Source organism: Buteo buteo, chromosome 24 (genome assembly GCF_964188355.1).
Source record: "Buteo buteo chromosome 24, bButBut1.hap1.1, whole genome shotgun sequence".
NCBI lineage: Eukaryota > Metazoa > Chordata > Aves > Accipitriformes > Accipitridae > Buteo > Buteo buteo.
Window position 1 is genome coordinate 4,521,286 of NC_134194.1, and position 71,185 is coordinate 4,592,470.

The 71,185-nt window shown below is 42.2% G+C and overlaps 2 protein-coding genes across 6 annotated transcripts; one reads left to right on the forward strand and one right to left on the reverse strand.

The window, feature by feature from the left end:
* Window positions 1–29,710: 29,710 nt before the first annotated feature.
* SMAD5 (SMAD family member 5) lies at window positions 29,711–59,924 on the forward strand. Of its 5 annotated transcripts, XM_075057018.1 has the most exons (8): window positions 29,711–30,036; window positions 37,481–38,195; window positions 47,992–48,605; window positions 49,861–50,112; window positions 51,317–51,436; window positions 52,077–52,298; window positions 54,580–54,836; window positions 55,799–59,924. In XM_075057018.1, exons 3-8 carry the CDS (start codon window positions 48,203–48,205, stop codon window positions 55,940–55,942), a joined length of 1,398 nt encoding a protein of 465 aa, XP_074913119.1. In that variant the 5' UTR covers window positions 29,711–30,036; window positions 37,481–38,195; window positions 47,992–48,202; the 3' UTR covers window positions 55,943–59,924. The 5 variants fall into 5 exon arrangements, with proteins under 5 accessions (XP_074913119.1, XP_074913120.1, XP_074913122.1 ...); XM_075057019.1 differs by lacking the exon at window positions 37,481–38,195; XM_075057021.1 differs by lacking the exon at window positions 37,481–38,195 and having other exon boundaries at window positions 48,067–48,605.
* An 8,417-nt stretch (window positions 59,925–68,341) lies between these two features.
* SMIM32 (small integral membrane protein 32) lies at window positions 68,342–69,149 on the reverse strand. The gene has a single exon (XM_075056418.1). The coding sequence runs from the start codon at window positions 69,104–69,106 to the stop codon at window positions 68,786–68,788; it is 321 nt and encodes a 106-aa protein (XP_074912519.1). The 5' UTR covers window positions 69,107–69,149; the 3' UTR covers window positions 68,342–68,785.
* Between the last annotated feature and the right edge of the window lie 2,036 nt (window positions 69,150–71,185).

Below are 71,185 nucleotides of genomic sequence, written 5' to 3' on the forward strand. Positions count from 1 at the left end.
GTAGGCAAATGAGATGACGGTATTTTCAGGGCACTGAATGACAATAATAAACACAAACTGTCTGCCTGGAAGAATCCCTCAAAGTGGGGACTGGCTGTGTCTTGCCAGAAAGCCCAGTTTCTGGCAGAAAGCGTTGTTTATAGAGGGCCAGTTTGGGGACGTGTCCTCAGGCCCATCCTGTATATATCTGCCTTTATTTTAATTGGGTAATTGTTGGCTCTGGAAATGTTTCCTTCTAGTAATTACAGCTTTTGTTTGTTCCTCTGTCTCAAACACGTGGTGTGAGGGAGGCCTTGTTACTTCTTAAGGGCTTCTCTCTCATTACTGCTTTTCTTCTCTGTGCCTGTGTCTTTGGCAATCCCCTCTTAAAACACATCGGGTGCTCTGAAATCCCCTTAAATTGACTTGAGTGGTAGTTTGGTGAAGCAGACAAGAGTGGGTTTGGATCTGGAAGACTTATTTCCCATGTCTGCTTGTTTTTCTGGATGTTCTTGAAGAGCTGTCTTGGCCTCAATTTGCTTAAACCCTTTTAACAGATAAGGCTGCTGCTTATTTCTTTTAAACATTTTGAAGATCTCCAGCTATGGAATTTACTGGTTAATGACTTTGATGTCTGGATCTACAAAGGTGGTGGTGTAGCTCCTTCTCTGTTGCTGCTCCTTCAGATGTCAGGTAATGGCCGAGTGCTGCGTTATGGCTTTGAAAGCCATTTTCCAGTATGATTTCCAGACATCTTTTTCCAGACTCCAAGCTCTTTCGTTGTTGGTTAGAGTTATTGATGAGGGAGGATGGCAACAGCTAGCTGACAGCTACTGCATAGAGCATTGCTGGAGATCCCAGGGGAGCAGCATTCCTCCTGGGTGTGCTCCTTGGGAAATGAGTCTAGGCAAGTATTTGTTTTAATGCCATGTAATGAAATGCCTTGACAAACTACCGTGGTCTTCTGAAGCCCTCCTTTTTCATGGCGATGTGCTATTTCAAAACGGAGGGAGCAGATTTTTATTATGGAAGGTGATGCTCATAAGCAAATGCTGACATGAGGGAACAAACGAATTCACGTTCAAGCAGAAAGTCAGGAGGTGACGCTTTGTGCCCTGCAGCCTGCGGTCACCACCCTGTGCGCAATGCCAGGTGTCTGGCCATTGAAGTATTGAGGTGACAGAAGGACGGAGCTCCTCATAAAGAGCACTGACAAGACAAAAGACCCACTGGAGAAAGAAGCTAAATTTGGCTGTATATATAGATGACTCACACAGAAATATCATCCATTTATAGGTTGTCTCTTGGATAGTGACTGGTCCAATTCCCCCTGGAGCCAGTGGAAATACTTACAGGGATTTCAGTGGGCGTTCAACTTGGCCGTAGGGAATATTTTTCCCTTTGTAGCTCCTTGGTTTTTGTTGAATTGTTTCTTCCAAGACTGCGGAGTGTTAATCGGCAGCAGGGCGATGAGGCAGGCACGTAATTCTTAAAGCATCGTTGCTTCTGCTAATGATGAAACGCCACTTTGTGCTGAAATCATGTCTGGGCACTGGGAAAACAGGGCTTGAAGCAGATGTTGGTGCAGTGCAGCCTGGAGATTGCTGCAGGGAGATGTTGCTTAACCACCCCTCAAAACAGCATCTGCACATGTGTGCTGCTGAGCAAAAGCTGTGGGGCTGGAGAGGGACCCGGATGGCGCTGGGAAGGAAAGGTAAAAGGCTGGAACCGGCAATAAGTGCTGGGTCAGGAAGGGATGGGGTGTTTTGAGGACACCAGGCAATGCTGGGGAGGAGCTGCCCTTTGTCCAAAAGAAGAAAACTAAGACTAAACAGCACAAGATTTGAGTTTCCCACTGGAAGGGCAGGGAATTGGCAGGGGGCTGTTCAGGGAGCAGCAGCCCCACCAGTGACCCCCCCCCTGCTGTGTGAGCAGCAAAACCAAAGGAAATCTTGAGGGCTTTCCTCCTCTGCTGGGCTGCTGATGTTTGCAGAATGACTCCCCATGTCACCGCACGATGAAACCCAGGGGCAAGGCAGCTCCTTTGGAGCAGGAGAGCCGGGAGCGGCACCCACAGTCCTCCCCAAACCAGCCGCCCCACGGCCAGCACGGCACAGCCCTGCACAATGGCCCAGGGGACGGCTCCTTTCCAAGTTCAGCAGTTCAAGGAAATGATCCTATCAAGAAAGGAAACCCCCTTAACATCAATGCGAGAATTAATCTGCACATAATTCAGAGCACTTGTGATTCTTAGCTTGCAGCCATTGTTTCTGACTCGTGGAAAGGCTGCTTGCTTTGGGCCTTACCGCAGATGCAAGGAAGCACAAGCTGTTTGCAAAGGCTGTGGGACGATTTTGAAGTTGGAAATTTACCATATAATTAATAAGCATTTCAGTTGTCAGCACAAAGTTTATTAATAACCAGGTGGAGTCATGCATGTGGGTGACTACCACTTTTTTGAGGTAGCATTTAGGACTACTATTTTTATCATCATTGAAAACTGCCCCACAGCAAAATTATTCATATATTAAAAAAAAAAAAGATAGCTGATTCATGGTGCATTCAGAGCATGTTTGAAGTGTGGTACAACCAGGTGTGGGCAAAAAAAACCCCAACAACTGATGGAATCTAGTGTAGAACAGATGGGAATAATTGTCCCAAGTACAAGAAAGCCACCTAAACCAAAGACTTGGAGAAGCAGGCACTGAAGACACAGCAATGTACAGGAGGAGAACGTGATGCAGCAGAGTAGCTCAGTGTGTTATCAAGTCTGCGTGATAATGGGATGAAGTATTGGTGGTGCTTTGGATGTTCGGTTTTGTTCTCAGGAATATCTTTCCCATCAAAGTAAATAACAATATATGGGCATGCCACACGTATGGTGAGTTGTGAACTAGATTTGGTTGGATTATCTAGCTGAGCTGTCAGGGCAGGATGGTGCCCGTGCAGTGCTGGGCAGGGAGCAGTTGGTGTTTTTGGGCAGCTCCGGTCAGCAGCAGCCCGTGCTGCAGCACATGGCGAGGGGAGCGGAGGAAAGGACTAGCAGGAGGTGGCAGGAGGCACCTCTGGAAACACAGAGATCAGGCTCCACATCACGGAGAAGAATGAAAAGTTAAAACACGAATGGAAAGAAGAGGCAAGAAGCGACGAGGTAATTTGGAGCTATGTACAGTAGAATTCTTCCCCCTCCCCAGGTGCTGCTGAAGATGTGGCGGGGTACGGCTGCAGGAGCAGGGGACGGCCGCAATCCAGCGAGTACAAGGGATGAACTTGTTTTAACAACAGAGCAAAATTTTGAAACAGCCAAACTGCACTGGGCATCCTCAAAGTTCCTTAAATCAGCAGGATCTCGGTGTCCAAAATGTAAGAGGTTTTCTCACGGCCATAACTATGGCTTTGTGGTTCAAAAAAAACCCCAAACCCCAACCCAAGAGCTGAGTCCATCTGCTTCCAGTGCCTACGCAACAAGAAGGTTCTTGCTCTTCATGTGGTTTAATTCCCAAGGTTTTAGTTTCTTTGATATGAAAGCATAAAGCCCAAAAATATTTTTAAAAAATGAATCATTATGCCTGCTTTCTTATTATCAAACTATAAATGAATATTGTGCCCAAAGCTTAAGCGCTTTCTGCCCAGCAAGCTGTTGTCTAACTAGGCCAGGCGTTTCCACCCAAAGTGCCTTAGGAGAGGCCGGAGAGCAGCGTTCCTGTCCTGCAGTGCCAGTGCTAATCTCTTAGGTTTTCCCAGAGGTGGGAAATTTCCCTGGTTCCCCTGCCTCTACCATTGCTCTTGGAGAATGACCTGAGAAAAATCCTGATTTTTTTTTTTTTTATTATTATTTTCATTTTACTCACCTCCCAGGAAAAAGACATTTTTGGAAAGGGAAAGGAGCTTCCTACCTGCAGCCAGTCTTGGTGGGAGCAGGGAGAAGGATGCTCCCTGGGATGACAATAAACCATCTGATGCTGGCATAAAAACTTAAGGCCTCTTTTGATGAGGGTAGTTGCACCAAATTATATTATTATTTTACCGAATTACACATGATAAGAGTAGTTACCCTGACTCGGTGCAGAGCCCGGTGACCAGAAGCCGGAGTGACCCGGAGGACACGGTCCCCTGAGCCGCAGCTGAGATTTTTCCTGCCAGACCGCAGGCAAAGTGCCGGCAGCACTGCCACCTTCGGGCAGAGCGGGGCCAGCGCGGCACCCAGCCATGCTCCCCCCCCCACGACTTCTTAACACTGCTTTTGCAATGCCATGAGGGAGAAGGGGGGCTTTTTAAACCCGATTTTGTAAAAAAAAAAATAAATAAAAATTGGTGATGCGGGTTGGAGCCCCAGCCTGGATGGAGGTACTGGGGAAGGAGGGCTGGAGGGAAAGCTCTGTGCTTTAACCAGCTCCAGAAAAAGGGGTTTAAGTTGTTCCTCAATTCCCACGCTGCCTGACAGCACCCTACGTGCCGCAACAGAGCAGCGATTCCAGTGCATTTCCAAGGAAGCCATCTGGAAACCGGGGCCTTAAGCTCAGCCTTCTGCTCATAAATGTTTGCGCGTGTTTACTTGCCCCCGAACCTCTTCTCCAAACAGCGTCAGCAATTAAACTCCGTCCCAGCGTTTCTGCTCGGAGGCCGCTCTTGCTAACCCAGGCTAACGTGAAAAAGCAACGTGGTATTAACGGGAGGCGATGGCTGGTGCGGGCCAGCCTTCCTCCCGGCGTTACGTGACCCGCCGGGTGTTGTTTGTGAGGCTGGTTGGGGTTCGCTGCAGGTGCGTGTTGGCCCAAACTGCCTCTCGGGCAGCTCCGTATCCTCTCCTTGTTGTTTTTGCTGCTCTCCTGGGGATTTGGGGAGGCAATCTAACCTCTAATCCAATTGTTGTGGGAGCTTAATTATGCTCGGAGTCATGCTAGAGAGAAATAAAACTCTGCCGGCAGAGCGGCTGGGGCTCAGGACTGCTTCCTTGGCAGGTTCCTCCTGCCCCCAGGCCCCGTGCCAGCTGAGGATCCTCTTAGGAGAGGGAGGAGGAAATCGTTCAGCCTTAAACAGCCGCTCTGATAAAGTCCACTTGGTCCGTGCAGCCTCAGATTTACCCACAAAGGGGTTAACCGTGCGTGGCTTCTCCGCCGTGGGCATGGATGGGTGTTCTGCCTCTCCTTCAGGTGTGGATGGGGAGTTGCCGCGATGAAGCGGTTTTTAATGGGAGATGGGAAACCCAGTTTCTCAAACGCTTTTATGCAAATGTACTGATTTGATTTCACTCTGGTTGGGAAATCCCGAAATCAGAAGGAATTAAATTAAATTCCTACACAAATGTTAGCGTCAGGGATGAAAGGTTTCTTCCCTCCTTGGATTTAAGCTGCAAATTCAAGTGTATAGTCTAAATCAGGTGGAAAAGGAACGTGATTCCCAGGGAATGGTTACCGGATCTTGGGCTGTTTGATCGTGTGGCACGAGGACCACGCACGTGAGCTTTCTCTTATTTGACGAGGTTTGATTTGGGATGGATGGAGAAAGGCAGAAGCTGTCAATGTGCTGAAGTCCCCGTGCCCCAGCGGTGGGTACACGGTGGCTCCTCAGCCGTTTTGCTGAGAATTGAGGCCAAAAGCACCTCGTCATTCCTGCACCTCCTTCCTCACATGCACCGGCGGCAGCTGCTGCCGGAACAAGGAGGATGTGTCGTTTCCTTGAAAATGAGAACGGGGCTTTGCTCTCCTGGGAGCTCAGTAGTTGTATCCCAAGATATTCATCTAAGCCTGGGCTCAGAGTGAGAGCTGCTGCTCCTCGCTGCCGCCGTAGGGGAAATTTCGACTTTAGCAAGCAGTGTAACTTCACGGTAACCACGATGCCCATGTGCTAAGGGATCGCAGCCAGGTATAGGGCTGCCCTTCTTCTTTCCCCCTGCCATGCCTGCAGGAGATGGGCTGCTGCCCGCATTAGCTTCCACCACCCCCCCCCCCCCCCAAATCCAGACCTTTTCTCCAAAAGACCTGAACCCAGGTGTTGACCCAAGGAGACCCAAATGTTGACCCAGGGAGAAACAGATGGGCAGTGCAGCCCGAGAGCTGCCTCTGCCCGGCCCATGGCTCACCCAGGAGCAGGAGCCTGGGCACCAGGGCAGGAGCCAGCCCAGAAGGATGGCTGGAGCCTGGTTTCCCCAGCTCTGAGCAAGAGGTCCCTCTGGTGGGGATCTCTGCTCAAAAGTAAGCCCAAAGCAGCGCTTGGACCTCTGACCGAGAGCTCCCTGCACCCCTGGACCTGCTCCCCATGGGTGGTTTTGAAAACCTACGGGTTTGTCCGTCTTATCCCATAGCAAGCAGGAGAAACTCCCGCTTTGGGGCTGATTTCCGACACCCTTCTTAGTTCACCGCTTCTCCTTACTTAACCCTTCCTTGCCGGGCCCTTTGGCCGCTCGCTGGCCAACGGCCTCGGCTTTATCGCACGACACCGCCCTGCTTTTGCAAACACGCCGGAGGATTTGGCCAGCGTGCGGCCGAGGAGCCCTGCCAGCGCTGCCCGGGCAGGGCCGGCAGATAAGCAGCGAGTGAAGGGATCCAGGCTTTTTTTTTTTTTTTTTTTTTCCATGTACGAGGGTGGTGGGGGCTGGCAGCATCTCCCCCCCTTGCAGCGCAGCAGGCTCGCCCCACTGACCCCCAGCAGGACCGTGGCTGGCAACCAGGGCTCTGCAAGGCTGCGGGGTCGAGGCAGCGGTGCGTGCCCCGCTCTTCTCTAATTGCAGTTTCCTTACTGCCAAAATAACCCGGGAGGAAAAGCAGGACACCTGGCTTATTTTCCAGGCAGCAAACTGCCACGGAGAAGCGTTTGCTTTATGCTTTGAAGAAGCAATTGCTGATAGCACGGCAAACTATCCCATTACAGAGGTCAGCGGGGAAGTTTTTCTCTGCACTTGCTGGGGGAGGGAGAAATCACCTCTCCCCGGCTTTGGCCGCGTTGTCCGTCGAGCCTTGGGTGTCGTGGCTTGCCTCGCTTTGTTTATGATTTCTGTGATGTCCCCACCCTGCGTCCAAGGGCTTGGCAGCCTTGGGGAGGGAAGGCAGCCGCAGGCAGCCGGGTGGGAATGCTGCGGGACAATGCAGGCACAGGGTATCCAAGTGCTCGCGCTGGGCCAAGGTCAGCTATTGTTCCAGGGATTATAAATAGCCGTGCTGGCAACAACACAAAACCGAGCCTGGAAATAAAAGCTTCGTTTCTTCTTTAGCTCTTGAGGTGAGGAAAGTGGAACAAGTTACAAGGCAGCGGCAGGGTGAGAAAGGAGCGTCTCCAGGAACGCCCCACCTGCAGATCAGATCTATAAAACATGGTTATAAAGTTATGCCTGAATTTCCTGCTTGTGCCAATAATGAGGATTTTTTTTTTTTTCCTGCAAACTACAACAGGTAAATCTGCTCTGAGGAGAGATGTAAAATACTTAAGTGTGGTTTCTCCTGTTATAAAGAAATGTGACATTTGTACCTGAGCGTATGTGGCAAAGCCAAAGCAGGCTTTAAATTATAGAAGTGGGAGATGAAAAACTACTTTTTATGTAATGTTCCTGCAAAATCAGGTTCAGAAAAATAAAGCAAGTTTCTCCTTGGCTAATTTTCAGATGCAAGTATTGGGTAGTGATTTTCTTTTGTTTTTTAATAGTATGGTCAAAATTTAGTAAAACCCAAATCCTCATTGCATTTATCCCTTGGGTGAAAGTATTGGCTTTGCCACTTCGAAGAGGGCCTGGCTGTGTCAGGGCCAGGACTCCTCCGTGGGGTGACTGTCTTCTGCACTGCAAATTCAAGGATGCTAAAAGTGACAACCGTTCTTGTTCAGCGGCTCCTGGTGCCGACTTGCAGCATATTCGGCGTGGTCTGTGGTTGCAGTCTCATTCTGACTGACCTTGGCTAAAAGGGTTAATCCTTCACTAAATCTTTTACGTGCTACTGTCTGACTCTGGACTTTCCACGTTGCTATCCAACGTGATGGGGTGGCTTTGGGACACTAGAGGAGTGGGGTATCCCTTTTTATTAGGGTTCTTCTTTCAAAGGAGGGGCAGATAGCAAGCTAATACCAAGAGACTTTCAATCCATGTTATATCTGCTCTGCAGCCAGAGGACATCTGCCTTTTAGGCACACTCGAGAAAGTAGGCACAATCCAACAGGTAGGATGCTGCCTGGACCATGGGAAACCTGGGTTCAGTTGCAGGCTTATCATGGGACTTACAGCAAGATACTTGGTCTTTCTAGTGCCCACATCCTGAAATTAGTTTCATTGAAACAAAGTTGTGAATCTAGTCCCCCAACTCCAACTCTCATTTCTCCATCTGGCAATTTCACTTGAAAATAATTATCACCCTAAACCCCATCCATGCTTTCTAAATCATGCGTGCTTTGAAGCAAAAAGACACCACAGATTAATTTTCATTTAGGTAAAGGGTGGAAGGTATGTGCAGATCCTAAACTGGCTGCGAAAACTCGTTTCAGAGAAGGTGCATAAAATTAATGTCTATTGGTGTGACAGCATGAAGTAGTTTCACACCTTCTCAGAGCCTTTATCCACCTTCGTTGTGCAGCTGTTTTTCTTCTATTAGAGCATTTGCTTATTTCTAGAAAAGGACTGAAAACCGGGACTTGCATCTCAGGCCCTTTTTGTGAACCAGAAAGTGTCACAGGTACTTTTGCTTGTGCTTGTTTAACTGGATTGCGGAAGATGAGATGACATGGTCTGTGCCATTTAGCGATGACACTGCTGTGATCGTGTGTGCAACCAAATGGAAAGCTGTGCACTTAGGCTTCAAAACTCTGATTGCAAGAAAAGTGCTCTGAAAGCTTTGATTGTATTAATTACAGCTTTACCGCACATTATAGCTTCAGTGCATGTGTTAGTTTATACCTTGTCTTCCTCTGTCTTGCAAGCCCAGAAGAGATATAATTACAGCACATCTTTCCTTTTTAAGTTTCCTGCTGGGATATTTTCTGCTTGAAATCAATGCCTGCCAGTGTGCCTGTGAAATTTCCTGAGGAAGTAGTTTAAATGGTGCTGTAAAAACCAGGACTGATTTAGTAAGCAGGAGCAATCCAACACTGTTTCCAGAAACCCATAGCACTGAAGGAAATGGAGGGCAGAGGGGCTGGGGAGCTCGTGCCCATTGGCTGCTGGTTGCACTGCTCTGCAAATACCTGCATGGGAGTGAAGATAAGTGGGGAAAAAGGGACACGGATACTGAGCGATGCAGATACAGGACATCAGGAAGGATTGTCCTCTTCAGTGTCAAACAGGAAGGTCTAATGAAGCGAGGGAAATAGCATTATTGCTTCAAACTGCTCTGCTTACAGAAGGCATCCTCGTCTCGTTAGCACAATCTAGAGTCACGTTATGGGAAACAGCAGAATAACCCTCTTTTTATCTCTTCCAACTGCCTCCATTGTCTTATGTTAGGACGCACCCATCCCAATAGCGAGGCTTGGTTTGCAATCCTAAATTTTTGCTGCCACGTATTTGGCATCAGCAGCCAGTGGGAGAGTTCCCCAATGCTGCTTTCCATAGGGAGCACGAAGCCAAGCAATAAAGATCTGTTTCTTACTCTCCTGTCATCATTCCCTTGCTGTTACATGCCCAGAAGCGGAGGATGTCCCTTTGGCAAAGCCTGGGGCTAGCGCTGTTATTTGCAGACTCACCAACAGCATTTCTGATGGGAGGACAGACCGCAGCTGGGAGCGCTGCCAGGTTTTGGGGAGGAGGGGATAGAGATTGCCCCGCTTTAAATGTCTCGCACAGGTCTCGGGTTGCTGCCCTGGGGATGTCGGACTGGAGTGGGTGGTCTGGAGGGTCCCTTCCACATGTGGTTGTGATGGGCACTTTTAGGCAATGCTTCTCCTAAGCGCTCGAGCTGCTGTCGTAAGAGCATCTTGGTGTTATTGTGGCTGGGTGGGAGCATTTGCACCCTCCACCCAAAGGAGCTGGTGCTCGAGGTGGAAGCTGAGAGCAAAAGGCCAGCTTCTCAGCCCGACCTGGGCTCTCACTTCTAGAGTTATGGATATGTTTTACATCAATTCGCCATCAGATGGAGCAGTTTTGGAAGCAAAGATCAGAATTGTTCCCCTTCCACACTGCCTGAGCCCAGGATCGGGGCAGCGTGCGATAGCATCCTGCTCTCGGCATCAGGGAATCTTCAATTATTTGTCTGTGCGCCTTTATCTGCAGGGTGAAATAACGCGTTCACAAATAACTGTCAATAGTTTGGGAGCCCTGGTGCTTTCTTGGGAAGTGCAAGAGGCGGCTTTCATTTTCTTCATGCAAAAAAAACAGGAATTGAGCCCGGACCACTGACTGCTGTGTGAGTGTGGGGTTGACCGTGACTGCACCTTGCGAGAAGCCGGGTCTGCAGAAAGAAAATCAGGGGGTGCCGTGCTGGGGCCGTGGGTACTGCAACAATCTGGGGCATGTGCAGAAATTAAGTGCTTGGTGATGTTTCAGGCAAGGTGTTAAAGTGCTTCCCCGGGTGAGCGAGCAGGGCAGTAAGGGTTTTCAGGGTCGTAGCCTGGGTCTGAAGTGCACAAAATGAGAGCAGAGTACGGGTCCGGCAGACTCGGGGATGCCTCTGGCACGTTGGGAGACTCAGCCAGGTCTCCTGCCCCGTGCTTCAAACACAGACCTGCCCTGTCTCACCTGCGGCATCACCCTGGTTTTGTTTCTGGGGATGTTTGATCAATGCAGCCAGTCTGCACTGCTTTGCTCCAAGAAGCCACAATAGCAAGAATCAGCTTTTTAGGGCAGATATTTGAGCTGTGCTCCAGGAACTCACTTAGTAGTATTTACTTTGACGCTGCAAGAGTAGTACATAAATAAGTACCTCTATATTTAGGCATTGGTGCATAAAGAGAAGTTTGTTGGAATAGGGCATCTGAACTGCAGTGAAGTGCGCAGCAAGTAGGGGATAAATGCTGGTTGAAGCAATGGAAAAGAATGAAAAATGATGGATCTTTAGAGACAGACTGAAAAAAACCCTTTGCCTCTGGAGGGCTCTGGGGAGAGTGGAAAGAGTATTTTTCTTTCTGACTGTTTTTCTTCAGTTCTAGAAAGGGACAGGCTGAATGACTGCATGCTGTCTCCATTAGCATCTTGTGTGCTTCAGAGGAATACACCTGCTGATTCCTCTGAATAATAGGAGTTAAATGAGGTACATTAAACACACATTTCCTTGTCGTGAATTTCCAGTAGCTCAATAATGCTGTTTTGGCAGGTTAATTTAGCAGTCCTTGCAGTGATGTCTTCAAAGGTTCATTAAACCCCTCAATGAACTCTTGTTATTTCTAAGCAAAACACTAAAACAAAGATTTCTGTGAATACTAACCTGACTAAAAAGACTTGATAAAACCTCTGTTACATTGTCTGGTACCTCATCATCCTTACGATGATGGTATGATCATCCTTACGACATCTTGATGTGGGACAGCATCTAATTGTCTGGAGCTTCGAGGAGCTCTTCAAAGTGAGTAGGATTCATCTCCTTCCTCCTTGCACAGGGATGCAAAGGCAGCTACAACTGGGATGCAGGCAGGGAAACATAAACCAGCCCAGACAACCCACGGAGATGACGACCTCCCTCGCATTGCCCAGCACTGCCCCCCCCCCCCCCCCCCCCCAGTAAATCCACTCCGTTGTTTTTGGCTGGTAAATGAAAGCCAAGCTGAGGCCTCGATCCAAAACTTGGTCCCAGGCTGTGTGGGAGAGTTCATACATGAACCTACAAAAGACAGACTGTTTTGTTTGGGAGGTTTTTTGGTGGTTGGTTGGTTGCTGCCCACCCACCCCTACCCCCCCCCCCCCCAGCAAATTCACTTTGGGTTTCACAAACAATATTAAGCCAATAACATCTGTGCCAACAAATTGTGATTCTAATCCTGCTTCCTGATATTTGCAACCCTGGTTGTTTGGCTGGGTGAGCAATTTGTGTCAGCTGGCTTCTTCCCTGCCTACCAAATAACTCTTCTTTCCCACTCTTGGGAAGCTCTCTGCCTGGGCCAAACTGGGAACGGCTCTCCTACCCCAGCAGCCCGTGCCAGGGGGGCTCCCAGCTTCTCCGCTGAATCAGAAATCATCCAACAGCGATACCGATCTCCGCCCCATGCAGAAACATCGCCGTGATCTGCTGCGGGATAGGGGCTGACAAAGGACTGACGCAGATGCTGGGACGAGGGTTTGGGTTTAGGATGAGGGGAAAAGATTGGAGAGTCACTACACACGACAACTGGTTAATTTTCGAGTGGCCTGTAGCTATTTTAGTTACCGTCTCTTTTAAGGAGATCAACACTGAGGGCAAATTCCTTCCCAGATAAATCATGCTCATTCCACATGCACGAGAAAGTGGGGAATTTTGTTTTTCAAGTGGCTGCTTTGCATGTTTCCCTGGCTGGCAGCTTGCACACCAGTGCCAGAGCTGTGTTAATTGTGCGAGCGATGTTTGTCGCTTCTGATGAGGAGGGCAGTTTTACCCTCACATGATGCCTATGGGATAACTCTCCCTAAGATAACACTCTGAAAAGGCACAGGAGTTTTTTTAAAAATCCTTTTAGGGAAGGTGTCAGCCCTATGCTTTTAATAATCTTTTGGGTTTTGGGGTAAGCTGTTTTTTGGTTTTTTTTTTTTTTTAGAAAGGAAGGGGAAGCATAGCCTCAGGGCACAAGCTACTTTTCCTTCACCCTGCCAGGCTCAGTTTACATCCTAAACATGGGGCAACTGCACCCCGCTCCGTTCTGCAGATCCGCTGCAGCCTCCGCGCTCCCCGCGCGGCACCGTGGCTGCCCCAGGGCAGGGCAGGCGGCCAACAGCAATACCAGCTCCGCAGCCACCTCCCTTTCGCAGGATCCAGCTGTTTCCCATGTCACTTTTGGCCCGAGCTTTGCCGTTCACCTGACCCTGTTCACGTGGCACTGCAGTTCCTCCGCAAGATCCCGCAGGAGATCCGCGGAGGCCGGGAGCGATGCGGTGGTGAGGACCGTGGATGCAGCACGCCCGCACCTCCTCGCTGGGACTCTGAGCATCGCCTTCTTATGCTTGGTAAAGGCAGATGAGGAAAAGCTTTTAGTCTTTGCTGCCTTCTTAGCACTTCAAGATTCGATTGCGAATACCCTGGTGTAGGAAGAAAATGGAAGACCTGCAATGCGGTGAACAGACCTTTCCTATTCGTGTAGGCAGTTGTAGCTGTGTGCGTGGAAAACAGTGAATGCCCACCGGCACGCACACGCACGGCGCTCCACACCTTCCTCCAGGACCGTTCAAGGAGAGAGCATTCCTCTGGAGATACTCAGCCCGCACGAACACCACCAACATTTGTCCATTTTATTTAATGAGATTTATCTGCTACTTTTTCATGGTTGAGCCATAAGTTCAGTCTTAGTAACAAATCAGCCACAAATACAGTGTAAATTTTCCATGTCTGTTTCTGTGAACTGGGAATAACTAAAAGAATTAAGATGTATTAGTCCTCAGAAACAACGCTGGTAACTTCCATGCAATCTGCACAGGTTTGTACTGCATGAGGCGGCCAACATTGCCCTCGGATGCTTTTAAACTCTCTGCATCTTGTAATTGGTTTATAAAATTATGGCAAGCACTGTGAAAGGGACTTCGGTAAATCACCTAGTCTGTTCCACTGGTGCAAAGCTAATTTGACTCTCTAGCCAAAACAATGGATTTGGCACCTCTTAAAATCTAGAGATGGTTTCCTTACGTTTGCAGAAACAGCTCTAGACTTGAGGGTTAAACTGAAGGCATCTTTGAAGGAGTCAGAAACATGTGGCTTGGGGGGGAATCCCCCCTCTCCTGCCGTATCTCAGGGATCCTCATGCTTTGTGTGAGCTTTTAATTTCCCGTGAATGAGCAGCAGCTGAAATTTTCTGCTTCTTGCTGTGGATAATAGCGTCTCTTAAGAGGAAATGCTGCAGAACCGTCCCTATGTTTTTCAGTAGCTCTTGACCTTAAGCCAGGCCTCGTTTCTGTAGCTGGCTTCTGTCTCCACAAGAAGCTGAATACAAGGGCTAACTCAACCAGACGGAGTGAACTTACAGATCCTGGCCTGAATTCTGCCTCTTGAGTCTCTCTGTCATTTGGTTCATCAACGCTAGCTGCAAATGAGCTTGCAACGAGCTCTTCTCTGCTCACATGAAAGCACTCTGATTTCCTGATGTGTGTTGTGCACGTTAAACTTCTCAAGCAGATTCTGCTTTGGGCAGCATCTGCTTTTCCCAGTTTCAGCCCTGCTGCAGCGCTGGTATTGTTTTACACGGATCTGAAGGCCATGTGTGTTTGTCCCTTCCATGGCTAATGTAGTTTCTGTTAAGAACCATCACGTGCTTTTTGTTTTGATCCCTTTCCCATGTGCTTGGGATGTGCTTGGGGTCATCTTTGCTGCAAGCTGCAGATCACGTACAGGGCAGTGAATATTTATTTGCTGGATTTACAAGAAAGGTGTTGACTGCAGTTGCAATGAGTAGTTATTACTCCGTGTCAGTGGATTTGACAATAAACTGTTTACTAACTCTTCTTGCTGTGGATTTGCTTTGTCCACAGCAATAGGATGTTCAGAAATGAATATAGGGCTTCTGTTTCATTTAGGCAATTCTGAAAATTGTATTTCCACATGTTCACAGATTGGCTTTTTATTTTTATTTTAATTTTTTTTTTCCTTGAGTTTCAATGTCTGAAGGATTCTTTGCTCATGGTTCAAATACCAGCATGGCTTTGAGACCCCACATGGGACTGCCAATAATGCTCCTTTTCCATACAAATTTTCTCAAAGGTAAGGCTTTTGTCTCTATTCTTTTTCACTGTGTGTAGATAGGGAGGTACGGACTAAATCTACTGAGAACATTGAAGTGGGCTGGTTACAGGGAGCCCGTTTCAGGGAAATGATGCTTCTCCCTTTCCACCCACCCACACCATCTCCATTTCTGTCAGTGAGGCTGTGTGAAAAAATCCCCAGTGACAGGTCACAGATGACCAGAGGTTTAACTGGTGCCGGCTGATCTCTTTCAACAGACGCCAGAAATGCTATTGGTCTATCAGAAATACTGAGATACTCGACTAAAATCTTCTTTGTCAGCATTTGATAGGAATCTCTATGGTGACTTTCTCTGAACAAACTGCTGCATGGGGTGGGTGGGAGGCAACCCCAGGGGTGACACTTTCAATACGTGTTTCTGAAAATCTCCTCAGGCCCCATCTATCGCTATCAATTCCTTTAAAACTCTTAAAAATCAAATTCTAGAAAACCAGCTCTCATTGTTGTCTGAACTCTTTTGTGCTTTTGAAAACCTTCCTGTGTATCTTGGAGCCAAATGCTCCGGCAGAGTGTGAGTCTGTTCAGGATTTAGTTCAAAGGGGCTGGAAGGAATTCCTGGTATTGCAAAACGGGCAGTGCTGGAGGCCAATCGCTGCCCTGCCGGCCCCTGTGCACGCTGCACGGGACTGGCCGGAGCCCAGGGATGGCAAATTGGTGACTCAAAGCATTGGGTTAGTCACTGCTTGACGGGGAATCCAGTATGATGTCTTGGAGGATTGCACTAGATAAGATGTTCTCCAAACATGGCAAGGAAAGAGTAGCTAAAACAACTGAGAATTCAATGCATGCCTTAATCTAAGCACGCCTTAATCTTCCTAGCAATGTATTACCATGACAACTCCATCTATATTTCGAGAACAATCACTTCCAGCCATTAAACTATCAACTATGCACTCAGTGTAACAAAATAATTCATAAACCAATGGACTAAGTGCCAGGAAAAGATGTGATCAAGCAGTCTTATGATACTCAAGAGAAATACTGTACTGCTCCAATGTGCGTTTGATTTATTTTTTGTTAAAAATAGATGGAGATGAATGTAAACTGAACACAGAGAATGTTTGAGATAACTTACAATAAATGCTGGGGGTGCTGAAATTGCAGCACTGAAGGAAAAACATTGTAAGATCTTACAGGGTTTGATAAGAAGATACTCCTTGTGCATTGGTGAGTTCTTGAAGGTTAAACTCAAGCATTTTTCTAGGCTTTAGGAAAATGTAGTTCCCCTTACTGTATATATGTCAATGACTTGTGGCCAAGTGATTGCTGACCATATGGGCTCTCCATCCCAGTGTTTTCACAGAAGGACACTGCATCGTTTTGATACCCACAGTTTCAGCACACTTGCAGTTGTTTTTGCCTTCCTAGAGCGGAATAAAGCAGCAATGTCTGTGGCCCTTTATAGAAGGCTCTACAAGTGGCAAGGTGGTTTGCAACTGGCTTCCCAAAACACATGCTTTTTTATGAATATCTGGCAGTCCATGCCCAGAAGGTTTGGGACCACAGAGTGAAGGCACGCAGGTCTCCGAGATCCCCGGTTTTGGTTTTTTTTCATAATTAACAAGGATGAATATGACATTATTTCTGAAGGATTTAATAAATATTCCATTGGTAGTCTTTACTCAAGCTTAATCTCCAAAATTTTTTCAGGGCGCGTTTTTCTCCTCCTTGTTGTTCATTCCCTGGGAGTTTGGCCGTGCAGAATGAGCCCGCTCTGTGCTCTGCACCCCCGAACAAAAGAAGTCTCGTGCAAACGGGGGGCACACCGGAGCACCCCAAAGTCCCATCAGCCGTGAGCGCCTTTGACGGCCGAGCCCCACCTCCGCGGCCGTGCATTCCTGCCTGTAATCCAGGGCGAGACTAACCACCAGATGTCTGACCTTCTCACCCTCCTGGCAACACTAAATGTCCTTTCCTGTAAAGTTCTGCAGGGTTTTATTTTCCTTTCTTTTCCCAGTCTCCAACTGCTGGTTATTATCATTATTAAGCATAAATGGCCTCTTTCACACTCCGCAAGGCGAGTGCTCCTATGAATAAAGCCTAACTACCGTGAAAGGGTTTGCATGATGATACTGCGAGTGATTCAGAGAGCATCTAGCAACTAAATTAATAAGAGAAAGGAACATTATGAACCCATCTCACTTTGCAGGCAAAGGGATATTTCCATATGTTTGGATCAAGAATGTATCCCGTATTTTACTTTTGCAAAGGAAAAAAAGACCAAGGAGAAGATCTTTCCTTAGGGTAAGGAAGCTATCAGAAGCACAGCTAGGAAGGAGATTTCAAAAATTGTGCAGTGGGAAAGTATTAAGATCATAGTTCAACTCACAGTCCAAATGAGCAGTTGTTTGTCAGCGGTGAGTACAATTGCCTAAAAAGAAATCTGGCAAAGGGCATCCATCTACAGTACCTGGTGAGGAAAAATCCAATATATATTTGACATGGAACAGATGGGTATTGCCCTTACGCTGTACTTTTAATTTATCATCCAGCACATCTATGCACTAAGGGCAATCTGAATGCAAATATTACTTCTATTTGCATGAAGGGCTGAAAAGAGCTGAATGCAGGTTACAGTTACGGGCATGTAGATATCACAAAGCCTCTAACCACATCCTGTTACAATTAATGGTCTGTGTTCAACCACTTCATGCTGCGATGCCCTCAAATATCACAAACTAAGCAGAGTCAAGCAGGATCATTATGAGGAAAGGAGAGCTCTGAAGAATCCTCTTGTGTTGGCAGCACGGGTCGCTCTGAGCTGGTGTTGCACAGATTCCCAGCACAGCTGCAGGAGAGGCTGCAGTACAGGGGCAAAGCAGAAAATACACAACCTGAGACTGAAATACAGCAGGCACAGCTCCTGCATTCTGGTATTTCCCCTGAAAGCCCAGGCTGATACGTCGCTACACCAAAATTGTGCGGAGTTCCTCCCTGCCGGGGAAGAGACGCTTTGCTCCTCTCTAGAGGGAGCTCCTTCTAGGCTTAAATACAACAACCTCCTCCCCCTTCAACAGAGGTGGGAGCTGCGGCACCTGCGGATGAAGGGCAAGGAACACGCGATATGGTATGAGGAAGAGAGCAATGATGTGCAACCATTTTTCCAAGAGGAATCGTGAATGTAAGTCCTGTTTTGGAAAATGCTTCCCATAAAAACGTGAAATCCAGCAGTCGATAATCAGGAGGGGGTTCAATCCAGCCTCGCAGATCTTTAACACCCACAAAATTTAGATCCAGAAAGGCAAAGGGTGACCATGCCCCCAGCCCGAGCGGCTGCACGTTGCTGAGTGCTGTGATTTCCTTATGGTTGCCAATTCCCCGTTTCTGAGCATGCTTTATCCCCCATTTTGAAACCATTTTGCAGAGGTATCAGGACATGTCTAATACTTGAAAAAAATGAACATCGTGGTCATTTAGCAAGATTCCTCCCCCCCTTCCCCTTCCTTTTGTTAGAGCAGAATGAGGCTGGACAGACTCTTGTTTACAGTCTCTTACAGTGGGCTCTTTTACTGCCAATGCCACAAATGATGTCATTTGTTTAGCGGGAGACTGACTATTAGAAATGCCAAATGTAATTAGGATCTTTACTTTCAATTGCGTTTCACAAACACTGATGGTGAGAAACGGCTCCTACCTTTTGAACTTTCAGACTAGGGAAGAGAGCCTTGCCCTGAAAGGGCTGTTGGCAAAGGTTTCAACCTAGGGTGAGAAGAGGTTTCACGCAGTATTTGCAATTCTCCTCTGAATTTGGAAAGTTCATAAGTTTTCAGCCAGGAGAGCGGTGACGTCACTGAAAATAACTCCCCTCCTGGGTGAAAAGAACCATCGTTCGTTCATCCCTGGAGACTGCAGAATGAAGGCTCTGCCTGCCTCAGGTCCTCCAAGTCCAGGAGAAATGGGGCTGAGCCTGGCCAGATGCTGCCAGCTGGTTTGGAGCCAGCATACTGGGATCCTACTCCACCCATGACACTTAGAGAGAAACAAAGGGTGTAAAGGGTGTGTTAGGGACAGGAAGAGGCGTGATGCTTGTGACTGTACTCCAGCTATTCTCCACTGTCAGAAGCCCCCTGAGGGAGGAGGTGGGAGGAGGCAAGGGGAGGAAGGCCAGTAGCAGATGGCATTAATTTAGCACACACCAAGGCTGCTGCACAATATGCTGAAGCTTCGTCCTTGTTTAGAACCAGCCTTAAAACCCGCAGCCCCGTGCTCGCAGGCTGCCCTTTTACCTATCGTGCGAGGAGAGGAAACCTGGGCATCCGAGCCAGTCCTGAAATTTGCCCAGCGAAGCTCCAGCTGACAACAGGCAAGATGTTGTTAGCACGCAGTGAAGCTCTGGGGGCCCATCCCAGCGCTTGCTGACGTCAATGGAAACCTTTCGGTTGACTTCAATAGACTCTGGATCAGGCCCCTGGTTTATAACTGCAGGCATACATGGTTTCTCGCCTTCCTGCTTCTGACCAGAGACGGTAAAAAAGTGTACGAGTCACCTGGTCTTCAACAGCTCTGGCTGTTCAAACGCCTTTCTTACGCTGACGAAGGGAGCACGTAACCGGAATAACGTGTACGCAGACACTATGAAACTTAAGGTATCTGTTTTATCATGATTTAGTTCCAGCATATTTGGGATGAAGAACGCCAAATTCTTCATGGCAGCTGGCACTACTGCGCCCTGTGATGTCCAGCCCTGCCCTCTCCTCTCCCCTTCTTCAGCAAGGGTCCGCTTCTCAACCTGATTTTGAATTATTAGCTGTAAAATTTACAGCCAAGCAAGCCCAAAGGGTATATTTCATTTACTCTCTGTTCACAAACCACCGTAATTGTCATGCGTGTAACTCACAGGTCCTAACTGTTCTTCTGATAAAATAAAAGCAGGTGGCCCACCAGAGAGCCCAGCCTGTGATCTGGCAGCTTTGTACGGATGTGAAGAAGCTGAACCCAGAACGCTCCTGCTGCCTCTGATCCTCCGGCGCCAGCTCTGTGTCCTCCTCAGACTGTCTCCTTGATCCTCTGGAGTCCTCCCACCACCACCTCTTCCAGGGATTTTTGTGCAGGTTATTTGAGGATATGGATACTTGAGTGAAAATATGATGATGAAGCACCTGTGTTTTGACTATACACTATCTTTTGCTGCTGGTTTTAATGTTCTGTACATTCCTGTGTGATTACTTTTTCTGTGTTGCCTCTCTTTCATTGAGCTTGTGAATGCAAATCAGTGCTGGGATGTTATTAATTTTCTTCCAGCTGATAAAATGTCTGTGAGGCAGGAGGGCGCATGAAGTCTGGTGCGTGTCCTTTGAGCACAAGCTGCATGCAGCCAGCAATTTTACCCTGCAGTTCACAGTTATTCCCATAATAAATGGATCAGTAAAAGAGCTGCTGATTTTATTTTCAAAAAGTGAAAAGAAGGTTTTCTCAAAATTCCCAGAAAATTGAAAGGAAAAGGGTTTGTTATCAAAACCATGGAACCGATGAAAAAACAAGCAACTGTTACCTTTGTGTTGCCAAATTTACTGAATCACTTTTGCAAACCCCAGCCACTACATGCTGTTCCTTAAAAGGGCAGTCTAGATTCACCATGCAGAGCTTCCCAAAATTTTCTCCTTATTTTCTGTAAATTTGCCACCACATTGTACAAACCTTGTTATTGTTCACTACGAGTTTTGAGGCTAAAGCTTCCTTTCAACTCTTCCCATTACAGTAAATCAATGACAATTCAGTTTGAGGACAGATCCAAAATGTCTTACTGCTTTTTTAAAGCTTCTTGGTACTATTTTGGTGCTAGCACTTTAGTTTGCACATCTATGCCACTGCATCCATATAGCCATCTATTTTAATCAGTCCTTATTCTGTGGGGTCAATAGGATAATACTGGGCTACCATTCTTAGGATATATTCTTGGCCCAGGGTGAAAAAAATTTTTCCCAGGTTAAGTCATGAGGGGAATATTGTTAATGAACTTTGTCTTTGGGACTTGTAAATCAGCACAGAACTACCGAGATTTAGAAAGAGGGTTCTTGTGTTTCCCGTTACTGTGCAGGCTCCATAAGTCCAATTCAATGCCACCTTTTTAGGGGAGTAATGGACCGATTTAAATATTTCCTCCCCCCCCCCTCTGCTTTTTACTTTAGGGGCAGGAGGCAGGATGTGAAGCTTGTCATTGCATCTAAGAAACTCGGTACCCACTGTACAGGCCAGACTGCAACTGATAAGGCACATCGGCTGGAAAGCAGAGCTTTGGTTTCAGCGTGGGGGCTGGCATGAGACCACCGATTTCTGGAGATGCGGCATGTGATGGGCACAGCCTGTGATTTCGGGCAAGGCACAAGCCAGCACACTGCTACGGTCTCTGTACTTCACAACCCTGCTTTTTACAGCTGCTGCCTACCGGCATCCTGGTACTGTGGACGCTGAGTGAAATGAAGGACCTTGCGCAGAGTTCTCGAACTTGGCCAGGTCTGGATTTGCTAAGCAGACCCCTGGACGGGCTCCATGGCCTCGTGCTCCTGATACTACTACCAGGAGTAGCATCAAAGCGAGCAGTCTCAGCAGGGCAGCTCTGTCCCTTCCCTGGATGTCAGCAGGAACTGATGGGGCTGCGTGCGCAGTGAACTCCTTTCCTTTGCAAGAGGTTAGCCCGAGATGCCGCGGTGGGGCCACCCTTTGTTCCAGGCAGAAAGATGGTGTAGGACCCACGTCCTGGAGGCAGGGAGGAAGGAAACACTAAGGAAGGAAGATTAACAACACTCTGAGTCATGACCTAAGTCTCAGCCTGCCTCTGGTCAGCACGTGTGGTGCTCACCATGAGTGGGGGTTAGGGCAAAGTGACAACAGATGCTCCCGATTCAAGTATTGTGAAGAAATTGCTCTTAGGTTTTCAACTTAACATTCTAGAGTTTAGTGTCTAGACTGTTTTTAAAGGCAGACATCTGAGGGAACATATAATGTCGTGGATTATTTAAGAAATGTTAGCGATGAGCACAGGTTAGTGCATAAGGCAAAATAATGAAGGCTGTACTACTGCTAATGCATCGTCCCGGTTTGACATACCATCAGAGTTGGTGGCTTTGGCCAACCCCTGAGAGATTCCGAAAGCAAATCCAAAAGAGAGCTGGGGTAAGTCAGAAGGATGCTATCAGACTGAGAAGAGTTTTTGTGACTTGACTTCCTCTTGTGAGTATACTAAATCCTTCCATCGCTGACATACTTGTTTTAAAGAGCTGAGAAAGAGTCAGGAATACTCAGTAACTTCTGGCTTGAAGTGAGGAGGTTTGAGAGGAGGAAAGTGCCCTTTCCTCTTCCCCCTTGCTCCATCCTTGACCTGTGCCACAGTCCCTTCCAGGAAAGGCCACTCGCTAAGGCTAAACAACCTTCACATATTTGATATTGTAAAAGGAGGTTTGGGTGTTTCGCGAAAATGAACTCATCAAAGATGTCCATTAACCAAAGGCTTGGTACAGTTATTTAGCTGAATGTGGTAATGAGATGAGTTCTAGTAACATCACAAAAATGGCAAATCTGACATTTTCTGGTGTTGGAAATGTAGGAGTTGTTGACAAGAATTTGAAGATTATCAGCAAAAGAGTGCCAATGGGGAAGACGGACATTGTGGGGTTTGACACTGGTTTGCCCTTTACTCTGCCCATGTAAATTCTGACACATTCAGTCTTCAAAGAATTCACAGAAGAGACAAAGTTGTCAACGTTTGAGATGAAATCAGTACCCAGGTGAAAACAATGCAAATTTCTGAAAACAAAGGCATCAAAACACTGAACGAAGGTAAAAACTCTTTGCTAACCTTTGGCTCTCCAGCCTCAGATCCCGGGAAGAAGTTTGATAACTTAATACAGAGATGTTCTTGTTTGTTGCTTCTCTCCAATCTTTCACGGTCATTTGAAAGTTAAACCAGATCCTCCTCCTCCAGACAGTCTAGTACAGTGAAAGCAGCTTGTTACAAAACATGGTTAAGAATGTTTAAATAAAAATATGTAGAATAAAGAAGGAACTATTCATGATGCATCACTCCTCTGACAGGCTGTGAAGTTATTTCACCCTTCAACACAAGTGCTAAAACATAATGGAATCCCTACTGAGTGTTTTCATGCCTACCAGAACATTAAAAAAAAGCATAACAAAATGCCCAGTGTGCCCCTAACTATTAGCTTGGATGAGTAAGGAGGCCAAGAGAAAACAGTGGCACTGTGGGAAATATTTGTGGCGAGCGAAGGAAACAATAACTGAAAGTGATAAAAATGGATGATTCTCGCGCAACCATGCATCGGCCAGGGAAGCGCATTGTGTCCCTTGCTATGGAGGACAATCTGTAAGCAGAGCATCAATATAGACTATGTTTTTTTTTCTCTCTGCTACCATAAAGAATTTTAAAAGCCAGATTTAAAAAAGACCTCCAGTTGGGAAAGGAGGCTGTTTCTGGTCCTTTTGGTTACAAAAAGGGCCATTCAGCTTACGAGCAAGACTATGTGAGAGATACTTGGAATGCACCATTTCAATCTATTCTTTTTTGCTTAGAATTTAACTGAGAACATGAAATGGGCACAGATGTAGCATTGCAATGTGCAAAAGTGGGGCACTAAATGGTGCATTAACATAGAGCTGAATTCTGCTGTCATTAATCAGGCCCTATTCAGAAAGAAAGCAGCGACGCTTTTGCCTGCATAAAAACCCCATATGACTTAGCCTTTAATATACAATAATCTCATTTAAATTTTACTGAATTCACTGAACTTTATGAACTCAGAGTCATTGCTCAGGTACACATTAATGGTGAACCAGCTGTAAATCATAATTTGCTGCAAAGAAGCTATTAACTCTTACTGCTTTTTTTTTCTCTGATTTCTAGCACAGACTGAAAGCACTTCTGAAGCCTTGCATCTTATTTGATGTTTAAATGCAAAGAACCTAGGAAGAATTGTCCTGAATTATTGTCATTTACAACAAGGAAGTGAACTTTTATGGAGGTCCAAAAGCCTTTCTGTACTCAGAAGCTGGGATGGTTTAACTTTGTTCTCCCTTTGCATTGATGTAGCTTCATAACCACCCAACGGGAAGTGATGGTTATAGTGTTGTAAAACTGGTGGAAATAACAGGATTATCTTTGACTAACCACAGGTTTTTCCATGTCAGGAATTTGAACAGCCTGAACTCATTCCGCCCCTGGACGTTTTTATTCTTTTCAGAAGAAAGGACTAAATAATATATTTAGGGCTTATACATGGCATTACTCTCTTCTCAGGGCAAAGCCTGTGAGAGTAAGTGGAAAGGACAAAAGGCAGGCAGGGGAAACAATCAGCCAGAGACAGGCCTCAGCAAACCAAACCCAGTATTTCTTCAAGTTAGAAAAAGGTATTTGTCAGTCAGGTGAAGGGTAAGACCTGGGAAAGCCATCCTACTCAGCTTTTTTGTTGTCCATAAATTTTGCAGCCACCAGCAGCAGTACCAATACGTTGTAATTTGCGAGAAAACCCTGAGTGCTCATTGCAAGCGTCTCATAATCTCACTTTATTATCATTCATCTTCATTTCCTGCAGCAATACTGGCCTGCAGGAGGGAAAGTCCACTCTCCTTCCACCTCTCCGGGCTGGACCAGCTCCCCGGGCTGCGTGACGGTGTGAGGTGCGTGTGGCAGTTCAGGTGTTGGCACCCACAGTGCCCTGGTTGTACCCACAGTCGCCTTCCAGTTTTTGCAGAGATGAGCAGCCGGTGGCAGTTTCTCAACTCTCTAAACTGGTCATGAATCACTCAAGACTTTTCAAAACTCTTGGTTTTGAAGGTACCAGGTTTCCTGCCTGAAGTTCTCTCAATATCCGCTCAGCATTGTTGTTCTTCCGCTAGAAATATTTTTTCCTGTGTATGAAAATAATTGCAGTAATGTTCAGAAGATAAAAATGGAAGTATGCTACATGCATTTGATCTATTTTTTTTATACCAAGCCTTCGTTAATACCACTAGTCAGAGAAGTCATCATATGGAAAACAGAAATTCCAATTTGGCTGGATTGCTTTTGGTCTGGTTCCATAAACACTAACAGTGTTAGAAAATTCTGAAAATCTTTTATTTCACATTAATTGAAGTAACTATGACAAGGTAACACAATTTATTTCCTTTAAAATTGAATGGTGGTAAAATTGGCATTATTTTATGTCAGTTCTCAGTTTGCATCAGAAATATTCTAGCCAGTGGTGTAAGCTGGTTTACGTTCAAATTTTTCAATTATTCTTTTACTTCTTTTTAAAATGGTCACTTCTCTCGTGAATGGATCAAATGTTAATGACTTTTGAAAGGGGTTTTTTGAGCCACGTAAGACTTAATAAAACCACAATTTTGCATTTTACTGCTTCGGTGGGGAAAAGCTGTTAATTAGGGGTACCGTGGTAAAGAAAACTGCTTTTTGGCTATGCCTACCAGCTGGTTTATTCTTCTTATAAACAATTGGTCCCACTTAATGACCAGACCATACTGTATTTACTAGCTACCGTCAAGCATTCCCAGACCTCATAGTTTTATGTCTGTGAAACCCTTGCATATTATGATCTCACCTCATGATACAGAATCTCTCTATTCAAGTTTATACATGACGTGGAAAGTCTCCGAGATGTACTCTGAGGTGTAAAATTAGTGTAATTCCCCTGGAATGAAAGAGACGTGCCAATTTATATCAAGTCAAGTTATGGCCCACAATGTCTCAAAGACATTTGCTTTTGTCTCACAAACAAGCAAACAAACGTTCTTCATTTCAATGGAAAATAATGCTTATGTCTCTCCTTGCTCATGTACAGAAGGAGATCAAAGATGGCACAATCTCTTCTTCCAAGGCAGCGTTTCACTACCAGACAATTAATATGATAGTATCAGGGAAATGAAAACCTATTCCATGCCTAGGTGTTTCCCCTCATGGACTGGAAAACGACTCCGTTTATCATTTTCTGTCTTTAGGCAAAAAGGTAACTCTTATTTGCATGTTTGTCAGTTTGTGCTTGAGAGTATGAGATTTACTTAAAAACAAGCTCAGCCAGCTAAATGAAATGCCAATGGTCTTATTATCCTGAGAGAGCAAAGCACTTAAGCCCATGATTAAAATGAAGTTAATTGAATTTAAGCGTGTGCTTAAAGTAAAGCACAGCCATAAATACTTCGCTGAATAAATAGAAGATTATTCTCATGCTTAAATGTAAGCCCTAATCAGTATTTTCCTAAAACCGAGGTTTATAGACTTCTATCAGCAGTTCCAACTATCCCACTAATAAAAACTGGCATGAAAGTCAGAGTTTTTTCTAAGAAATTTGTTCAACAGAATGAAGATCAAGGTGCTGCTTATATAATAAATTGGCAGAATAGGCTTGAAACAAGAACACAAATATTAAAATCTGGGTGTGATGAGTTATGTATAAGAAAGGCAGGAAAGAGCTTATTTCAAGTTGAATTGTGTGGCTTTCTCAGAAACACATCCTCGGTAACCTAGAATGGAAACCCCTCCTTGGTTTATGAAACCCCAAAAGGTCAGTATTTAGGGGGTGGTGGGAACTGCAGTGCAAATACAACCGCTCTGTGTTCTTACACCCAAGGTCCTCTGTATCAGGTTAGTCTTTGGAATTCAAAATTGGGGTTGAATTAAAAATTTCAGCTCTGAAGTTGCCACTGATATACCTGACTGATTTTGGACGTGTAGCAGTTTCTAGCTGAACTTAATTTTCTTTGTATTTCTAATAGGAATGAAAATGCCTTTCTCTTACGAGTAATAATCAAATATTCATCAAGTATTTTGCTGTCCTTTTGAGCTGGACTGAAGAAACTCTGGCCTAAATCTGTCCCACTGGCATACATGAATTTGTTAAAATACCTTGTGAAATATGTTGCATTTTACTGCTAGTTTAGGGAAGGAGGAGAATGGACAAATGGAAAAGTTCAGCTGCAATCCCATCTCATCACTGTCAAAACACAAGTTTTGGAAATGACTTTTCCATTAGATGTTCCGCATTTACATTACCGTTTTAAAAGGAGGTTTTTTTCTATCAAAACACAACTTTTCAAATGCCAAATGACCATCCTCCCTGCTACCATTTTCCCTTCACAGAAAACGTAAAAAAGCCATTTTTTTTCCTGTTTGGCATAAAGGGAAGTTCCCATTATTGCACAGCTCTGGTATCACTGGAAGAGACCAGATGCACATTTCAATACATAATATTCATTGTTGTATGTAATGATATAAAAATGTGGATGAAAAGATGTTATACGGGTAGTTCAGTTAGTATCTGTGTTGGGCTATAAGCTCTGCATAGTTGTGCTCTACCATACTGAAGCTTCACTAAATTGAAGCTTCTATTTAAATTACCTTTAATGTGGAGTTCTTAATAACAGTTTCTTAATGTAGATTAGAATAATTAATGCATTTTTGAGTTACACAGTGTAAACTCATTACTGACTTTTTGGAAGCTTTGCTCCTGAACATATTGAGACAGGCAGAGTGGTACACCAAAAAAAACAATGTCACACTTTTTGAGCAGAAGAGTTTTATTCCTATTAACAGATGCATTTAAATGTGTAATTTGTAAATGTGTAACGATATTTGCAGAATGGTGGAGAGGAAGAAAGGGGGTATCACACAATTTGGAAAAAATGCAGACTAGAATTTGTGGTATTTTAGACAATAAAATGTGACTGCAGTGAGATATGAGCTTCAGATGAAAAGCAGTTCTCCTAACAGCATGTGAAGAACATGAGTATGACCCTACCAGATGGGATCAAAGGTCTGTCTAGCTCAGCCAGCAACAGATGCCCAGAGGAAGAATGTAAGTACAGCGCAAACAGTAGTGGCACACAATATACTCACCCAGCAATTTGCAACTGAGGGACTTCCAGAGCCAGAGGTCAGTGTCCTTATATTTAGTGACCTTTAATGGGTTTTTCTTTTGTGAGTTTGCTCCGTCGCTGGTTTTGGGTTTTGAACTCATGTAAACTTTTAGTGCCCACAATGTTCGGTGGCAGAGATTTGAACCCCTTATTACACTTTGTGTGAAGAACTACCTTTTTCTTCTCAACAGCCTGCAGCTGAGCTTCCTTTCACCTCCTCCAAAACTGGAAGACAAAGTCTTCTCTCACCTTCCCTGTTCCACTTGGGCTTTTTGCAGGTGTCTGTAATAATCCTTCTCAGCTGTTTCTTTTCCAGATGGAAGAGACTATTTAGATATTCCCTGCATGGGACCCATTTGATGCTTCAGATCACTCTTTTCGGCCTTGCTTGTACCTCTGCCAGATGTAGCATTGCTTTTTGAGACAGAGAACTGGCCCTCTACATGGAACCTGAGATGCAGGTGCACCAGGAATTCACAGTGTCAGAGCGATCTTCTTTGCTTTGTTTGCCATTTCTTTTGTCGCAATTCCTGACATTCAGTGCAGTCCTTGGTGATCAAAAATGCATTCAACACCTGCATCGGACTGTTACAAAGTACTGTTCCTGAGTAATGATATGTCAGAGCACGTCATCTTGGATGTGACTTCACTTCCACGTGTGCAACTTTACATTTATATTTACACCAAATTTCATCTGCCTTTTGTTTCCCACTCAGTATGGTGAACTCCTTCAGTTCTTCACACAGAGTCCTCATCTTCACTCTCCTAGACAACTTTGTTATCCGCAGATTGCCTGCCTTCTCCAGCTCACTCAGCAATACGTTGAGCAGCACCAATGTGTGCACGCTCGCCTGTGAAATTCCACTGTCCTCTGCTGTGAAAAGTAACCAGATATTGCCAGTCTTTGCTGCCTTTCTTTTGAGTAGTTAAACCTTCTTAGGAGACCTCCTTTTCCCTGGCAGATTATCTTCCCTGAGAAAGGTGGGAGGCATTGCCAAGAGTCTTTTAGAAATGCAGGTAGAATACATCAAGAAGAATATTTGGCTGAATCCTTTTCAGAAATCTAGTAGTGATCTGCAAAGTTTGACTTTCCTTTCACAAGCCATGCTCATCCTTTCCCACTGTATGCCTTAGGGGGATGACTGAACCTTCCGTTCTACTGTTGGCTCAAATCTTGCCAGATAATCGGAGCTCTGGCAAGGGAAATCAAGCTTGCAGTGTGAGGGAGACCCAAGGTTTCTCACAAACGGGGGTTTGAGACGGTTGAGCTGATCATTTAGACACAACCCTAGCCATCTTCATGAAGACCAATGGCTAATGATTAGACATAATCATAATAATCTCATTATTTTAGTAAGAATGCTTTGATTCTGCAAGCAGCTAATTGCATTAATTTTATTTTCTGTTTTAAGTGGTTCTAGGGTGTGCAGCTGTCAGACTGTTCCTATTAACTGGACTTTGAAACCTCTATGAGCTCTGTTGTCAACAAAACTAATCAGCTTTTATTGTGTTTAGCTCAGTAGATTCACAGAGAACGATCTGTCTTTTGCAGTCTTACACTCTCATTTATAAACGTTAATCTCTATTTCTGCCATCTTTGTATATACACACAGAGTGGTGAAACGCAAACATAGAAGGCCTGGTATGAAGATCATTCACTTTATAATTTTATTTTTTATATGAAAAGCACCATTACCCTACTAAAACTGGCCCATTCTGAGGTGTGTGCGTGCACGTGCGCATAGACATACCATCTGAACGACTTAAATGTGTATATAGATATTTATATGTGTATATATATCCATTTATATGTATTATACATGCATATAAACATTTATATCCATTAAATGCATTCAGATTGTGAGTATTCTTCTTGTGCGGAGAGACTCAATGCAAAGAGTCAATACACTCTGATTGTAGTTGTCTCCCATTTTGCAAACTAGATAAATTATTCCCCGAAAGGGATCAGCCAGCTCGGGCAAAGCCAGGATTTACACCGGCAAAAGTGCTTTTGATCTACGGCTTGTACGAAAGACGCAGCACAAAAGATGGCTGCGTTGCATCGGACCGAAGAGCATTATTACAGGATGAAGGAAGGAAGCAAAAATAGACTTGACACACAAGTATTGCAGAAAGTTTCTAAAGTGGGAATTTGAATTCTCTGCAGCCAGCTCTGGGTGTGCTGCTGGGTGTGTTACCCGATCCGGTCCCTGCTCCCCGGCAGGCTGGGGACCCTCTGCGCAGGACTCCTCCCCAGCCGCCCTGCCGCCAGCATGAGAGAAAGAGAGAGAGAAATAGAAAATACTTGGAAGGCAGCTAGTGAAAAAAGAAAGGGTCAGAAAATGGAGCTGCAGTAATTTGCTGGAAGGTAAAGCTGTGTTCATTTATTATTGCTTTTTTTTTTTTTTTTAAACGAGAGCCTGCCTGCCACTTAATTTGTTAAGCTTTGAAGTATGTTTTAGAGCAGAGGGAAGGAGATTCGCGGAGATGGCGTCACTTTATAAAAGTTTCCAGATTTTACTGAGCTTCTTGTTTGTTTTCTTTTTTCTAAGGGGGGGGGGAGGAGGTTTGTACTATTCGTAATGCAAGTGGGCGATGTGGCCGAGATCTAAATATATGCCTGTGAAAACAGAACCCCTGAGATAGCGACACCGATAGCAGAGGCTATTGTTAACTTTTGGGATTCCAATTAAGTCCTGCAATGTTAAATATTTCTTTAATTACTGGATAGAGAGCAGGAATTCTCTCTGACTGCACTAATGGAGTCAGAATAATGCAGTAAGGGAGAGTTTTTTCCCCTACCCCCCCCCCCCCCCCCCCAATCTAAATAGCTATAGGCAAGCACAGGCTAGAATATGAACATTAAAGGACAAAAAGTTTCAGCTTTGTTTTACAAGTTATATTTCAGTCGGGTAAGCAAACTATATTGCATGTATTTTTCCGTATCTTCAGCTCATCCAAACATAACATTCCAAAGGATAAAATCTGTTACAAAATAAAACCGACTTCATGACAGCTGAACTTCTACACGGAGTCTAAAAATTATCTAAAAGCACCTCGAGAATCCTAAATGTCATTCCCAAGATGTGGTGAATTGTAATTAGGGTTGTGAACTATTTTAGTGACAGTGCCTTACATGGGGCCCATGTAAGCAGCTGGAGCATTTATCAACTTTTTATTTTTTCCATTACTGTGTGACATATGAAGGTGTATAGACAATAACAATAACCCTAACTTATTTCAGATTTGCAAAAATATAACCCAAATTGCAAATGTGTTGTTTGCCTTTTGATTCTCCTTCCTGTATTTCCTTTTAAAACATATGTCATAGGGCAGTGCTTAAAGAGTGGAAGAAAACTCACCAACAATAAAATACTGAATGAAAGATAACATTTTTTATTATTTTTATGAAAAAAACACCTGTTTTGTGATTTTCTCATCTTACTGGCTTCTCCAAAAAGCTTTAATATTTGTTTTAGAAAATGATCCAGTTCCCTGTTCTCCTAAACAAAAGCAAAGAAAGCAAAATAAAATTTCTGTGCAAATTTTGCGAAGGAAACAGCTTGTAACATGCTGTCCAAAACCTGCACTGCCCTATGCCCAAAAGCGCTTTAATTTTATAATAGGCATTATTATGCTTGTATATGCAGATCTTGATACTGTAGAGGAAATTATTAAACCCAACTATTTGGTCATGAGGGTGGAAAAAAAAAAAAAAGCTGTGTCCCTAAGTGTGCCACGAAATTTAAATACAAGTTGTAAAGGCCCAGCATCCTGTAACTTGGGGACTTTGGCAGAAATACACCCAAAAGGAGAAAGTCAGGTCCTGTCAGTTCCTACATGAGAAAGTTTGAGTACTCTGCATTGCCATCACTAATTGTTTTGTGTTGTGAAATCCTGAGGTGATAAAACTGCTGTTAGAAAGTTGGCTTGTGAGTAATTAAGTGTAGGTCTAGCTATTAAAACCTGATTTGTTTCTCACAGGCTACACTCATCTGCTGCGTCTTCTCTCAAGATACAGATAAACTCAGTGTCCTTTTCACTGGTCTAAGCCAAAAGTATCTGCATAATGAATGGAGAGAGATTTTAGCTATAGGTATTGTTCAGACATATACAGTGGGATGAATTATCTTTATCGCAATAGGTACAATTATTGTAATAGATTGCTTCTATTTCAAACTGTTCCTTTTTCCTTTCCTTTTATTTATTTCCTGAGGAAATGCTGGAGGATGTGTACATTTCTTCAGTTAAAGTTTAAAATACTGATTTTACTCATAAGCAAAAGTTGTGTCCCCCCCCTTTTTTTTAAATTTCTGTTTCAGAGTGTTTATTATATCCAAGCTTCTCCATAGAGTGGGTGTAACCAGGAGAAGAATTTGGCCCATGATGTGAGCTAAATTTTCAGTGCTTCCACTATTTACAGCTCTGTTGCGCTAAAAATAGTTTTCCTGTGGTTTTGGCCATGGAGCCACAAATACAAGTTTTCAGTGCACAGTTATTGTGGATGTTGGTCCCAACTATTGCTACAAGAAATGGAATTCCAGCTCATGACTGTGTCAACAAATGATTATGTTGAGTGTGAGGCTTCATGTTAGATCTCCTCACCGTCCCAAAGCGAGAATGCGTCCCACCCAAACGTCCGTCACTTCCAAAAGGGAGGATCAGAAGACAGCGCTTGGGCTTGGGAGTGAAGAGCTCTAGGAAAAGTGGGGTCTACGCAGGCGATAATGTCAAAGAATACACCCAGGAGGCTCTGCGTTTGGCTAATGGTGTGGGACGTAAAACAGGTGGTATAGAAGTGAGTAAATCTTCAAGACGAAAATAAAAGACAATTTTGTTGATGGCTAATTTTGAGCAGAGTCTTCATAAAAGAAAAAAGCTCACAGTGATCACGTGGTTATGGTACGTGGAAGAAAGTTAACAGTGATGTTAGATTAATTCTCTTTCTGTACTACCTTTTCTGTCCCACTTCTATGGTCCAACTTCTCTGTTGTCCACAGGTAATTTGGTCTGGGTGCTGCAGACAGCTTTTAGAAGGCAGGGGCTATCTTTCTTCTGAGCTTAGTAGTGGGTGTCAGACTCCAGAAAGTGTTCTTATAATGTGAGGTTATGTTCTGGAAATAGTTGAAAATCACTGATTTAGAAGAATGAGAGTACTACATGTTTCTGTACTGCTGATGCAATGGTGAGGGCAAGCTGGGGGATGGTCTAGAAAAATAGCAACACTGGAGGAATATTCAAAAGAATTGTGCCATTTAAAATTCTTTTCTTTATCATTTCCTCTGTGAGAGCAGTGTATTACTTTGTGTTAATCAGCTGGGACATTTTTTCCATTCCTCCGGGAAGGTTTCCACCCCCCGTTCCAAGAAGCAGATCCAATTTAGCAGTACTCTGCCCTGACCAGACTCTATCCACAGGTGCCAGTGGAAGAGGGTTCACACTCTGATGTGGACTTTGTGACAGTTCTCAGGCAAAGGCTTCTCTTATTCATTACAACTTAAATGTCTTACTCTTCCTACAGTGTCCTTTTTCCTTTCTTAGAATTTTCCCTTTTTTATATGTTTTTCAGACATTTATTTCTTGAACTGAGTGTTCAGTTTTGCACCATTAGTTGACTCTCAGATCTGTCAAACTAGACATACCACCCCAAATATATTCACATTTTTGTTGTGTAGAGTCTGAAAAGACACTGTTGAGCTGAACTTACAAAACCTTTACATAATGTCTTTGTTTCTAACATCTCCACAGATGTACCAGTATTCAGTTACATGTCTCCTCTCATTTATTCTTCCAGTCTAGGAAGAAAAGTTTGCGGCTTTAAACTTGCTGGGAAGTACACCTTTGGCTTGCCTTTCCCTCCCCTGGTCTACAATTTGATGTTAATGTCTTATATCTGTAGCTTCAGGAAACAGGACTAATTCTTCTCTCCCTTTCTCTGTACTGCTGTGTGAGTTGAGTCATGCAAGGTACCCAGAAGTGTGGCTGTAACAATAACAGGGTACATAATTTACTCTCCTAGAATTCAAAGGCTGTGAGCCAGTGAGTGTAACTTCACAGGAACCCACACCACCCAGGGCCTCAGAGAGAAACACTTTTAATATATTTCCTCCAGACACTAAACTTTTCTTTTTTTTTTTTTTTTTTTTAATTTTCTTACATATGTGATGCAATGTACACAACGTTTGTATTGCCTTCTTGTTGAGGCAGCCACTTGCCATCTACCGCGCTTGTTCTCAGCGTGCTGTAAATTGCGGCATTATTTAAGAGGACCAAATGGCCAGAACGAATGCCACCTCCCTTTCCACTTGCTGAACTCTGCTCAAACATAACACTGTTTTTCTGCCTCAAAAATATACGTAAAGGTATGTATAGTATGTTAGCCCCTCCTTAGCCTTTCCCACCCTGAAACTTTTTAAACAGGGATGGCATGTTCCTCTCTTCACTGCCAAAAAAAAAAATAAAATTCCTTTCTCAGCATTTCCCCCTTCGCCCATTTCTTCTCAGCTGACAGCTGTGAGAGTGGAACTTTCTTGAGCTATCCTATCCATTTCCCCCAATTCTGTTTTTAAGCTAGATTTGTTTTAAATATCCAAGCCATCTTTCACACTACAGGAATTTTTTTAACATAGTTATAAAGTGGCTTTGCAAATGTTGAATGTGGGTAGAGACGTGGTAACTGTTTATATATATATATATATATATATATTTTGGGGTTTTTTTAAACAACATTCCCCCCGCTCCCCCCAGCAATTGAGAAAGTTGATAGGGAATTAAGTTGAACAATGCAGTCATTTTAGAAGTCACAGGAAGGCCAAAGTTTCATAATAAAGCAACTTTTTTCAAGACTATTTCCTTATAATTCAAACAACCTATTTGATTTTCAAACTATTCATTTCTAACCAAACAAAAACCTCATTAAGAAATATAGGGATCATATTCAAAATCTGGAGAGAAAAATCAAAATAATGTAATTTAAGATACTTGTTGAACTTCATGTTTTCTTCTCAACCATGCAAGGCCTGATACAAAACAGTGGTAGTTTTTCTGTTGATTGTTGGTACTTTGATCACACTGTAAGGTTATAGCTAGCTCCAACATAAACATCTACAGTAACATAGGTTTATGAGAAGGCAGTTTTCTGTCTTCATTGCCATTAGACTGCGTAAAGGAATGTGAGACAGGTACTTGTACTTTAGTTGACTTTACAAGGCAGGACCAGAAGTATAAACATGTGCAGTTGTCTCTGCAGAATCGGAATGTGGAATTAAGAATTAAAACATTCAGGTAAGTACAAGGTTAGCTAGTCATTTTTCCTTGGATTATCACAGCTGCATGTCTATGTGTTGGAAAGTCTAGGTTTGCCAATGCTAAAAGAGGACTGATGGTTCCATGAGTTGTGAAATTCATGAATTTGTGAAATCACATAATTTCTGGAAACTGTGTTCAGGATGCCTTGAGTCTCCTTGTTGCTAGCCTTTTTACTGAAGTTGATAAGTTATTAGAGTGGACCCACTGGAGTGTGGCACTAGAGATTTAAGTGACAGACATCATGTATGAAGTAGACAGTGGTGAAAGTGGTGTTAATTTTATTGTGACCTTATGGGTATACAGACTTGAATCATTAGATAGCCAATGTCATTTACTTGGTCCTTTACTCTGTCTCATTGACTAGAAGGAGATAACTTGACTTTAGACACTTGAGTTTTGCCCATTCAACATTAGTCTGTGCCAAAATGGCAAAAAAAAGAGGAAAAGTATTTTTCAGCCAGTAGAGCATATTCATTATTACCATAATCCAAAATAATCTGTATATTGTGCTTAAGAATCACTGCTTTCGGAGGAGCAGTGTGCTGCAAGCAGACATGTCTAACTCGCCTGTAGTTTTAAACTGAGAACGTTTTGGAAAACTTAGAGTTTTCCTTGTCCTCTCCCATACACTTGCATGCACACCTCCAGCTTTCCTCATCACTGGCACTCTAAAACCTCCGCAGGAGGAAGCACATTGGAGCTCTGCGTTGTAGCTTCATCTGACAACATACAACTGTTTTGTAACTTCTCAATAAGAGAACATTTTGTTTTGTAAAGACATGATGGCTGGCACATGAACAACACCTAAAATGCCTGCTGCCAATTTGTTGTTTGTTACTTGGTTTATTAATTAAGTTACACAAAAGATTTGGAAAAAGACCAACAGGGGTTTTTTTTGTCCCATATTTTGGACTGCCTGGCCAAAGCAGAACAATTGCTGGTGCAGAGATACATAGGAGTCCCCAAAGGTTAGCTCTGTTCTGTGACTAAATTACACCAAAGCCTTGCTCCTTCACCGCTGTCATGAACTTTAGTAGAGATATCCTGTTGGGCTATTAATTGACCTCTGTATAGATCTGATCAGAGTACACTGCTGCTAAAAACTTCTGTTTACATCAAAAATAATCAAGAGCCACGTAGTTTCGAACCAGAAGAAAATTTCTCCAAAGCTCAAATGTATTGGAAATTGAAACTTTGATTTGGCTCACTGAATATTTTTCCCTGCTTCTACAAACTTTATGCTGCTTTTTCTTTTTTTTTTTGTTGGTAGATGTTTTACTCTCAGTTTACACAAATAAAACATGGGGTTTCATGTGGTTTCTTTTTAGTTTAATTATATATGTATTTGTATATATACATATATATGTGTATATATAAAATCACTTTTCATTACATTTGCTTCTTTCTAATATTTTTTTCCAAAAGGAATTTGTTTGATAGCAAGATTCAGTTGGCATGCCAGATGCAATTGGTATGCCAGATTTTTAACTGCTGCAAGATGGTGTAGTTACATGTCCTACAACAGAGATACAAATTTATGTACAAATGGTGATTTTGCCTCATATATCTGTTCCTACACTTTTTTTTTTTTTTTCCCAGAGGAAGAAACTCTTCTGTAGGAAATTCTATAGTGGATCAGACTAAGATTCAGTTTAGTTCAGCAGTGTGTCTGAAACAGGCTCCAATCGGCCTCCTCTGAGGAAGGAAGCCTTTGGGTTATGAAGTAATCTTCCTGTAGGAAAAGTTTCTTCTTAAAATGACTTTGTGGGCTGAAGTGTGAAATACTTTCCCCTAATTGTAGATGTTCCTGTGGCCCACATAAAGCTCAATTTCTCAATGCAATCAGTCTGGGCCCCAACAGGACTTTGTGGTGAGCAGTTCCACCTGCTTGTGAACTAAGTGAAGAAGAGCAGAGCTGAATGCGGTTCAGCCTTCCATGTGTTGCTCTAAGGTTATCTCGTCTTTTGTAAGGGAAACAAGATTTTGCAGGTCCTTCCCTACGATGAGAGGTGTCTGAATGGACAACTGATTTTTCAATGGAAGTAAGCACATTCTTCAGATCTAGTGGAAATTTAGGTGTTGGGAGTTCCAAAAGTCAGTTGTATATTGAGGGCAATTTAAAAAACGAAAACATTCTGACACCAAGTTGTGGTGAGGAACCGAGTTCTTCTTTAATTTACCCTTGTACCAACCAATTTACTTAGTTAAAAATGGCAAGAAATGAACAATTATGCCTGCAGTACGCTTGATCGATGTCAGGCGCTGTTGTGGCAGGTTGGAGGTGGTTTGGGCCCGGGACCTCTCTGACGCTTTCTTCTGTGCTGTTCAAAAAATAGCTTTGAGGAAAGTGCATTCACTTCCATTTCACGTGATGAGGACAACTGTGAGAAAAGCAGTTTTTCCCATACTGGCACTGTATACGGTATGAAAACCCTCATCGGTACAGTCCTTTCTAGAGTCATTCCTACCACTAACACGTTTTTAGTTTTCCCACATCGTTTTAGCGACCAGCCGCCCGAAGGACCTTGCCTGTACCTCAGCACTGCCGATGAGACCCAACCGTCGCCTCAAAACAACCCCTGAGCGCGAGGGCCGAGGCCGGTGGGCCGGTGTCGGAGGCTGGTGGGCCAGTGCTGGCCACCGGTGGGCCAGGAGACAGCACGGGGCGGGAGAGATCGCCAATCTCGGCCGCGGCGTGGCTTTCGCCCACTGGCTGCCATGAGGGCCTTCAGTAGGCCCCTCGGCGGCGCGTTCCTGGTGAGGGGAGTCACGGCGGGACGGCGCTGAGCTTGAGGAGACCTTTTTTTTTATTTATTTTTTATTCCTCCACCTCGGGGTTAAATTACATTTTTCGACAACCAACCCCGAACACCTCGCTTTTTTTTTTTTCCTTTATTTCACGTTCTTTTAGCGGGTCCTTTTCCCTTCCCACACGCCACCTCAGCCCGCCCTCCCCGGCCCGGCCCTTCCCGCCTCGTCCGCTTCCTCCCGCCGCCGACGCGCATGCGCGGCCATCACCGTCCCGCCCGCGCTCTTCCCCCCCCCAACCCCCGCCTCTTCGCGCACATCCGGGTCCCGGCGCTGGCCCCGCCGGCGCCGCCGCGCCGCTGTCCCCTCCGCGGGCTCCCAATAAAGTTTTGTTGCCGAGCGGGCGGCCGCGGCCCAGCCGGCGCCTCCAGCCTAACGGACACCGGGGACGTCGCTTCGCTTCGTTGTCGGGTGGGTCGGGGCGGCTCTGTGGTGGTGGTGGGGGAACCGGGGGTGGCGGGGTGGGGGGGGGGGGTGGGAGCGGCGACGCCTCAGCGCTGAGGAGCCGCGGCTCGGGCTGCCGGTGTGTGTGAGGGGACGGGCCTTTTTGGAAACTTAAGAGGGGCCGAGGCCTCCCTCAGAGGCGCGGGCCCCCTCGGTGACAGGATTTGGGGGGGGGGGGGGGGGTCCGGGTTGGGGAGGGGGTCGGTGGAGTGTGGAGGAAGGAGCAGCCCCCGGGAGGGAAAGGGGGGAGAGCAGGATCGCGCTGCTGGGCTGTTAAAACACGCTTCGTGCCGATAAAAATAAGTCTGTGCACGTAACTGTAGGAGCAAACTGTTGCAATGCTAGTAAGAGGCTCGGTGTTTTGGGGTTGGTTTTGTTTTTTTTGGTTTATTTTGTTGTTTTTTTTTTTTAAGACGAGGAACTCCGCTCTTAGCTGGAGTAAGGCCCGACCAAACGAAAGGGGAGAGTGAGAAATCCACATGTTTCGAATCCGTCCGTAAAGAGGCTCTTTTCCTGCGGAGGCGATGTTAGGGCACACACACACACACACGCTTGTCCACCTTGGCCTGTCTTGCGTGCATCCAGTACTGACAGCTGCCTGACAACAGATGGACCGCTTCAGTGATTTAGAACGGCAATTTTTGTTTTCTGCGGGTTGTAAACTTAATAGAGGAAATATGGTCTTGCGGTTAAAAGCACAAGACTGGAAATCAAGTGATCTGTGCTCTCTTCCAGTTGTGTAGTTTCTGATGTGACTTTCAGCTAATTAAATGAAGGTATTTCTCAGTAGTGTGAGGTAGGGAAGAACTGATTCAGCAGTAGTTGTTGACTATATTATTGAATAGGTTCAGTGATAGTTGTTGAATCTTTTGGTGGAATCTGTAGGGATTTAGGGATTTTACTCAGTGAATGACTTGGGCTCTCTGCATTAACAAAACCTCCAAGGAATAACTGTCAAAATTTGCATCAGCCTATAAGTTTTGTCTTGTCATGGGAAATTAGATTGTCAGCATGTGATGGTTTTAGATGAAATCTCTTGCTGGTTTTCATTCCTTAATTTCAGATAACTTAACCTTCCATGGGTGGCTTTAAAATACTGAAAACTGAAATGAGCATTGTTAGTTGCATATCTCCTTTATGGAAGTTCACAGAATTTGATTGAAGAGAAGGGGGTGGGGGGGAAGGTGCAAACACACTGTTGCAGTCCTGTGCCCATGCTCATTGTCAAGAGCTGCAATACTTTTTGAAGTTGGCAGCTGATGGTAATGGAAGTTAATAGAAGCAGCAAATAACTTAATTGAAGATGTTTCATAATTAGGGTGTTGTAACTTTTGAGAGTGCCCTGTCTGTGTAGGGTGCTGTTGGACTTAATGTCTTAATCCTTACCGTTTGATAGTGGTTTACTCTTACCTCTGATATTAAAATTTTGTTAACTTGGCCTTGAAATTGCTGCTAAGTGCTGGCACTTATTTTTGCAAAACAAAACAAAACCTCAACAAACTATGTGCTTATTGGGGTACCTGCCTTTGTCAAACCTTTCTTTTCCTTTCAAATGTGGAGAAAATACACTTGAGGGAGGAATTTTTTCTTTTTTTCTAAAGAAGGCTTTCCTAGTGGAAGCCCAAGATGGACAGTCATGATGATGAGAAATGGGAAAGGAGGAGGAGAGGCTTCCTCTGCATTTCTTTCTCTTGATGACAAAAGATCACAACAAAAGGGTGTGCTGCTATGATGCTGCATACAGCTGTGGTGGGTGTTTTTTGTTTGAGGCTTGGAGTTTTAACCTCTGGTGGAACATGAAGGAACTAAAACTGTGGACCCTGTACTACTTGGTTCTTGTTAGAAAGTCAGATCTTTAATCTTGCACCTTGAGTGGGTGATCTCCTGTGCAGAGTTTTCATGATGATAGAATATTATCTGAGGTGGAAGAAATTCCATCTCTCAAGATGGAGTGTTCATGCTCTATTAAGTGACTTTTTGGGTTTATTCGAATGGTATTTGCAAATTATGTTGTGATCTTTAATATTCCAGAGGACACTCTTAATTTCAGAAAAATGTCCTCTATGTTTTCTTTCGAGTTCTCAAAAGAAAACTCTAAGAACTCTTTTGTTGCTCTTGGCTGAATTACATACCTGCAGAAAGACTGCTGTGGCAATTCTAATGCAAGTCCCTATATCTTCCTTCCCTGCCATTTAAGGTGTTTTGGTTTTGGGGGGTGGGGGGGGTGTTGGTGTGTTGTTTTTTTTTTATTATTATTAAAATGCAAGTTTCTTCTAATGTCTATGATAGATTTGCTGATATTAATTTTAATGTGTTAATGTTTCTTCTTTAAAGATCTTTAAATGATTTTTTAATAGCAACAGGTAAGGAGCTCATGCTTAGAATTACAAGATTTGTTCTTGTGTGAGCTGAGAACGCTTTAGGTATTTCATGGCAAACGTTGATAACTCATTAAAAGCAAGTCAAACAGTAATTTAAGACTTCTGCAGTTATCATTGGTTGCAGTGCAAGTTCCTGCACTGTTTTCTGGAAGCCTTTTTAGCTGTGTTCCTGTGACCACGTAGAAAAGTTTGGCTGGCACTTCAGCGTGCTTGACCAGTGTGGGTTGGCAAGGTGCAGAACGCCGCCTGCCAAGTCTGTATCCCTACTGACCTACCACCAAGGTTGAGCCTGCCAGGACTGTCATCCTTGACAGAGGATCTTTGTCAGAATCGCTGCTACTGATCCACCAACTATGAGGTAGTGTCTCTGAATTCTGGGTCAGTGGATGTCACAAACTGACAAATTTAGAATACTTTGCCATTCATTCATCTGTGCAAGGGGGAAAAAAGCTTGCTGAATTACTATTGTCAGTGTTCCCTCCAAATCCTGTAGCTTTTGTAAACTTGTCACAGTCTTAATGCAATTCAGTTGGAGTGAAAGTGTATAAACACACACACACATATACATCTTTATTTTTCTTCCCCTCTTTCAAAGCTTTATGAAAGCATACAGTCCCTTCTTTCAGGTTACACTTTTTGTTACCAATTCACATTGTTAGTGGCAGTATTTAGGACCTTGTTCTTTAATGAAAGTCTTGTATATGAGTGTCTACATTTTTGGAAGGCTTTGTCCAGCTTGTTAATTTTTTAACATCCTTTAGAGTTTGTGAAAAGGGTAAGATGTCCTTTATTTTCCCTTTTTTTTTCTCCAGGTGTAGTACTGAGGACATTCCAAATCACCCACTTGCTTGTCTGTATCCACCAACCTACCAATGGAGGCATAGACTTTTGTTTTCATGTTTAGTGAAATTTAGCGATGCTCTTGTATGTGATTTTAATTAAGAAATGGATGCTAACTTGTAGTTATCTGCTGTGGTTAGAGTAGATCTTAAATAACCTTAAAAACATGAGGCAGATTCAGGGCTGACTTTCAGATGTGCTGACTACTGTTGATGGTGGCATTTTTCAGCATAATGCTTCTGTTGGAAAGTGCCAATTAGCTGAAATAGAAGTGTGAGAAAATGCACGGTTCTGACAAAACACTTAAGGGAGAGAGGTTTTGGTTCTAAGATGGAATTTGTAGTTTCTGAGAACTTCTACAAAAGCTAATTGCTCAGTAATTAGAGTAGTTGCAGAGACTAGGGCCTTGTGAGTGTTGGATTTTTGTGTTCTAAGTGGATGCCTTAAGAAATAGGTACTAACATTTTCAGGCTTGGGAAGTTTTTGTTTTTTCTCCCTCCCTCTCCCCTCCCCTCCCCTGTATCGCAGTTAAACTCAAGTTTTGCCATGATGCAGAACAAATTCCAAACTTTATAGTCTTTGGTTACACTGCTTCTGAGGTTTTCTTGACATCAGTTGGAAGTGAGGGTGCTTTTGAAATGCAGTGGAGCTCTATTAGTGAACTCTTTCTGACTGGACCTCTTTTGTGTTATAAATCATTATCACTTACATCATTACAACAGTAATTTTTGAGAAGGTTTTAAATACAACCAGAAGCATCACTCTTGCTATCTGAGCTATATGGCTTTTATGATTCCACTTCCATGTACAGTGTATTACTTGCTGCTTGTGCTTGGCCTAAGAGTTTTTGTTATGTTTCTTTTAAGAGAGTGGTAGTTAAATACTTCTCAGCTGACAGAGCTAAATGCTTCAGGGTTTTTTTAAGCTGTGTTAGATGATGTACAGATGTGGAAATGAAAAGAACAAGTATTGTGTGAGAAAGCCATGTCTGAAGTTGTCAATACATTTTTTTGTTTGGAGAGCAGTCACGGTTAGTAAAGTTTTTGAAGATACCAGACAATTCTTTTCTGTTCTTGTTTAGATGTATTATTAGTTAGGATATATTGCCTTACAAGGCATGTTTGAAGCAAAGAAATCTCGTGCTAGTATAAAACCATTTATCAGAGGTTTCGGTCAACTGGACGTGCATTTGGATAGGCAAGCCCAGTTCTGATGAAAATACCACAAGTTCCTTTTTGACATCGTTTATAAAATCTCCTTTCATCTTTTACTTACCCTTAAAGGGAGGCAAGGGGAAAAAAAAAAGAGTTGCATCATTGATGATATTCTTCATGGCTAAGATGTTGCAGGGGATAATTGAAGAAAAATCTTTTCTGTTGAGAGGCTGTGGCAATGGTATGGAATATGTAGGCCCTTCAAGTTTATTACCCAAGTTTTTTAATCACTGCGTAACCTTAGGATTTATTTTATCCTTGATGCATATGGAAAAACTGTGGAGCTAACATTTCTTATGTATTTGTCCTCAAGAAAAGGCTCTAATGCATGCTATTGCATGGGACTGTATGGTAGGCTACAATGTAAGATGTAGACTTGGTAAAATGATAATAAAACCCAAGCACAATCCTGTGCAATTCCTGTCAGGGAATTTATAAGGAAAGAAGGACCTTGGTAAAACCAGGTGAAATTGACATGTGAGGTTGTAGTTTTAGACAGTATTAAAGAAAATACTGATAACTGAATAGAGCATAATATGCTGTAGTATACTGTAATAGAGTTTCTGAGCTTTCTGTATGAATATGTAATATATTAACGTGTGTATGGAGTCAAAATACTTCAGTATTTCTAAGTTTGAAGAGGCAATAACGTGAAGCACAAGAGCTGACTGCAAAACGCGGTTTTAACTGCAAATCTGCAGCAGCTCTAATGAACTACCAATTGTGTAGCTAGTTATAAGTGGTGGTTTGTTTATATTATGAAATTGAGTCTCAAAGCAGCTTCTAATCATGAACAGTGAAGTTCCTTGTTTCAGATTGGGTATGATGCTACAGGAAGCTTTCTTAATTTGCAAACAAGTAAATTAAGCAGGAAAAGAATAGTGCTTGTACATTTGCAATACAAGCTTAGTATTGGCTGTAGGAAAGGATAAGGACCATGTAGTTGTTAACCCATTTTATTCTTATGCTTGTGAAAAGCATCGTTTATTGCCATGCTGCTTGGGGTGATGGGTCGCTTGGTTAATGCTACTTTAAATTTAGTTTTTTGCAGGTGGGAAATCAGTTTGGAATCAGTAGCAGAACATGTTATGTAAAAAGTGCATCTCGTTAAAATAAATACACTGTATGTAATTTTATATTGATCTGTTCTGCTCTGAGTCTTGCTCAGGCCCTTTTAGCCAGAAGAAGATTCCTTGACAGCGAATCAAATTAATCTGCTAAACTTGCCAGTTTAATACAGTAGGCTAAGAAAATCTTGGAAGAGGAACCAAAAGGTATTTGAGTTGCTTGGTATTTGTGATGGTAGATGAAAGGTAGTCTATTTCTCCCATCTTCACAAATGAAATGTAATGCGTAAGTTCTGCTGTTAGCCAACTTTGTTTACATCTAGCTGGCTTGATGATGAGGTATTAAGAAGGGGTTCAAACAATGGACCTGTTCACACAACTAGTTTCCTTCCATTTGCTGTAGTCATTAACAAGAACTTTAAACGTATAAATAATGCATGCCCCAAAGTCTAATTTTGATACAGCGATTACTTCCTTTTATACTTGCCCATTAAAAGCCCCCTCATGCTACCCCATGCAATGCATTACACTCACTCTTTTTAAAGAGTGTTTGTAACTTTTTTTAAATGTAATAACATGTTTTTCAGGCAATGTTCTCTTGTAGCTCAGCTGGAAAGTTATTTAATAAAAGAAGGTAATGCATAATAGACCCTCTGCCTCTTAAGGAAATTTAAGAAAGCTTTTTTTCTCCATGAAAGTTGTTACCAGCTGCGTCTAGAGGTGCAACAATACCAGTAATTCTTGCAACATATGAATGAAAATGTGACTCTTTAAAGCATTTGTTTCTATGCTCAAATCTTACAGCGATACACTGTTGTACTGCAATCACAGCTCATAACATGCACTTTTAAAGCCTTGGAAGAAATTGATCGTAAATATAGATGATCTGGTGAAGCTGTTTCTAGCGGATGTCATGATTACTTAGAAACCTTTCAAAAATTAGATGCTGAAATTACATCAAATGCAAGTAAATTTTCTAAACGTGGTTTATGCTGCTCATTCAGGAATTTTAAAACCCTAGAAGAATTGCAGTTTCTACGTGAAAATGCTTGTTTCCTACATAAATGCCTGAACCTACTGCTTTGTGATCTTAAATAGCTCCAAAGATGGAAACACTTTTAGTCTACAAATAATTCATGAAGCTTTTTAATTCTGCCTTGTTTTCTTAAGAAAAAGCAAAAGCTGTAAACCTTCTGTATTTTTGCCTTACAAAATGAACTTCCAAAAGGCCTATAACGACATAAATTCAGTGTCATTCATACTTTTCAAAGTCTGTTAGTAGTTTGTTGCAAGGGGTTTTTTTGCCCTTTTATTGAACAGGTAAAAATATGCTTCAGCAGAAGAGTCTTGAAAGCCTCATGGGTGGCCAGAATGGATTTACAGTAAATGCTATTAAAGTTTTCAACTTCAACAGTCTTGTTTTTCAGTGGTTATAGTACAAGCATGTATGTGGAAACTTTTTCTGAAGAAGTTGAAACAGTTTTGATCAAATCTGTTGTAATGCTTCTTGGAATACTTGTTCGACTAGGTTTTGCTTTTGTTGATAGGTATTCAGACTAATGTAAAGCTTTTAGAGTTAATTACATTACTTACTCCAAGCAGATTATTTCTAAAATCATAGTTTATAGGACAGAGTCATTTATCAAAATTCTCTTGACACTTGCCCTACAAATACTAGTTACTGCAAAGCATCATTTTAGTAGAACTGTTCCAACTTTCTTTGCTTTTAGTTAGCTTGTTTATTCCATGAGCATACTTGTGGGTAAATGATGTTGAAATTATATACAACCAGTAAAATTTCATTCCTAGTTGATACATGTTACTGTTCTGTTCAAAATACTGAAAAAAAAATTATACATGATCATGGAATAGAATCGTAGATCTGTAAACTTGATTGCTTAATAGAGATGAGGCATCTGTAATGGAGTAGATCAGGGTGGCAACAGTCAAGAGGCGTTTTTTAAAATCTCATTTGAGCTCAACTTAACTGTAGAATTTTCCAGTGTATCTTCTGCTCTGATGATGCTTAAGGTTCTTTGAAAGCATAGCTGAGAAACAAAAATAGAACTTTTTAAATTGTCTTCTTTCTGGTCTGAGAGTCTGGGTGGGTTCATTTCCTCATTTAGGGGTGTGAGCAATTGCTGATATCTTACAGCTATTGAATGTATGCAAGGCTTGGAAGTAAGTTAATTGCAACTATAAACAGCTTTTACTTTTTAGAACAGTAAACTTTTATCCTCAGTAAAAGCATAAATTTAGTCTGTGTTCTTGGCCAAGTTTATCTCCCTTTATGAATTTCCTGTTACTTTAAAGGATGCAAAGGTTCTCATGTGTGTAATCGTTCTAGGGAACTAAATTATACTTAAAGTGCAGACATGTCCTTATTTCTGAAGAAATAAGGTGGTACTTTTTTTTTTTTTTTTGCAATACCCTCTTCTAAGGACTTACTGAAGCAGCGGGAGACTTCTATTCTCTTAATTTCTTTTTTTCCACTCTGTTTTTTATGAGAGCTTAGGAAGAAAGATCTTCAGACAGTTTTTCTGTTTGTTTTGCTTTTCCCAGTTTTTTCCATACTACTGAAACAAAGCTGAATGATTTAATCAAAGAAGTACCAATGGGATTAAGCTACTGTGTGAAATAAATGGATTTTTTCCTGTAAATGGTGTTTATAAGTTTTTTAATTTACACTCTTCATCGTAGCCAAGTGTCCTTGGGTTTGTTCCCTGCTTTCCTCACCTTCCACCTCCCTAGTAAAAGATCTAGAATGATTACATGTGGGACATTATAAATTCTTTGTCTAGGGATGTTTGCTGTATCTTTGGCGGCTGATGTTTAATACATGGTTCTGTTAGAGGAAAGTACCTGTCCATGTGTCTGAGTGAGCTTGTAAATCTGCCTAGACACTTAGAAAAGCCTTATCAGATGACTTTTAGTTAATCAAAGATGGGAGGAAAAAAGATCCCCTTGATTAAAGGTAGCAATCTAAGAGAACCAGCACAGATATACTTAAATCTTGCCCACCCCTCCTTTTTTTTCTCTTATGTGCAGATTTGGTGTCTCGGGATACGTTAGGTGTTCTAATTCACCACGTTTTATCAAAAGTTGAGAGACAATGTTGTTTGGCAGTCTCTGTAGCAAGAAAGGAAGCATCTTTTGTTATTGACATCCTTTCTCTTAGCTCTGCTCTTGCTTTTTGCCAGCTGCTCATTGTCTATACTTGCTTATTTAGTATTCACAAGGGATTTTACAAGTTCTTATCAGTTCGTTGCCACAGCACATCATTTCCTCTTGTCATCGTTACTCCTTAAATTGGTGGGGGGAGGATTTGCATTAGAGCTGGTGAGTGGTAGAAAACACCACCATTCATGATGACTTGAGTTGCACAGTGTTGTTCTGCTCCTCCTTTCTGAGGCAGTTTGTAGTAAAGGTCACATTTCTAGTACTTACTCTGCCACGCCTCCCCCCCCCCCCCCCCCCCCCCCCCCCCCCCGCTCTTTTTCTGGGGAAAAGAAAACTCTTTTTTTTTCCCAAAGGCTAAAAATAGCCAATGCTTCAAATATTCTTCTTAATAGATAAAGGAAGTGCAGGATAAAAATAGCTCCAGCTGAAAAGGTTGACCACCTTTCTGAGTGGCTGGGGAAGGGTTGGTTTGGGGTTTTTATTGATTTTTTCTTTTAATTGTTTTTGGTTTTCTTTTAGTTATCTACAGTTTCTTCCTCATTTTTTTAATACTCTTCAAAAAACATGGGGTACCTAATTAGAGCTCAAGAACAAGCAGATGCTTTAGTATTTTCTCCTTTTGGGAAATAAAGATCCATTTGAGAAGCTGAGTACTTCAGTGCAGTACTGGCTGTGGAACTACTGGTTCCACCATGCCTCTTCCCTGTTTCTTCATAGCGAGTTTAAGTCTTCTGGTGAAACACCATGACAAGGATATAATACCATTTTTAAAGCATATTCCCCAAGCCTGTCTTCTGAAGGAAAGTCATGAATTTAAGGAACATTGTTAACCAAAACCATGTTGTCCATTTGGTCCCTTGACTGTCCTTTTTCCCACTAATCAGTAATGCCAGAATTGGGGACTCTGATCATGTTTTACTTTATTTAGCTCTGGAGTGAGTCCTGGTACTGTTAGGATTTTGTTTTGAAACAAAATCAGGTGCAATGGCTGGGGTTGAAACAGGGGTTCTTTTAATATCTGCTTTTTTGTTTTACCACATTCTTTACTTGTTTTACTAACTACTTGTTAACTTTTTCATAGAACTAAATTGGAGGAATTGATCATTATTTTTGTTGTGAAGACTTCACTGCTGACATCTATATGTTCCTTTGTCAGCCTCCAAGAAATAATACAGCTGCTCAGTGGCAATAACTGCTGTTGGTGTACTCTGACATTTGTTTGGAAAAAAAACCCAAACCCAAAAAACACCAAACAGACAAAACCCAGCAAACCTTTTGAAGACTTGTGTCAAATGACGTCAATGGCCAGTTTGTTCTCCTTTACTAGCCCAGCTGTAAAGCGTCTGTTGGGCTGGAAACAAGGAGATGAAGAGGAAAAATGGGCAGAAAAAGCTGTTGATGCTTTGGTAAAAAAGCTGAAAAAGAAGAAGGGTGCTATGGAAGAACTGGAGAAAGCCTTGAGCAGTCCAGGACAGCCCAGCAAGTGTGTTACTATCCCCCGCTCTTTAGATGGACGACTTCAAGTTTCCCACAGGAAAGGCCTTCCCCATGTAATTTACTGTCGTGTTTGGCGTTGGCCTGATCTACAAAGCCATCATGAGCTGAAGCCATTGGATATTTGTGAATTTCCTTTTGGATCTAAACAGAAGGAAGTCTGCATCAATCCATACCACTATAAGAGGGTGGAGAGCCCAGGTATGTTTGAACATGGTTGTCTTAAAAACTGAGCAAAATCTCCAGGAACCACTTACTGTTCACTCCCTCCTCCAGTACTATATAACAAAGTACATTTGGTGTATGAGGGAGTTTGGAAAGAGGAATCTTTAAAGTGGACTTTTCTGATGGGGTTCTGGGGAGGTGTGTTGTCCATTCTGTACTAGCTGCTTTTCTTTGTGGTAAATCACACTTTTCCCACAGATCTCTTAAGCCTGCTACCCTTAAAGTTGGTGGCAAGGTCCTCATTTGTAATAAAATAGAAAGCAGTGATCAAAAGACTTCAGTTTCTTTGAGAAACTTATTTAAAAACCTCAGTCCTTGCAAGGAGGTTGGTAGACTTTTTTCGGGGGCTTAATATTTCATCAGTGAGTGACATGAATTGAGGAGATGAAAAAATAAGTTCTAGGATGTAGTGTTCCCCACTTGAATTCTCATTAGCAGGCAGCAGAGCTGAACAGAACCAAGAGTGATATCAGTTAGAACAAGGTAGGTACCAAATTTGTGTCAGGTAGCAAGTCTGCTGTTAAGGCATGTTGCCATGGGAGAAGGTGAGGAGGATTGTTTATGAGTGGGAGAGATTAAGTGTGTTGCTCTGGAAAGTAGAGTGAAAAGTTGCTTCTATTTTTCCACAAAATGATTGTAACTACTCCAGCTGGCTGTAGTGCTGAAGCACTCTACTCTAGCACTTGAATTCCAGATTCCAGCACTCTTGAATTTAAAAGTTAAAACTCCAGCTTAGCAATAGTTGTATATTGTAGTATAGATTTTGTTTGTCTTCAGTGAAAAGGACTATATATAAACTATGTAATTAGAGTATAGTAATATAGACTGTATTTCCATTTTTACTGATTTCATAATGTACACATACAGTGAGTTTTGCACTTATAAATCAGTACTTTGGTATGTGCCACATGTGGACTGTTCTCTTGTTGTTTTTGGTAGTGGTTTTTTTTTTTTTTTCAAAAAAGGTCTGCTTCAAGTTTCATGAAATACAAGTGTGTTTTTGCTCTGATTTTTGTGAGACTAAAGTTTAAGTCTTCTGTGAAGTGTAATGTAAGAAAATAAGGGAGAGAGGGTAGGGTAAAGGCATGACAGATAATTCCCCTACTCCTCTTTCCACCCCAGCTAGTGTTGAAATTTTCATGATAAGCAGAATAGCACATTATTTGTATCTCTTTCCTTCTATCTCAGTTTTTAATTTATCTGGGTTTTGTTTGATTTTTTTTTTTTCCAGTTCTACCTCCAGTATTAGTGCCTAGACATAGTGAATTCAATCCACAGCACAGTCTACTAGTTCAGTTCAGGAACCTAAGCCACAATGAACCACATATGCCACACAACGCGACATTTCCAGATTCTTTCCAGCAACCCAACAGCACTCCATTTTCCATTTCGCCAAACAGTCCCTATCCACCTTCTCCAGCCAGCAGCACTTACCCAAGCTCCCCAGCTAGCTCTGGACCGTCTAGTCCGTTTCAGCTACCGGGTAAGTACAGCCTAAATGTCAACTTAATAAAAATAATTGAAATGTCACATGCTGTTGTGACTTACCTCAGGAATTTGTGATACTTGCAATAAATTGCTTTTCTATTTGCATTTTAGGGGGTTTTCTTCCTAGTTTTGTCACTGGTCAGAGTTAATTGTTACAGTTTTATTTTTCCAAATGTTTTTTGTCATGGATCCAGTAGTGGTGAGTTGCTTTGCACAGTTTCGGTGTAGAGTAAGTGATACATACTTTAGAAGAATATCTAGCAATGAAAAGAAAGCAGATGTAAGAGGCTGAGCAAGAAGTTTATTGATGTCTTTCTCTGAATAAAGACACTTATATGTAGTATTTAACTGGAAAAAATAGCAAATTTTTGATAGGAACTTAACCAATTTGCATGAAAATAGGGAAAAAAACCAACAATTGATAGGGGCAAAGGAAAGAAGCCTTATTGAATCTGGTTATTGGTGTGGTTTATAAAGCCAAGACATTAATAGATTAAAGAATTTATTTTTCCAGTAGCTCAGTGGCCTCATCTTTTTTCCTTCTGGCTGCCCAGTGCTGCAAAAAGAGTGTCCATTCAGAGGGGTATCCCTCTTGGATAAGTACTGTAATCACTAGGGTGGATGCATTAATGGTATCTGGAGGGAATTTCTGAAATAGGGGGTAATAGTGTGTTGGTACACTGGCTACTGTGCTGAATGGAAGAATGCAGAGATCCACGCTTTTATAATGAACTTGGCCTACAGAAGCAGCAAGAAAATAACTGGTTTAGGCCTTCATTACGTTACGGCAAATAAAGTTATTTCTTCTACTACTTCTTTCTTTTTGAACACAGAGAAGAGGGTAGGCAAGAAAGCTAATGTTTGTGTTCTAAAAAGTGGGAACTATAGTCAGCTTGCCCAGCTGCAGGGCTGCAGTTGTTAAAGTAAAAAAAAAGGCAAAAATAAAAAAGCACGTCTCAGTTTTTTTCAAGTGTCCAATCTTGTTATTAGTCCCATAGGTAAGAATCCAACTATTGAAGGAGTTTACTGTAAAGACAGCTGGCTGGGTTGTCTTCAGGTTAGTTTGTAAATGGGTCCAAATGTTTTAACGTCTCTTGTTCAAGAATATTTTTGTGTCTTTATAACTGTAGGATGAATAAATAAATATTCTAAATTATTGAGGTTTATTCTGGTTTGTTCTTATTTTTTCATGTTTGTAGCTGATACTCCACCTCCTGCATATATGCCCCCTGATGATCAAATGGGGCAGGATAATTCTCAGTCTATGGACACAAGCAATACAATGATCCCTCAAATCATGCCAAATATATCTACCAGAGGTAAGTTGTGTAGTATGGTGTAAAATTAACATAGTTTGGCTTCTTGTAACTCTTGACCAAATTGAACGACTAACTTCAAATGGCACGGTAGACCTTGTTGGTAAGTGGAAGCAGTCCTCCAAGGCAAACTGGGGCTGTAACAAAGAATTGAGAAATAAAACTTGCCTCGCTTATTTGCACCTCTTGCTTTTAAAGCCTCAGATGCATAGTATGGCTTACAGCAAGTTGAACTTTTTTTGTTTTTCAGAGTTAGTCTTTTCTGCTACCTTTGCCTGCTGTTGGAACTGTATGTGCATAAAGGCTCTGAAAATGGAGTCCCAAAATACCAATTTTAACAAGCTTTTTAAAAGTGAACAGAAGAGTCATGTTTCATCTGATATCAGTGTCATCTATATTTTTTGTGTAGGGTTTTTTTTAGTATCAGGCTTAAATAGGAAAATAATTGTAAAATCAATGGACTAGCTAAAATGCATGAAAGTAGAAATGATGTAAGATCTTCAGTGAGGACAGTTCTTGCCCATCATAACTGTTGACTAAGCTTTTAGTTATCTGTTGATATTTTTGAAGGCCTGCTTTACAGTTTTAGATTTAATATTTTTATGCTTATGTAAACTGGTATTTCCGTTTTGCTTATTTTCAGATGTTCAACCTGTTGCCTATGAAGAACCCAAACACTGGTGTTCGATTGTGTATTACGAATTAAATAATCGTGTTGGGGAGGCTTTTCATGCATCTTCTACAAGTGTCTTAGTAGATGGGTTTACAGATCCCTCCAATAACAAAAACAGGTTCTGCTTAGGTTTGCTCTCAAATGTTAATCGCAACTCAACAATTGAGAACACTAGACGACATATTGGAAAAGGTAAAGCTTAGATGTGTTACGCATGATTAAGAAGCTAAGTCCTTGTTTTTATTTCAACTTTGGTATACTGCAACAATGATTATTCTCAGATAAGAACAGTAGAAGTAATTTGTGATATATTATCTACCTCTCTGGTGTCAGAAGACAATTTAGGCATGGTTTGATTCTAATTAGTCTAGGAATTGCATACATTTTTCTTTGGCACTAATTTAAAAGACTAAATATTGCCTGTTCCTTACCAAATTGTGTTGTTGTGGGGGCTTGTTTGTTATGGTTAATGATAGTCTGTACGTAGAATTTTGTGTTTCAGCGCCAAGAAACATGTTGCAGGACTTCTGATGTTCTATGTTATATCTACTTCTTAAATCAAATTCTTCATACCACTTTACAGTATATCAAAGTTTTTTTTAATTTATTTTGTTGTTCATGCAAGGTATTACGCTGCTGTCTACAGTAAGTTCAAATATCTTGCATGACTTGGCAGCTGGACTTTGAAGTGCTAATGCAAAACTGCAAGGGCTCATTTGTCTGAGTGAATCCATGGGGTGTGTATGTGTGTGGGAGGGATTCCTGGAGACAGCAGGTTTTGCAAGATCTTCTAGTTTTCCCGTACTGTTTGGCTGATAGCACACATAGATGCACGTTTTTCATCTTTGATGGAATGTGCCTGGATTGTCTTAAAATGTAGTACTCCTTTTCTGAATATCTCCTTTTTTTATAACTAAGTCCTGAGAAGGGAACCCTGGTTCTATTGTACATATCTAGAGGCCTTTTTAACACTTGAGATAATTTGGTACAGTTGGTCTTGAGTTTTGTTTGATGAAAGTCACTGTTGCTTGTAATACATCTTCAAGACCCATCCTGTCCCTTAACAGTCTTTTAATTAGAAACTACTATAAATGTAGCAAAATTTTGCAGATAATCCAGAGAGCACGTTGTAGAATAGTATTGGCTGCAATGAGCTTTAAAATGTCTACATCTCTAATACTAATTATTAAACTAAAACTTTGCTTTATGGTAACAGTTCTGAGAACCATTAAGATTGTTTGGGGATAAAATACTATTTATTTATGGCTTTTGTTTGGAAGGGCTTTTGGTTTTTGCCTCCTTAAAACTACCCAATCCTATTTGCTAAGCATTTTTCTGTAGATGCATTGCATTGCAAGCATAAGTGACTTCTCATTGTGCATTGGATTATTTTTGAAGTATCTGTGTTCTTCTCAGACTGTTACATTATCCAGCTCCCCTCTTTGGAGATCTCTCAGAAGGTCTTTACCCAAAACAAGTTAGCTAGCAAGTGGTGGTCCCTGTCTTTTTAAATAAATAGGGTTGTGTTGTGAAAACGCATTCTTGCCCACCCTAGATTTTCTGACAGCTGCTTATAGTTGTTGAAGCCAATGGTTCCTCTGCGTAACCTTCATCCTACCCTAGTCCCAAGTGGATCTAGCAATGTTCGCAACAGTTGCTGCTGTCTGAAAGATTAACTTGCATCTGTTGACTTGCTGCAGCCTCATCTGGCAAACCACGGGATAGTCTGCAGTGGATTCTCAGGGTATTGCAAGGAAGACTTAAACTGAACTGTATCCCAACCATGTAACAGTGGTGGGTGCGGGAAAGGGAGAAGATCTGGGAGAAGGAAGGCGAGTATCTCAACTGAAGTAGCAGTGAGAATCTGTGTTTGGATGCTGAAAGGATCAACAGCTTTTATATGTTGATTTTTAGTCATTAATAGTGGTTTATAGTCTTAAGAACATAAAGGGAGGGAAGCACTTATGTACATAGCTGAATCCAGGCAGATGTGATAAATTTAGGGGCTTTGTTGATTTTAAGGTCTGTAAAGCCTGATGGTATTTAAGTTGTGCAACTAATTGGACTTACCTCTCCTTTTGCTTGATAAAATACACTGAAAATCAGAGCAGGCTATGGATATACTTTCTCATTCATGTCTATCACTACCCCTTCTCCCAGGACACTTTTATTTCTGTTGGAATTGCCATAGGCAGAAGCTACCAGTTTTATGAAACTGGAGTTTTAAAATCCACATAAGTTCTCTAGGAAAATAGCCCAAAATAACTGTTGACATGTGGAAGTATTTTTCTTTGTTCTATTCTGTAATTGATGAGAGAAGGACATCTAGTGGCTGATGTATAATGAAGCCTACTGTATTTTGAAATGAGAAACAGAAAATTTACTTTGTTGTCTTTGATTTCGAGGGATTTGTTATTAAGTACTGTATTTTTGGAAAAAAGTAATTTGAAATGTTTTTATCTTTGTTTTCAAGGAGTTCATCTCTACTATGTTGGTGGGGAAGTCTATGCTGAGTGTTTAAGTGATAGCAGCATATTTGTACAGAGCAGGAACTGCAACTACCACCATGGCTTTCATCCAACAACTGTATGCAAGATTCCTAGTGGATGCAGTCTGAAAATATTTAACAATCAGGAGTTCGCTCAGCTTTTAGCTCAGTCTGTCAACCATGGATTTGAAGCAGTATATGAGCTCACCAAAATGTGCACCATTCGAATGAGTTTCGTAAAGGTAAACAAATTATTTTGAGGGCATTTAAATTTATTGTGGATTTGGGTATTCAGCAGTAATTACATTAGCACTGTAACAATGTAACAAAGCTATCCTGACCTGATGTGGTTCTTTTCAATTATAAGTTTGTTGAAAATGGTTAATTTGGAGAGCTGGAAGTCGATGCAAGAAAGGAAAAGCACAGATTGCTGTATTGAATGTTGGCTATGTATTTAGTTACTTCAGTATTCAGGATAGGGATTTAATCGTTGTGGTTGCTATAATTTTATTGAAGGAGAATTGAGCTCGTGCTCTGAGTTTGAAGGAACAAAGCGAACTACAAGACCACTAAAAGAATGTCAGTAGAGAGGAGCATAAGTGATTGCAGAAAAAATTGCAGCTCCTTCAGAGATTAATAGTACTTTTTAAAAAAAATTGATTACGGAAAAAAGACATGATTTGAATTTATGAATTCAAACTCTGTTGTTATTCTCACAGTAGTGTTTTCTCAACATTGTTTAATCAAGATGCTGTCCATTTCAGATTTAGCATGGTGTCTAGACTTGGGTTTTCCAGGGTTTTTTTGCATCTTGTCCAAAAGATGTCTTGTTTGTTTTGTCAATTATGATAAATACTACTCAGTTTGAGAGTGTGGAGGATAGGGAGCAGGAGGGAGAAACGGAAAAGAGATGTGGCCATAGCCAGGGGTCATTCTTGAGTCAGCAGTGCGCTCCGCAGAGGAGCTCATGTAGTCACTCCAAGTCTGTGGCAGACAAGACTTGATTCAGGCTTCCAGGTGCAGCTTCCCTCCCACACCTTCCCAACCTCAGGTTTTTTTCCTTTAGATAAGAATTGTTGCTAGATTGTGAGTTATCTTCAGATAAGTATCTTAGAATGTGATTTCATGCTTCTTGTTAGTACAGTTATTTTGAAAGACAAGTGTGTCCTCAACTTGATTGATAACATTTTGTTAATTTTTATAGGGCTGGGGAGCTGAATATCACCGACAAGATGTCACGAGCACCCCATGCTGGATAGAAATTCATCTTCATGGGCCCCTCCAGTGGCTGGATAAAGTACTTACACAAATGGGTTCTCCTCTTAATCCCATCTCATCTGTTTCATAGTGCTGAAAGTCTATCTTCAGCCTTATTTTTAGCGAACTTATTCTAATTCTAGAGAAACTTCCAGTGTGGATACTGTGAGCTATATGGAGAATGGATCTTACGGTTTAACTTTTTTTTTTAAATCCCTTTGTGACCAATTCCATTGTGTATAGCTAATCAGTTTTACATTTCAATTTGTTCTCGCGATGCTTAAGTGACAGTTGAGCCCTAAGGGAAAAAAAAGTCTATTGAAAAATTCAGAACACTTTTCCCCTCCTTCCCCTAGAACTTAAACAGGCATATGTCTTAACTGGAAAATGTTATTCTTTTTGTCCTGTAGGGACAAGAGTTATGAAGACTGACTTCCGAAAATAAATACATATCATAGTTCGGGATTTTTTTTAACGTTTATGAAACTGTTTGAACATGTGCAGCTCCAGCTTGCAAGCTGTATTTTTAGCATAGTTGTTTAACATCTTAAGGTTGACATCTGTCATAAGCAAAATTAGACTTTATTATGGCTAATTTGCCTCAGATTGAACAATGTGATTTTTTTTTAAGTGTACACATGAAATATACTTTTTACAAATATTGGAGTGGTGTAAAAAAACACTTGTATTGTCTATTGGAAAATGCTGTCATAAACACACTGTATATTAATGCAGAATAGCAGTTCTTAGCCTTTTCCCACTTCAGTTTTGTAATATCTCTTTTAACCACCATTTTGAATAGTAATTGATACAAGGTAAACATCTTGCACATTTCTGGAGTAGTAATTCTTGTTTTGCTTTGATTTACAGTCATGCCATTTGGATTTGGTTGCCAAGGCTATTTCTTTTTAGGTACCCTTCTCTATTTTAACATAAACACTACTATTTGTAAATGGCAGTGCTTACTACTTTTTGGAAGGAATAAGTTTTTTGTTTTCTTTTTGGTATTCTAGCTGTTTATTTTACCTATCTGGAATTGATCTGTGTTAGGCCTTTTTAACCTCTCAGTAGACATTATGCAGTATTAGTGATTACACTGTATTTAATTCACTTTCAGTATGAGTTTGAGTCTCTTTGAAGACTGTGAGTGGCTTAGCAAATTAGTAACTGAATGCAGAAGCTTTTACTTCCAGATCGTGTAATTTAATACAGACCTGTTGGTAATGACCAAAAGTAATCACTTCTTTGTAGCCTACATGAAACAATGGTCTTGATCCTGTCCATGATGGCAGGTGTTCAATCAGAAGACTCGTAACTGTAGTTGGCAGCTTTATGGGATTGAAGGACTGCATTAATATGATGATGAAATTTCTCTCACATGTAAGGAATCCTGTTGCCTGTGCTGTTGTATTACTCAGTAGAGAATTTAAACACTGTACTAAACACTAAAAGAAATCAGTTATTCAACGTATGCATATTTTCCCCTTTAAATAATAAAAAAGGAGGCTGAAAGAAATATTCTAAGAGAATTAGAAGTGAATTATATACAAAATTTCTTTGCATGCAGAAAAAGACCTATTGTTTTTTTTTAACTTCTCACCCTCCTCTTTCTCTTGCCTGAACACCTCTTCAGAAAAGGGTTCAGTGTTTGGGGGAGAGGCTGAAAACTCTAAAATGCAAATACTTACTAAAAGATGTGTTGCAGTTAATTACTGCAATCCTGAGACATTGATTGCTTACACAAGTTCTTGTGTCTTCCATTGAATGACAGTTTCTGCTCAAATGTGGAAATCATGCATCGTATGGTACCTAAGTAACAAATGATCTTAAAGGAATAAAATTGTTTACGTGTCATTAAAATGTTTCTTATGAAATGCCTTAAAGGAATAAACTGTAACACTTCTGCAGAACCCTAATGTTCTCTTGTACAGGAATTTCTATATTACTTGGTGTTTTGTTTTTTTGGTTTTTGGGTTTTTTTAAGCAGTTTCTCAAGTGTGTTTAAAAACAAACAAGTGCATCTTCAGGAGAAGGGGAATAACATTATTTGCCGCTCACCTTTGGGGTTTTCTCTGTCGTTCTTTGGAACTGCAACCCACAGATGGTTCTTTTCATCAAATAAGATGCGAAGTCAGTTGGCCACCAGCTCAGGCTTCTATTTTCTTCTCCCCACTCCTGACTTTTGTCGAGTTGCTGAATATGTATATTTGACACTACAGGATTTTTTTTTTCTTGGCTAACTTTTATAAATGTCATGACACATTGGATTAAGGAAAGATCTCAGTTGTAGGTACAAGGTTTTGCTTTATCCAAAATGTTTTTCACCTGGCTTCATCTCTGTTCACTTGTATGTTTAGATGTGGCCAACTAAATGACTCAAGAATGGGTGCTGAAGTGCGTGTTCATGAGCCAGAGCTGGTGCTTAGTGCTAGTATTGTGGTTAGATTGGCTACCTGTGCACTGAACCATAATTTCTGCAATAATATCCAGTTAACCCACTTCTGATGCTGTCATTTAGTAGTAAAGTACTCTGGCATTTTTCTGCTTGTGTACATATTCTTGAACTGTAATATATGCAGTGCTGGGGATATCCTTGTGACTGCTGATTTTGCCAGGGTAGGCTTGCAGGAGCAGACCCAGTAAGATTTGTCATATGTTCTACTTTTCTGTTCCTTTTAAGTAGGACTTTTTGAGAGCTTTCTAGTTAGCAAATTTTGTGTGCTGCTGGTTCATGGCGTTCCTAATCATGTTTAGTTCATCTGTGCGGCTGCTGATACAAAATTCAGGTATCAGTGCAAGGATGGATGGAATGGAGAACTGTTTGACCCTAATGATGGCTTAAGTATAGCAATAGCAGAGAGTGCTGCTTCTGTTGCAGCATACTTGTGTATAAGTCACTTCTTGATCTAGATGGAGGGATGGAGAAATTGAATCAGCCAGTAGTGTAGTAGTGGAAGATGGAGCCTTTCCAGTGTAGCCCAGCTTAGACTGAATGTTACTCTTCAGTGAAAACTGTTTTGGCTTTTGTAGTGTAAGTATTCTCTTCTTTTTGGGCATCTTTCTACATTGCACCAACCACAGCATTAACTAACAGCTTTGGCAATACCAGCAAAGAGCCTAGAAGAGGCATGTACTGAAATTCTTTCTGGGTTTGCTTTTATAGTCACTAAGATAAGATAGTAGCTTGGTTATTCCTCCTTAGAGGACTTCAGTCTTGCTGGCAGTCAATCCAGTGTCTTGCATAAGTATTACATTCATTTAACTGCATTAGGCATGAAGTAGTTGTACATGAAGGGATGACATTGGGTTATAGTATCTATAGGACCAAAATAAAACTTTCTAGTATGACTGACTGATGAGAGACAAATCTAACCGAACAGCTCATTAGTCAAAAGAATGATGAAACAGCCCATGTGTTATGATTAGGTATAGAATTGTTTAAAATACTGGAATTATTTTGGGTTTTGCTTGAAGCTATGATTATTTCCCCCACCCCCCGGTATTACAATGTGAAAGTTGTCAATTCTTGGGCAGATACTCTTGCAATGTAAATCTAGAGAGCATTAAAATGTATCAGGCTTTCTCCCTAGTTTGAAGAAATAATTTTTTTCAGGGTATTGTTTTAGTTGCCCAGAGTGTTGCTAGTGATGGTTTTTAGGAAAAAAAAAAAAAAACACACAACAAAAACAAAAAACAAACCAAAACATTTTCTAAATGTTTTGCTTCAAAACACAAACATGTGACTAACTTTTTTTTTTTTGTAGTTATGAGGTTTCTGTTTAGGAAGGTAACCCATTCTGAATTCAAATCAATAGACCAAACCATCAGATTACAACATAATGTTGCTTTATTGTGCTGCTCCATAAACCTGCTTCTGTGTTTGTTGCAAGCATAACCTTTATGCTTTTGTTTACATTGTAGGAAACACAGTTCTAGCAATGAGTTTTTTCATTTAACTCTAAACATCTTTTTATTTTGTTAATTTTAAAATTATTAGGTTTTGCTATGTTATGTTTTTAAAGATATTTTTTGCATACTGCTGCTCATATTTCAATAAACAAAACAAAAAAACCCACAGATTTTTCTTATTTCCTTTATCTGTAACACAGTACATCTCAAATATTTGTTTACAAGGGTTGATTTATGAGTTCTTGTAACTCAATGCTGACTGATGCCTTGCCATGTACATATTCCTCCTCATACAAATGTGATTTTGTAATTTGAAAAGTACTTTTCTATAGCTTTTTGGTAACACGAAAGCTGCAGTGTTCTCAGAAGCAGAGACTAAATAATTTCATTAAGTTATTTAAGAGTTCTTGTTTCTTGTTGTAGAATGCAGCCAGCAAAAATGGTGTCAATTTGTTGGTATTTATAGAACTATTTAAATAAGTAGTACAAAAAATATATTTCTGTAAGATTTTAGCAACACTCTGATTATTGTGTTGGGGCTGGTTGGGGTGTTTGGGTTGATTCCCCCCCCCCCCTATTTTGGCTGACCATAACATTTTTAAACAACCATCATCATGTCTGAATGTGTAGAGCTTTAAACTGATGGCCGATAGCCTTTTCATTGAAATGAAGGCTGTTTGAATATCTCTTGAAACGTAAGTACTGTTCCAATAAAAAGCAAATTTAGGAGTTTAGTGAGCTGTTCTTTTACTATTAGCCTTATTTTTTTAAGATTGAGGGAAAGAAAACTTTTCTCTTGTTTGCCAAGATATTACAGAAAGGGAAGTTGAAATAGTAATTGGTGGTGTGCGCAAATTAAATCTTTTTTTGGCAGGATGAGTACAAAAATACTGAATCCCAATTCCACAGGGATATCCACATAAGAACTATAGAAAGGACAAATCATTTCTTTAGTATAAAACCAAAACAAAGTGTTGATACTACTTGATGTTATCTGTGCTTCCTGCTTTGGGATTTAATTTGGCTAGCAGGCTGCCACCTTGCAGTAACACTCTCTAGATCTCTCATTGTCTCAATAATAATAGCTTTTTTCCTCTCAATGTGCAACTGCACTATACTAGGGAGGATCCAATCACTCAGTAATTATTTTTTTTTAATCTCCTGATACTGTTTTGATGTTTTTGCTTCCAAAACAATTGTTGCCATGTAAAGTTCCCAGAAGATTTACTATGATAGTATTACCTAGATGATACAGTCTAATTTGTAAGTAACATCTCAAAGTGTTGCAATGGCTTGTTGACTTTCCAGAAGCTTTATATGGAGCTGTATTAATAGCTTTCTACATAAGTGAAAAACAAAGAAATGAAAGAGAATCTTGGTTATTAAAACTTCTAAATCATTATTTTATAGAATTGAGGAGGTTTTGTTAATCTTGCTAGTCTTTCTCTCTGGGGAATTTAGAGGTATAGTAACAGTTGATAATTACATCTCTGTGAGTAGCCAGCCAATGTAACCTGTGAAATTGTTCATTTATGGTTTATTTTCAGAAGAAAAAAAGCTTTGGGCAATACCCACCTCTTCCACCCCCACTCCAACCTGCATTGTGTGTTAAATGAGTCAGAGGCTACTTCTGTTCACTGCTACATAAAAAGTGAATACCTCACTGGCATTTGAAGTAATTAAACGTTGTATGCCCTATATCGTGTGCCAAGAGAAATCTGCCTTTCTTGTCCTGGAGTGCTCCTTGCCCTGTTGTACCCAAGGACCGTGCATTCTCTGGCACCATGCTAAGAAATCCTGCTCATCTAGAAAAACTGTTTTGTGGAAGTTAGAGAAATTTGGGAAATTACCTTTATTATACACACTCTGGTCAGAGGACATTGGTGATGGGAGTGTCAAGTCAGTGCTTTAAATCGGGCTTTTCCAAATAGCTTTCGTGAAGTAAGCACTTTGTATCATGGAAACGCTGATCCCATTTATTTTGCCAAATTCAGTATTTTGGTCTATATGACTTAGAATGTGTGTTTTCCAGACACTGCTAGCATAAAAAAAAAAATCACTGACTACACTCGGTGGTGATACTGGCTCTAGTTTCCCTTGAAATCTTAAGCACTGTTAGTCTTCTGATTTAGGGTGCAGAGCAAGCTGCTTCTGTGTGCACTGAGGCATTTGTAAAAAGTCCCAAAGTACCTGTGAATTGCCAGCCACTCAGTTAAATGTAAATGTTTTTAGGTGCTGTATCATCTTAATGCTCAATTAGTATTGACAGAATTGGCATATGCTGATTAGCATTTTGCAGTCAACCAGCGTTTGCACTTTGGGTTGGTACCATTCAACACAAATAATCATTCCCCTTAGTTTAGGTATCTGTGTATAAACTCTGAAGTAAAGAAATGTCATCCTGTGTATTTTTATCATACAGGCACAGCAAAGATGGTTGTCTGTAGCGTGAATTCTCTCTCCAACCACTCCCAAATTTAATAGCAAAGTAGAAGAAATCTGCATGCTGGAAAGTAGCTTACCTAGACTGACAAACAAAGCCTATGCAAGTTATAGAGTGGAGGTATGAGAATTGTGCTGTGGGAACAGCAGAAGTCAAGGTAGAAACTAAATGTTGAGGGGAAAAAAACAACCCTATTAATGCCCACAGCATAAAACCATCACCAAAGCCACTGAAAGGACAATACTCTTCGAGTCCTAATGTCTTGCTGCCTCTCCCAGATGTTCAGTTTAGTTGTTCTTTTCCATGACTTTCCAGTTCCTGCAAGTTGGAAGAAGGGTCCTTTAGCCTCGTAAGAAACATAATTTTGAAGTCTCTGTTCCTTTTACCTCTTATCATGCGTGTTGTCCCCTAATCAGGTGAAAGGGACTGTGTGCCCAGGTTTTCAGACATGCTGGGGAAAATGCCGTGTCATGCCTGGAGTATGTGCTAGCCATTCGTTGCAGGTAGATTAAAACACGCAGTCTGGCTTTTTCTCTGCTGTATGTTTCGTTATTTAGCAGTATTTTCCTCCAAAACCATCCTCAGAGGTCTCTGAAGTCCAACACAGTCAAAAGACTAGACCTCAAGATTCTGTATAAGAATCCTCTGGCTGATTGAGTTCTCAGGGTGCATTCACATTAAAAAGAGGGAGCAAGCCTTAATATAAGACAAATTAGCCTGAGCACAAACATGTACAATACCTGTGTGATGGGTGCTTCAGTGTTTTACAATTTCCAGGCAGTTTGCATCAAATTCTTTTAAATATATTGTACTTGTTAACTGCCTTACAGGGCCACGTGTTCAAGTGTGCTGTACAAGTATTTCTTTAAGCAATGTTTTTTAGCTCTGGTTGAGTGCAAACCCAAGGGATTCCCTTAATCCTCCTGTTCTCTGCTTCTAAAGGTAAGTCTGAGGCTGCAGTTTCATTGGCTGGTAAATGTGGTTGTAGGGCATGTGGGGGTCCAGTTAAAAGCAAACTATTGCAGCTGCTGGCAACATAAAACATTGAAACGACAGAAAAATCAGTCTAAAAGTTAATTCCAAAAATCTGGAGGCAGGCAATCTATCGCAGCAGAGATACCTTGCCAGGGAAGACTTTTTTTCACTACTACCTTAAGTTTGTGCTGGATTGGTAATCGCTTGCTCTTCGAAGGATGGCAAGAAGCCAGCATCACAACAGTGTCCCATTTTCTGAGTGCGGTGGTCCAACCTGATCTAGAAGAAGCAGTTGCTGTTGGCAGTCCCGCAGGGAGCAGTTCTGTGTGAATGTCTCTGCTGAAGGAGCTCTGCTCTAGAAGAACACTAAAGTATTCACTTCAGTGCATGAAATGAAGACAAAGATCTATAGAAAATCGTATGAGAGAAGCATATTGTTAAGTTCTATTTTATCCAAAGTTTTTGTTGTGCTAGCCGCAATGTTTCCCTTAAATGTATGTGACTGGGGAAACTGCTAACAAGCCAGACCAGCTGTAGCTGCAAAGTAGGTTTATGCCACGTCAATCGGTTCTGTATTTAATTGATTAACTCTCTGCATTGCTGTTTGAATGGTACTTGCTGGTGCGACGCTGGAGGGAAGAGAAGCAGGACGAAAGCAGTAAGGGAACATGTCCAGAGGGTGGTCACGGGCAGCTGTGTTGCTGTACGTCACGGGAGCCCACCAGCCTCCTGCTCAAGGTATGACTTGGTTTTGGCTGTCATCAAAGGGCTGCTCTGACTTACCAGAGACTCGGCCGCTCCAGTGCAAGTGGTGGTTGCAGAAACGGCGACAGTGTCGTGGAAATGCTTTAGGCTCCCACACCTGCTACAGGTCATGTAGGACAACTAAGGCAAGGTAAAATTTTCTCCGTCTTAAGTCTTGTAAAAGAAAATAAAATTCAAACTTGTGTTCAGAAATAAGCCTACTAAGTTATCAAATCCCCGTAAAACTCGTTTACTCCCACGGATGTGCAAGGTGAGGGGGTGAGCTTCTGGGGGGGTGGAAGCTGTTGGGTTGCCTCCAGCTGTTTTGTGTTCCTGCAGCATGCAGGACTCCTCCTTTTTTCCATAAGGTTTTTTTTTAAAAAAAAGCGCCTTTTAAATTAACAGCTCTTTTCTTCTAAGGCCAGTTTTATTTTGTTCTTTATAAATACCTTTTTTCCATTCTCTTTTTGAAGTTGTACATCTGCTATTGCAAACAAGATGGTTATTTCCAGGACTAAATAAGAAGTGCTGTGTAATCCAGTCACTCCTGCAAAATCTCATTTTCTGAAGTCTCTTAGATATAGAAACTGCTGTCAGCAAACTCATGAGCCTCTTGAGAGAGCTTTGAGCTGCGTGGGTGACTGCAACTTTAGAATTTGAGAGACAACGCAAAATAGACAAAATAGGCTCTTTTCTGCAAGAGCCACATGGAGACTAGTTTCCCTGTGATCTGTGAGATTTCAGGTCTCTGGTGAAGAGTCTCGCTCTAAAAGATCCTTATAGCAGGAATTCTCCTTAAGTTTCCTGTAAGAAATTAGAGGCAAATACAGTATGTTAAACCTGGAAGTGCAAGTTCAGAAGTGAACGGGTTGTGTCTGTGAAGATGATTCACCCATGGTTCTATGGGCACTGCCTGGGCAAATGCTCAGCCCCTCAGGGAGGAATTTGATATTGCCAGGAGGGCAAAACCGAGGGAGACAGGAGGAAAAAAATTTGCAGAGATATGGCAGTGTGTGTAACTTGCTGCCTGGGAGACTTTCTGTATGGATTAATGGATTTTAAACCAAACTTCTTTGCTTATACCTGTAGTTTCTGTACTTGCTCGGGGTCTTGTGAGTTAAGGCTTGGAAGAAACAACCTCCTAAAGCCAAATGCGCTGTGAGCACAATCCAACTGTGTCTTCCTTTCATCTTCTCAGTCTGATGTACCTGCCAGTGCTTTAAATGTTCCGAATACCAGGTAGATAAAGCTCCTGGCTCTCAAAAGTTTTAGGAGAACAAGGACCGTGGTCAGAGCAGCATCCAGGGAGGGACAGAAAAAACTCTGGGAGGAGCATAACTAAACCCTCGCTCTTGTTAGTACTCGCTAATGGCTTTACATAAGTCCCCTTTTCTCTTTCTTAATTGAAGCTGAGTTGCGAGGAGTCTTCATCTTGGTGATTCCTGTTTTGAAGTGGTGTCCTGGATAAGGGCTTTTCATTTCTTTTGAAGATGCTGCTAAAAGAAAACTCGTTAGAGCAAGTGCAGTTACAAATTGCTGTGGCTCTTGTGGTTTGACACGGGTTTGGAGAGCGTGATCATGCAATGCAGTTTTGCTTTTCGCTTTGCTGTGCGGCACCTGTGTATTCACCAGACTGTGATATCCCAAATAGACATGAAATATTCAGCTTTTGGGATTTATTCTTTGCCTTTTGCCTTGATGTCTAGTTTGACAGACTTGCCAGTCCTACAGGTGAGTCCTTTCCAGGCATCAGTTGTGATGGCCATGTGGCATGGCGTGTAGAAAACGCTCAGCTCCTGGTTTTTGCTTGGAGGAAGGGGAAATGCAGGATGGTGAATACCCATAGAAAAGCCCACCACAGCCCACCTACAGGTAGGAAATGCAAGAAGAAAGATGGGTCCTGCTGGGTGCCTGAGATGTTAACAAACCTGGTGTTCAGGCAGTGCAATGGGATGAGTGAGCTCCCAGTTTTGGCGTGTTCTTGCTGAGGAGCATCGCACTGGTGGCTCCTGCTGAGTTACTCGGTGCCGGCGCTGCGGCAAACTCCCCGCGGCTCGAGCAGCTGGGTTCAAAGCCGTCCGTGGACTAAGAGATTAAAGCCAACAGACTGAAATATAACAATAATAATGACCTGTCGGAAGGGTGCCATCAGATGCGAAAGGTCGCACTGCTTCCAGATGGAAGGGATGAGTTGTTTCCCTGGCCCAGAGGAAGAAGAGTTAAAACCTTATTTAACATGCAGGTCCTGATTCAGCAGAGCACATAGCCGTGTATTTTAAGTATACGGATGCTCTCCAAAGCGTTACGGGAACTACTCATCTTTCGAAAGCAAAGCATATAATTAAGAGCTTCTCTGAACTGGGGCCACCCTGCTTCTCACAACATCGTGTCCCAGATTTCTGGGGTTTCACTCGTCCTTCGTGTTTTAGCGTATCGACCTCCAGTCCGCCTTGAAGAGAAGCCGTCAGGCAGGAGGCTGCTGCAGGGCTGCGAGTGTCGAGAGGCTTTTTTGAAAGGCACATTGAGAAAGCGGGCTTTGCTGTAAAGACACAGTGAATGGTGTATTTGTGTCAGGGGCAGGAGTGTGAATGGCAGAAGGTGAGGGGAAGGGATGGAGTACGCATCTGGGAGTCTGCGTGTGTCATGCACTTAATAAACAGTTACAACAAGTGAATAAATGCCCGTCGGTCCCTCTCTGGCATGCCTGTGGTTGGGAAGTGGATTTTATGGTCAGCTTGAATTTTGGGCCTGGTGAAAGAGAATATACCAGATGTTTTCTTATACGTATGTTTCGTACATTGATTAAAATGTCATTAATAGAACTTTCTTCTGCAATAGAAATGATTAGGGGTATTGATGAGAGCAATGCAGGGCATGCATAAAAGCTTTCCCGGTAAATCAGCTAGCACTCTAAGCATGACAGGTTCTTCTGGGCTATTACTCCAACTATCAGGCTGTGGAGAAAAACAGGATTATTCTGAGGTAGTTCTTGAATATTTAAATAAAGTACAGTAGGGTGCAATGCAACATGTGCTTTATTGGGTTCTGTGGCTTTTGCTAGCAGAAATTCTTAGACTGAACTCATCATGGCTGATAGCTGAAAACAAGCTGTCGTTACTTAAAAATAAATAAGAAATGTCTGATTTGATAAAACTTGATTTATTCAAAAAGGGCTGAGATAAACACACTTGAATTTAATCTCGCTTTCTACATTAGAGTAATTACTTGGAATTACACCAGTTAAATTTGGTTCAGAGGAGATAAAAATTGGCCACCTATCGAGGAATAAAATATTTAAGCCTGTTATATAGTAGTTCAACTTACTGGAGCATAATAAAACATGGTAACCAAGACAATGACATGGAAGTGTTATCAACTGTGCAGTTTCTGTGTAAAAAACCAACTTGCAAACAGGCTCCTGTATATACACGTTTTGTCTGTGTGCTCAAGTGCAAGCCTGTATGTGCGTGTAGTTGCATTGTAAAATCTCCTCGTTTGGATTAAATAAGTTATGTACACACATACACACAGCACCTCTGCTGTACTCCACATGTTAAGAACGGATTTAGGGGCACAGCATCTGACACGACTTGAACCCCGTTCTTCTGATAGATGATCCACTAGCAAAAAACTGGAGCTAAAATAGGGTTTAGGACTCTGTTTCTGGATAGCTGAAATTCAGTTGTATGCTGAGCCACTGGGGTCAAAAAAAAAAGCAAGCCCTTTGCCCACTGTTTGTGGGAAACACAAATACTGTTCTGGGGTTCATGCAGTTTGATCTGGAATTGTGCTGTAACTGCAAGTTTACTAGAAATCAGCATCTATAAAATAGCATGTCAGCTAACAAGGTTCAGCAGAAGCTTTTGGAACAAAATCGGATAGCTAATAATTGAAAATGGTGGGTTTTGCCAGTGATCAGTGTTGAATCAAGCTGTTGCCGTATTGACAAAGCATGCTTCTAATTGTGCTAGATTTGTATAAAGAGCAAGGAGTGGGATATTGTGCATTAAAGCAACTGTTCCTATAAAACTGTAGTTTATGGCTTTCAGAAGTTATCTACTTTTTGTACTGAACTCAGAGCACTCTGCTCTCCCCTTTCATTAGTTTACATACTATTAATGATATTTATTTTCTCTCCTTCCTTCTCCCCATCCTGATTATTTTGGTTTTATGCTGTGGTGAATAATTTCCTTTGTAACTTAAGAAAGTTGAAAACAAGTTCCTTAGGTATATAGTGTTTCACATAACCGGTAACTTAAAACCTGATTGACGATGCAGGAAGCTATCAAAAACACCCTTAACAGAATCACAATCAAAAGTCTAAATAAACATTTTTTTGTTTTCTCCTCCTGCCTGGCAGGACTCCCACTGCATTACCACGCAGTTTCAGCAGCAGTTGAGAGAAATGGGTCTGGAAAGTAAACTCATATCCTCAGCGTGGAGCTGTTAGGTAAATATACTGTGTTTTTTACATTTGATGCTATGGTTTCATAAACACGGGTAACAAGCTCCACCAGATGCCCAAATCAGAGACTGTTGTTAATGCAAATATCCTTGTATGGACACTGAATGGGTGGATGATGACATTTGCATACATATAGAGCTTAATCTGGAATCATGGGGCAATTTTTTGCATAAAACTGTATAAATTTGCTAAAGCATTCTCTCTTCAGTTCATAACAGAGCTTTTTATTTACAGCTATTCCGATTTGCGTACAGCATATTTTTCAGCAATCTTTTCCTGCGATGCAGGCTATTACTCTAAAGAGGGTCACATCCATTCACTGACACATGGCAATAACGCCTTATTGCACAGGGTTTCTGGTGCCTGCTACTGTCGTAAGACATAGTTCCTTTCTAGTGTCAGACAGCTTGTGTTCTCCACGGGCTCCTCGCTTCTCTGAGCGATCTGTCGTAAGGAAGAGTAGCAAAAAAAGAATTTTTCAGCTGGCAGTTTATGAAGAGCACAATGAGCGTCACAGTCAAGAGCAGAAAGAAAAACAGAATGATGTAAGTCACCAGGTCTGGCTTATTTATTTCCCCTTCTTTTAACACCCTGGCTGTCGACATGTAAAAAGCGGAGGAGCTCACGGGTCTCGGTGTGCCGCTCAGGTAGGGCGTGTTGGTCTGAATGATAAGGTGAGCTTCAGTGGTACCGGTTGAATTTAGCAATTCACTATACATGTTCTTGCTTAAATTTCCTCCACGGCAGAAGTAAAGCAGGAGAGCAAAGGCAGTCAGTCTTTGGCATAGGAAAGAAATAACGTTCCTGCTTGTAAAAGGCTGACAACCAGCCGCATTTTGTGTAAAGGCAAATTAATTCACTTGCATGGCTCAGTGACTTTCTCTTAAATCTTCTTGGCTCGTATTTACAGCATTAATCCACAAATATTAATCAAAAATGATACAGGTACCTCGTGTCTTGGCCCTTGTTGCCCCAGCACACCTCTTTTGGGGAAATGCGCTGGATCATCTGCTGGTCAGCTGGGATGGGCTGGGAGCTCCGGGAGTCTGCTGGGAGCCCTGTTCCACCAGTATGGGAAAAGACTCTGCCTGACCCAGCTCCGGTGCCGGCAGCCGGGCAGAGATGACCCAAGGCTCTGGCTGGCAGCGCTCACTGTCCGCGAAGGGAAGGCACGACGGATTTCCAGCTGATTTTCTGAAGTGGGATGCGCCCAAATTCGGGGTTCAGTGGCATCCGTGGGGAGAAGCAGCTGCTGCTTCGAGATCTTGCTGGATTTGCCGTCGGGAGGCTCCGTGCTGTTTGAAATCCCGGTGCTGTGAAGCGTTAGTTGACTTTCTTAATCCCGGTTAACGGCGCGCTGTGGAGCCGGTGTTAAGAGGCTGAGCTTTCTGCTTGAGCTTTCCACGCACTCTTTTTGATTGCTTTGAGAAAAATAAATGTAAAAGAAAAAAAAATAAATCACTGTCCTTTGTTTAAAAAAGAAACACCAAAAAAGCCTCCCTGTAAGGGGGTGTTAGTTCTTTGGCAACCTCCTCTCTGTCCTCGGCTCAGCTGAGCTGTGAGGTGGGACTGTGCAGGGTTGTGTCAAACATGACTTTTCCCCCCCTCCCCAGCAGAAGCTGCACCGCAGCATCACTTGCTACCGTGGGAAGGGGAGAACTGCGTGGTGGTGCCGACCGGCTCTGCAGCCCGTGGTGCATCTGGCAGTGACACGATGCTAAAAAGGAAGAGATCTTCTGATAAATCCCCGTGAGTGCCTGAGGCTCTGGCTAGAGGTTTTGAGCTGGGGGGGAGGGTAGCAGAGAATGGGGCAAAAGGAAGAAAATTCCCTCAAAACCTTTCTTTCTTCTTCAGACCTTCATTGTTAAAATATAGAGTAATCAGAAAATGTCCTTTTTTTTTTTTCTTTTTTTTCTTCCCCCCTCCTTCTATATGAACCCCGGTACCCTCTCCAGCCTGACAATTAGCATGTTAATTTTTTTTTTTTTCCCATCAAATCGCTTTTATGCTGCTATTAGCTGCTGGCTGCTTGCCAGCTCGCTCTCGCAATCTCTCGCTCCCATGCATCAGATAAGCGCCCTTCATACTTTTAATGCATTGCAACTTGAAAAAGGGGCTGGGGGCAGAGCTGGGGGCGAGAGGAGCGAGAAAGAGAGGAGCATTTGGTAATTGGGCCGAGAAAAGGGTGAAACACCTTCTCCAGTCCCAGGGTGCTGATCCAAGCAAACGCTAAAGCTGCTTATGATGAGATATTGCAGCCGACGGTCCCAGGTGGTTCTGTGTTTCACTTAGCATAATAAATGTTTCTGCTGGGAGAGGGGGAATGAAGAGAGGAGAAATCTTCCCGTCAGTTAGATTTAAATAAAATAAAATGTCTTTGCTAGAGGGCAACACCCTCTGAGGCCCTGGTCAGCCTGTTCCTGATCCCCTGCCAAGCTCCAGGTGCTCCAGTTCAACCCCTTGTGCCTCCAGCAGCTTTGCTGGGGTGGTTGGAGGCTGTCACATCCCTGTCCCCATCCTTCTGCATCTGTCCCCAGAAAAACCACTACCTGCATATTTACCTCCAAGTCTGGGGGACCTTTTGAATTCACAAGATCTTCCTCTAGGGCTCGCCTGATTTTTGTTTCTCTTCTCCCCCCTCTCCCCCCCTTTTTTTCAGCCCAAGCGAGCCGACTCTTCCACGTGCAGCTCTCCAGGATGGCTGGGGGGTCCTTCCCTGCCTGTACCTCACACTCCTCCTGGGGACACGTCTCCTGCCTGCAGAGCCACAGTAGTTACACCTATTTACTCTGTGCGGG

What these genes read in the sequence shown, in the direction of transcription:
- SMAD5 (XM_075057018.1), top strand. Translation starts at nt 48,203, where the DNA reads ATGACGTCAATGGCCAGTTTGTTCTCCTTTACTAGCCCAGCTGTAAAG. An exon ending in TAAGAGGGTGGAGAGCCCAG is followed by an intron (nt 48,606 to 49,860) that starts GTATGTTTGAAC and finishes TTTTTTTTCCAG; the next exon opens with TTCTACCTCCAGTATTAGTG. An exon ending in GCCAAATATATCTACCAGAG is followed by an intron (nt 51,437 to 52,076) that starts GTAAGTTGTGTA and finishes GCTTATTTTCAG; the next exon opens with ATGTTCAACCTGTTGCCTAT.
- SMIM32 (XM_075056418.1), bottom strand. Translation starts at nt 69,106, where the DNA reads ATGTATAGTGAATTGCTAAATTCAACCGGTACCACTGAAGCTCACCTT.